This window comes from Carettochelys insculpta, chromosome 7 (genome assembly GCF_033958435.1).
Source record: "Carettochelys insculpta isolate YL-2023 chromosome 7, ASM3395843v1, whole genome shotgun sequence".
In the NCBI taxonomy this organism is placed as follows: domain Eukaryota; kingdom Metazoa; phylum Chordata; order Testudines; family Carettochelyidae; genus Carettochelys; species Carettochelys insculpta.
In genome coordinates, this window is record NC_134143.1 from 5,906,474 (window position 1) to 5,970,890 (window position 64,417).

Here is a 64,417-nt window from a genome sequence, read left to right on the forward strand (position 1 = left end):
GGGACTGGAGCAGAGAGGAGACGAGTAGGGACCAGGGGAAGAGTTGGCAGGTGCAACGGGAAGAGGAGGGTCACAGAGATGCTGGAGTGTGTAGTGAAAGGGCTTGGTGCTTGGGGCACAGAAGAACATGGCTCACGAAGCCCTGGGCCCAGGAAAGCAGGGAAGGTGGGGCCAGGACATATTGAAGAGACAGCTCCGGGCCCACACACTGCCCAGAGATACTGCAAAGGCCTTTAGTGCGTGGGCTGTTGCCCAGAGATACTGCAAAGGCCTTTAGTGCGTGGGCTGTTGCTCAGACTGTGTCTGCTTGGCCTGATCCCCAACCTCCATTCTCGCCAGTGGATTGGCATCGTGCTGTCTCTCTCGCCCCTCTGGTGCATTTTAGTCTGCCCATAACCTGGATATCTGGGCACCGTATATAACGTCTGCAGTGGCATGGCCATCCCGGCCGCTCGGTGCTCTCCGCCGGCTGCCCTGAGCCGGGGCTGAGGTCTGCAAAGAAGAGGAGCAGACTAGAGAGTGGTTCCCGCCGCTGTTGAGCAGAGGTCGATGCAAACTGCTGTGTCCTGCCTGGCGCTGGGACGGAGGCAAAGTTCACCCTAGTCCCCTGTGCCAGAGGGGCCCCTGGCTGGGTGAGCGTCCCTGTCGCTGGGGGTGGGGTTTCCACACAATGGCATCGTGCCCGCTGTTCCCAGTCTGCGTGGCACTTCATCTGACTGGGTCCTGCCCCGCGTATGCCTTGACGGTGAGGCGCAAGGCCTGGGAGTGGATCTGGTTCGAATGGCGAGCCAAGGCAGCGTGCCAGGGACGGGAGAGAACTGGACTCGTCCAAGTGTTCTGCCCAGAAGAGAGGCCCCTGCCTGGCGGAGTAACCGCACCTCCTGCAGGGTCCCTGCCCTCAGCGCCTGGCGGAAGGCCTTGCGGGAGCAAAGGGGTGGATCACGGTGCCCTAGGCTGGTTCCGGGAGGAACGGGCACCATTTTCACACCAAATAAAGATAGAAATAAGCGGGTGCCTGGGCATTGGGGTGCAGAGCTGGGGGGAGCCCCTAGATGTTGCCAGATGCTCTAGGTGCTCCCCAGGCCTTCTTCAGCACTTTCGTCCTGCTGGGGCTGAGGCTGAGCCAGGCTTTGCTCCTCCTGGGTCTCCTTTGCACCGATGCGGAGGAGCCCTAGAGAGCCGCGTGCTGCCAATGCAGGCCTGGCGCCTGGGGCCCCAGCATCTCAAAGTGCCGGCCAGAGGAGACAGGAAAGACATGAGCCCTTGTGAGACTCCACCGGGGAGAGCTCTGCAGGGTGGACCCACCTTAGACAGGTGACTAGCAGCACCCAAGAGCAGGGGTCCACTGACTGTTTTTAGGCTCCTTGGGGAATGCCTGTGTCTGAGGCTGAAGCCAGCTGCCAGGGTGCCACAGCCAGCTCTGCAGGCCTGCTGGCAGGAGTCCTGGTGTCTGGTGGCCCCTTGGCAGCCCTGCACTCGCCCACCGTTTCAGCTACCCCTTTCCTGTGGCTGCTTCTCAAAGGAACATCTCAGTTCCACAGCTTCTCCCAGCCTCAAGGCTCCCGGCTCCTCGGACCTCCCCTAATTTACCTTCCCCCATTTGCCGCCTGTCTCCCTTCCACCCCCTGACTCTGCCCTCCAATTCTGCCCCTTAACTAACTGCACACATGCCCGTCACTCCTTCCTCTTTAGTGTCCCTGGAAGCTGCCCCTTCCGCGGCCGGGTGTCCCTGCCAGGTCCTCTCCTTCTCCCTTGGGCGTCCCTACTCCCCACCCCAGCCTTCTCCAGTCTGTGCTGGACTCCCCCAGGAAAGTCACCTTCCTCCCTGGCCATGTGGCCTCTCCCCTCCACTGACTCGCTGCCTCTGCCAACATCCAACTCCTCATCCTCGGCTGCAGCATCGGACGCAGCCAGCGTTCCTTGGAAGCTAGGCGGGTGGGCGGCCGCCCAGGAGAGATTCAGATGCTGCCCAGCTGGTGAGCAGAGCATGTGTTTCTCCAGGTGGTGCACGTGACCACATATATTCCACTGATGGATGGTCAAAATTAGAGGGACCACTGGACACAGCCTAATCCAACGTCCTCCTAGCTCTGCTCTCAGGTCCCCACACCCACTCCCATCCAGCCACTCCTCCTTCATCTCCGTCTCCCACGCCAACTTCCTGCCTGGCCTCGTGCTGCTCCATACACCTGCAACAGCTGTCTCCTCTGCTCTCCCTCTCTCTCCATCAACTCACTTCTTCCACCCTTCGTTTCCTTGCCAATGACCCTCACATGCTCCCGTTCGCCTGGTGTCCCATTTCTGCATCAGAACCCCTCAGGGCAGCAGCCACGTCCTCTGACTCGATGTTCCTAGAGCGCCCAGCAAACATGCAGGGCCACAAGGGACTTGGCAACGCAGCAATGACCAGAAATGATCACCATAATGGTGCGCACAGGGACGGCCATTAAGAGTGTTTAAGTCTCGCCTCGACAAAGCCCTGGCTGGGCTGATCTGGTGGGGTTGGTCCTGCCTAGGGCAGGGGGCTGGACTCGATGGCTTGTTTAGGTCTTTTCCAGCTCTATTGTTCTATGATTCCATGATTCTCAGAGGGTTAGTGTTGGAGAGAGAGCAGGTCTGTAGCGGATGAAGAACACCCACAGCCTGCAGTAGGGTTGGGAGCTGGAGTCTGGGAGACAGAATGAGGCAACGCCATTGAGCGGTGTGGTTCAGAAACACACCAGGGGCTGGTGCGCACCAGCCAGCAAGTGGCCCCACACCAAGGGTCTGCGCTGGCTCTGGGCGTGCTTGCGGGAACAGTGGGCCACCCAGCGCTCAGCAGACAGGAGCCGTGCCTGGCCACAGGCTGTGCAAGTGCTGCTGGGTTCTGACAGCTGGGATTCTCTCCCCTGCTCTGGTGTGCATCTCGGATACACCGCTGCCAAGCAGGAGTAACTCCCTTGAGCATGGGGCCGACGGCACAGTCAGGCCCACTCTGTAAACCCCACGTAGCCCCATGGATTTTAACAGCGTTCCTTGGAATCCACAGCCGTGCGGCTGAATGCGGAAAATGGTCACCTTCCTTCCCCCGGCCGAGCCGCCTGCATGGGGCATGGCAGGCCAGGCTTTGGGCTTTCCTTCATGTTAGCCTGCTTCCAGCATTGGCACTGAAGTGCAGCCAGACAGGCTCAGGCTTGCGGAGAGGATCTCATTTGCTGCGAGGGTGTGCACAGAGTTCCCAGCCCTGCCTGTGCCCCAGCCCTGCCTCTCGCTTGGTTGATAGTTAACTTCAGGGTTTCACCCTTTGTCCATCTCCTTTCACTGTTCTCAATAGCCTGCGAAGCAGCTCCAAGCCCGTTTTTCCCCAGCCACCCATCCCCAGCCTCCCTGCCAAGCTCTGCACTGCTAGGGAGGAGCAGGGAAAGCGGAAGGGGGAGAGGAGGAGGCCAGGGGAATGGGCCGAAGGACGTGCTAGAGCGACTGGGTGGTTAAGAGAGAAGGAGAGGAAGAAGGAGAAGGAGGAAGTGAAGGAGAGAAAGAGGCGGAGGGAGACAGGGGATGGCAATGATAAGGTCATTTGTTACAGGAGCCACTGCTAGTCTGTGTGTATGTAACACAATTTAAGCTAATTGTGTAGCCCTCACTTTGGGGACGCGTCTGTCTGTCTCTGAAGCTTTTTCTAATTTCCCCCCTTAATGTACAATTTCAGAATCTTTCATTCTAATGATTTTCATGCAATCAGCAAAACTATGCATGTAATTGGCTTTGGCAAGGCGCTCGGGTGGAGTGGCACTTGGGGAGCGCTCCCTGAACCCAGGACTCCGGCAGGAGAACGCAAGCCAGGCCCGTTTTCAATCACCGCGGCAGAAGGCAGCCGGCAACGCCTGCGAAAGGCTGCCGAGAAACAACATTTGTCGGAAGACAATGACAAAAAAGGGGGTCTCAGCTCGGTGCTATTCAGAGACAATTTGTAAGCCCGGCTGTTGAAGTCAATCCAAAGGCTCTTGAACAGCTGGAGCTCTGCAGTGATTGATAAGTGTGCCCAGGAGAACTTCATTTCTGCCTGAATGAAGACAAAAGCCCCACGATGCTGGGCGGATGGGTAATGTCAGTATCATTAAGTAGTGAGAGTGGATATGCCAGACCTTCAGATGGGGACTACGCCAAGAGGTCAGAGCGCCCTCCCCCCCGCATCTCTGCACAAACACGCCCTTTGCTAATTGTAATCACGGTGCAATAAAGGGCTCCCCAGCCTTGGAGGCCCACACAACGGGCTTGTCTCCAGCAGGGCTGGCGAGGCACTTCGTCCCGACGCGGCTGATGGGAGCTGCCGGGAGCGCGGCCGAGGACTCCTGCATGAAGACTGGGGTCACCAAGCCTCCAACCACTCAATGCAAGGGCTGGCTGCCCGCAGCTCCATGCCGGGAGATGCACGAGCCACGTGCTTTCAGATGCCTGTCTGACTCCTGTCCCCAGCTCCCCGACACCTGCCGATCTGTAGCTGATCTAGCAGGGAAACTGAGTCAGAATGGGATGGGGGAAGGGCCCAAGCGATCAGAACCTGACCAAGGTAGAGCCATATATGTGTTTTGTGCAGATCTCTGGGGCCAGCCCTGCAGGAGTGATGACCCCTCGCTCGCAGGACCTATCAGAAGCCTCTTGCGTAAGACCTGGCCTTTTCCCAACAGCCGTCTCCTGGAGCCATGCGGTGAGGGAAGGGTCTCAGCCTGCATTGTCACTCACTCCCTGGCAGCCCTTCTTGCAGAGACAAGGTTAGAAACGTGACCCAAGTGCGTCTGACATGTTCAAACACCAGAATAGAAAATCAAAAGAACTCTACCAAAAAACCAAAATCAACAAAAACCAACCACTTGATTTTTAGGAGAATCTCATCTTTGGGGGGCAAAGCCACAAAGCGTGTGGTGTTTGAGCATTCAGGGTGGCAATTCAGATCAGGCTGTCCTGAACTTGGAGGTGCTCAGGGACTGGGGCCAAGGGAACCTAAAAGGGTGAGGATGAGAGTTGACCACTCTGCCTGTCAGGCATGACGAAAGTACCCACCACAAGCATCCACTCAGCTGAGCAGGAGACAGAGCTGTCGAGGAGTCAGCCCCAAAGCCTGGAACGAACTTCCCCCAGCTCTAAGGACAGCACCAAATGTTGCCAGCTGCCTTCTCCAGGTGCCAAGCCCATATCCGATGCCTGCCATCTCTCACCCGCACAAAAACAGCAGGTGGAATGCAGAGATGTTTATTAAAACCCTGCAATTTTCCCTTGCTGGACGTTCAAGGCCAGACCCCTAAAAATATTCAGATGATTAACTTTTGCAGATTTCAAGGAGCCAACAAATTCACCCTAATTGCGAATCCAGCTGTAAAAAAGTGACTGTGTTCGTAGAATGTCACCATAACCCCTAATCACAAGCGTTCAGGGGAACAGGAGTAAGGAAACCAGACGGAAAAGCTAAACTAGTCAACATACACTTGCCTTCCACTGTAACCCAAGGTCTGGGCTGAAGTCAGGCTTGGTAAACAAGACAAACTTCCAAAGCGGTACTGGTGTGTCAATTACAAGACGGACTTGGTGGGCAGAAAAATATCAGAGGGGGTAGCCCGTCCCTCACTGCCTCTGCAGGTCCTTAAAGCAGGAGACCTTGGGGTCACCGTCAGTCACCAAAGACTCAAACTTCGCCATCCTAGCAGTTCCCCATCCCTTCCCCTGGCCTCATCCATCTGGGCCCCGGGGCTGAGTGGTGATGTGGGCACAGAACCCCAGAGAGACCATACCTGAGGGTGTCTGCTGAGATCCCTTCTCCAATGGTTTCCTGACGCACTCCCCTGGAGACCCTGGACTTGGAGGGGCTGCACAAGCTAGGAGTGAGGGTGGAAGCTCTCCCCACCCCTGGGTTCATCGCCTTTTCCCCCCTTTGCCCCACATCAGGCTGCTGCTGGGCTGGCAAGGAGGGAACTGAGCAAGCCCTGACTCTGTGCCAGATGGCTCCCCCACCCCCTGCTGGGGCCTCGTGCCACCACCCAGCCCCTCCCGCTACACTAGGTCCCAGCCAGGGGCCCCATAACCCACAGCTACCATCTGCTCCATCTGATGCCTTGCTGGCAGCTTGCTGGACTGCTTCCTACCCCAGCCTCCCGCAGGCCTTCCCCCCACAGATCGTACCATGTTGCAAAGCTGGCCCTGGAACCCCCCAGCAGAGTCCCAAATTACCAGTACAAACTTAAACCAACCTGCATCCTCCTCCCCATTCTGCAGCAACCCTCCAGGCCTCCCTGTTACCAAGGGAGCCATGGCAGAGCTCCTCCATCTCACCCTCTGCTCCCCTCCAAACCAGCCTCCTCTATCTATAGCATCACCCAGCTCTTTCCCGTTAGGCCGGGCCTACCTGCTAGGTACAGCCAGGTGAATTAATTGGCTTTTCCAGCCCACCCAGCCCTTTCACTGCCTGTGCCACATAGACACCCCATCACAGGCTCCAATCCGGACTGAGGGCACTCAGCATTTCAGTGAGACCAGTTAACAAACCACAAGCACAGTGTAAGTGAGAGCGACCCCAGAGCTGCTCTAATGTGCCCCAGCAGGAACCACCATGCTAGGCACTCTTCCAACAGCCCCAATGACCGGAGCTCATTTTGTCCCTGCCACACCCAGCCCGGCAAGCAGCACAGAGCAGGGGTCAGGATCTGAGCGCAGTGACCAGGGGCTGTCATGTGTTGGTGGCCTTGTGTTTTTTCCGTTTAACTCAGTACCCATCACCAGTGCGCATCTGGATAGAAGGATCAGAGCGAAGAAGCCACAGGGAGTGAGGGCCCAGATCCATCACAGGATTTAGGCTCCTAACTGTTTAACTTCCATTGATTTAAATGGAAGTTAGAAGCCTAAATACCTTGCTAATCTGGGCCTCAGCCTTTCTCGAGGTGGTCTGTAAACACTTATAATCTCCTGGGCCCTAGGCACTAACAGGAGAAGCAGAACCTACCAGAGCAGGGTAGATAAGGAGCCTGGATTCTCCGCAAGGCTGATATATGACTTCCACAATGGGGGCCCAGCACTCTCAGAGGTTGTGATCTCTTTGGGGGAAAGGACATCCTTCTTGTTCCATGGCGGTACACACCTAGTGCAATGACTAGGGCCTGTGGGCATGACAGTAATTAATAAGGATAAGCTCTTCAGTCCAACCCCTCCAGGCAAAGTGCTGGCTTAGTTGAGTCTTTCTTGCTAGCGCAGTCAGATGCCCTGTGCAGCTTCTTACTGGGGATAAGAGTAAAGACCCCGACCTCTTCACCTCCCAGGAGCTGACCTAAAACCCAGGACCCTTCTGCTGCAGAGCCACTGTCATTTCGATTTGCCTGAATCCAGGCAACATCTGATTCTCTCCGTAGGGCATTAGTCCAACGATCAGCAGGAAATCAGGTTTCCATTGGCTTAGTGGGGAGCTTTAGCCCAGCTGTTATTTGTAAACGTCATTTGGAAACTCGGCATCAGCACTTGAGTGTCAGCCAAACCCATCACCAAAGCTTTGTTCCCTCATCCAGCCGGCCCCAGAGCGGGAGCTGGGTGATTGCACTGACTTCAGGCTCCGTTTGGGAAGCAGCCACAGAGAGGCTGCAGTGGTATTTGCTGTCAGGTGGTGGGCCTGCCATATGGAGCTGTCCTGGGGTGGTCCCCGTCTCCCGCTGATGCTTGGGGAGCTCACCGAGAGCTAGTCATCTGGTCATTTGCCATAGTCCCACAGCATCTGAGAGATATGGCTTATCAGACCCAGTCTAGGATGGGGAAACTGAGGCACAGAGCAATGCTGTGACTGCCCAAGGTCACGCATTGGTAGATCTGGGGACAGAACCCAAGGTCCTGACTACCAGGCCGCTCCTCTAACCTTCCAGTTTTGCAGCCATGCTTTGTAAAGACTCAGCTGAAGCGGGTCACCATCTCCCAAAGCAGCACCATGTCTTTCGCTCGGGAACTGGGAAGTGTGACGCGCTGCCTGGAAAGATGGGAGCAGCAACGCATCACAGCAAGGATCCCATGGCGAGTCACAGGTATCTGCCCTTAATGAATTTATCTGAGCCTGGGGGTCACATCAGGCCAGGTAGCACCCAAACACACCTTCCCCTAAACACACACCCAGGAGGCCTGAACAGTCTTTGAGGTTCTTAAACATTCCACTCACCTTTTGCCTGTTACTCATCGGCTCTGTGGCTGCCTCTGAATTCCTAGCTCTGGCTCCTGCAGGAAGTTCTCTGAATCCCCTTGAAAACCGGCTTCCAGGAGATTTCCTGCCCAGCGTGGCAGAATTGGGATGATTCTGCCAAGCTGGTCAGTTAGCAGGAATCGGGTGTGCAATCTCATGAGGAGCAAAGAAAACTTCAGCTCTTTTATACTCAAATTCGACACATTAACATGCGGTTTGAACCGGGATGGGAATTTTCTGGGGCTCTTTCGCATACTTGGCTTAATCTAATTCCTGATCCCCTCCCCCCACCCCCTACTCTCTGATTTGCTCACCTCAATAATTTTTTTTCTGATTTGTCAACCTTGATTACTGTTTTTGGTTCTCTGTGCCTTAAATATTGAGTCTGTTCTGGTCTGGCTATGGTCTGAAGAAGTGGGTCTGTCCCACGAAAGCTCCTCACCTAATAAATTATTTTGTTAGTCTTTAAAGTGCTACTTGACTGCTTTTTTGTTTTGCTATGTATGGAAGGTGCACCCTTGTATATTGGAATCATTATATGCCCTCATCCTATTACATGTGGCAGAAGCAGAGGCCCAAATTCCCAGGCTGGATTCTGAACTGCACCTAAATTGGTACCAGGGAGGTAGCTGGGGTCAATCTCTAGTTATAATAGCATTATCTGTTAATAGCCCATCACAAGTTCTTGGCTGTTTGTCCCAGATTTTAAGGGGGCAGTGGCCCTTCTCAGTGCTTCACCGAGCCCAGAGGGCAGCATTTGTACAGTCAAGGCTGGGTAGCGATCCCAACTCTCCCCCAGCCTCCTCTTCGCTGTACTGTAGTAACCAGTGATCACTCCCGATGGAGAGCAGTGAAGTGAATAGTGCGTTCAGCAGGGCAAGGGCGAGGGGCTCCCCAGGGGCCATGTTTTACAGGAGACGGTCCCGGAGCTGCCTTCCAGGTGACCCTCCAGGAGTAACATCCCTCCCACCTCAAAAGCAATAACACCTTGCGGGTCTGCAAGCCTGACTGGCTTGGAGAGTTAAAACCCAGCGAACCCGACCGGATCACTGGTAATGGCCGAGCTCCGCTGAATTGGTCATTCCCACTCTCGCCACCTGACCTTTCTCGGGCATGGTTCAGAGACTCAGGAAAACTCCCTGACACAGAAACGGGAAGACACTCGATCTGTCTGTAATGATTTCCTGCAGCTTTGTCAGGAGCAGCCACGGTCGTGGGAGAGCAAGAAACAGCCACGTTCTTCCAGCGTTTGAATCTCCTCGCCCGCCGTCACTCAATCGTTTCTCCTTTCGCTCCCGCTCTGGCCTGCTGCTCTGCTGGTGCCGTCTCTCCATTGCCCTCACCAGGCAGTGCAGGGCACGCAGAAGGACTCCAGGAGGCACCTCCACACGGCCCAAGAATCTGGCTTTTCAGTCACAAGAGAGGAGCCCGCCCCCCAGGTGGGGGCTGACTCAGAGCCAGGAGATGGTGGGACAATCAGTGAAGCAGATGGGATAATACTCTCGTACGCACACATGCTATTACCCTTATTTATTATCTGCAGTGCCCTGAGCAGGATCAAGCTGTTACTGCACGAGGTGCTGCACAAACACATGGTATTTGTCTACGGCGCGGGTGCAGGATGTCTGTGCTGTATTTGTAACCCTTGCTCTGCCCTGCTGGCTCAGTATTGGGCAGGGCTTGGTCCAGAGATGATTAAACTACTTAAACCATTGTTCTCTGCATGGAGCGCGGGTCATCCACAAGTCACACCACTTCACCCTGTCTTGGGACAAAACCTCCAGCTGACTCCAGGAGCACCCCGGTGGTTGGCCTTCAGTCTCAGTAGATCTTCTCCACATTGTCCGAGGTCTTCCTCTTTGGCATTTTCCTTATGGGTTCCATGGGAGAGCTTGACAGACTGTGCTGGATGATGGTTTTCTGGGAGAGCGGCCTGGCCATCCCCACCTTCTTCTCTTGATTTGAACATCAAGCGGTTCTTGTCCTGCTCTGGTCCAAAGCTCCTCATTTGTGACCAAGAAGCACCTCTGACATCTTGTGACTTGGAGACTTCTTAATACACCAGGGCTACGTCTACACGTGCACCCAACTTCGAAATAGCTTATTTCGATGTTGCGACATCGAAATAGGCTATTTCGATGAATAACGTCTACACGTCCTCCAGGGCTGGCAACGTCGATGTTCAACTTCGACGTTGCTCAGCCCAACATCGAAATAGGCACAGCGAGGGAACGTCTACACGGCAAAGTAGCACACATCGAAATAAGGGAGCCAGGCACAGCTGCAGACAGGGTCACGGGGCGGACTCAACAGCAAGCCGCTCCCTTAAAGGGCCCCTCCCAGACACACTTTCATTAAACAGTGCAAGATACACAGAGCCAACAACTAGTTGCAGACCCTGTATATGCAGCACGGACCCCCAGCTGCAGCAGCAGCAGCCAGAAGCCCTGGGCTAAGGGCTGCTGCCCACGGTGACCACAGAGCCCCGCAAGGGCTGGAGAGAGAGTATCTCTCAACCCCTCAGCTGATGGCCGCCATGGAGGACCCCGCTATTTCGATGTTGCGGGACGCGGATCGTCTACACGTCCCTACTTCGATGTTGAACGTCGAAGTAGGGCGCTATTCCCATCCGCTCATGGGGTTAGCGACTTCGACGTCTCGCCGCCTAACGTCGATTTCAACTTCGAAATAGCGCCCAACACGTGTAGACGTGACGGGCGCTATTTCGAAGTTACTGCCGCTACTTCGAAGTAGCGTGCACGTGTAGACGCAGCCCAGGTCTCTCATGCATACAAGAAAAAACGCTTTCCCATGCTCCATTCCCTGCTGTGGTGAGGTGGCTCGTGTGTCTCAAGGACCTGGAGAGCTAAGCCAGCGGTAGCTACGGCTTCTGGAAGGGTCACCCAAACTGGACAGGTCAAAGGGCAGAGACCAGGCACATTTGGATCCCCTCTCTCTGAGGCAAAAGTGGCTGGCTTAGGTTTAACAAGCCTATCCACAAAAAAACAAGAGCTTGCTTGTGAGCTGGAGGGTGGGCCTTTCTGAACAACTTCCCTTCCTCCGCCCATCCGCTCCCAGGAGCCATTCCTCATGGTGGGGAACATCAAAAGATTCATGGCCAGGTCCTCAGCGGGTGTGAGGCAGCGTCCCTGTGAGCTGAGCACCTGGGTGGCCGTCCAGCAGCGATTCATGTGCCACCCAGCTCATTTGCAGACCACCCACCGCTGCCCGCCGTGCATAGCAGGTGTTGCTCTCTTCCACACAAGCCCTGATGTGTACGGCAAAATTTATTCTGCCCATGGATGAAAAAAATTAGGGGGCACCCTGGTATGAAAGGCTGTAGCTCCACTGGCTCTGTGGTGTAGCATCGCTGGCCACCGTCATGGATACAGGCCAGGCAGCGTTCCCAAGGGGAGGTGTCTCCAAACCATTTGCACCTGGCCTGCAGATTCCCCAGGGAGCAGCTCTTCCTTTCAGTGCTACAGCCCTGGCGGAAGGATGAGAACTACAGGTGGAGGGTGGGGTTGTGGCAGGCTGAGGTCCCAGCCAGCCCCCGGAAGTGCAAAGAGGGCTGGGGTTTGTTATGCGTGCAAGTATCTCAGACCCCTAAAGACTGTTCTGTCCTAGCACCAGGGGAAAGCTCAGGGGCACGGTCTGGACCCGCTTCCCTGTTTGTTTCGGAGATGGGTGCCAGGCTTGGCTCCAAGCCCAAAGGTACAGGTGCAGGTGGGATTTTTGGGCCAGAATCCAGCCAGGCAGTGGGACTCCCACTCCAAACTGCCCCAAGGCCAGGTGGTGGTTGGCTCCGGGCTCTGCTGGGGCCCGTAGCCCCTCGGTCTGAGCTTCGCACTGTGTACTGTGAGCAGAGGCCCAACAGGTGAAGCAGTGAGAACTCCCTGCCTGAGACAGCTGATCAGAGCTGCTCCAAAGGCAGCTGCTGGCTTCCTCCTCAGGAGATAATTACGACAGCTAGAAAATGCCACTTGCCGTGTTGCTTTTAATTCATGTCAACAGACCTGACAGCTTCCGCTACTCTCCTTCTCGGGCGTCAGGTAAGAGGGAGGGCTGGAAGGGCTGTATCTGCTGCAGCACAGCATGGATGTACAGGCTGGGAGCCCCATCTGCTTCCGCCTGGCCCTGCTCTGCGGCCACCTGTGCAGGTGGTCCTGTTTGTCGGGCATGGGCCACACCTATCCAGCGTGTGTCTCTGGGTTCCCCAGACGCTACAGGGTGGGAGGCTGGGTCGGTCCTTAAAACACACTCCTGCCCCACACATAATTCTGGAGCAAACTCTTCCCTTTGTCCCCAGCTCAGAAGGAGCACCCCTCAAACCCAACCCACAGGCAGAGACCCTGCGCCGGCTCCCTTTGCTACCGACCTCTTGTTGCTCTGAATGCCCAGTGCCTTGCAGGGGTGTAAGTCAGGAGTTACTCCCCAGAAGAGCGCAGAGTCAGGTGGTGTAAACTCAAACGGGGCTCAGAAAGGCGAGAGTCAGTCCTAATATATTGATAATTTCATTGACATGTGACTTGGAGATGGCCTGAGCAAGGCCTGTTCCTGAGTCTTGCCAGTACACTAGGTCGAACAGCAGAAGGAAGGAGACAGCGCCGTAGGTTGGAAAGAAGGAAAGAGAAAAGAAATCAGAATAAGAACAGACCCGTGGCAGGAACCCTCCGAGCACCAACATTAAAATTCCCAACCCCCAGCGAGCTGGGAAAGGGGTCAGCCCATCCCAGAATCTGGACAGCTTGGGTTCCTATGCAGGGGCTATAAACCTTCCCATTAGCTGGACAATAACTTCTCTCCTTCAGTGGGCAGCCCCGACTCTAAAGCAGCCTGCTTCAGGAGTAGCCAGTGTGACTGCACCCTGGGCATAGGTTCACCCAGAGCTCAGCTGTCTCTGGGACGCAGTCTATCCGCGTTCGAGAGAGGCGTGCCTGAGTGTGATTCTATGGCAGCTGGGCAGTGCTGGGTGGATTAATTTGGTGTCATGCACGGATGTTCAGTGGGATACAGCACTTTCATACAGGGTTTCTTTTGAAAACTACTCTGTGTTGGGCAGTGCTGGGAGGGAAAAAGTTGTGGAAAAAAACACCAAAAAATGAGCTTTTGGGAGCTTTTCCTCTTTGAATTGCAACAAAAAATGAAATTTTTTCATCAAACAAAAAACCAAAAAAATTGTTTCTCATCACCCGAAATCTTCAATTATTTAAAAATGTCATTTGATTTCCACCATGTAAAACCTTTTTTTCAAATGATGCTTGCATTTCAAGTCATTTTGAACCAGAAAACAGACATTTTTTATTTCAAAAATACGCAAACAAGACATTTCAACACGGTTGTGGTTTTATTTTCTCACACTGCTTTACAGCAACGCGTTCGTTAGAATTTTGAACCTTTCCCGTGAAAAGTTTTGATTTGGTCAAACCTACATTTTTCTGAAAAAAGAGAAATAGTTGATAAGCTCCCACCCGATTCTCGTGCTGGCATACTGCCGGGGGATTGCAGAAAGGAGATTGGAACCAGAGGGTCTATTCAGATGCATTGTTGTTGTGTAACTAGTTTACTGCTCACCCTTCCTCCTTTGGTCGGGATCCTGAAATCGACCATCTTGTGGGCACTGCAGCCCAGGTTGCCACCTACTTCTACTTCTCCTACTATTTGTTGTGGCTCCATAAAGTTTGTTTCCAGCCACCAGTCCTGGCTCGCAGTGTTCTGTGCTGTTATTTACCCATAAGAGCCAAGTAGTAGTGGGAGGGTTGGTGATGTGTGTAACACCGACAGACCTGGGTTGCTGGCACCAGAGATAGAAAGAACCTGTGAGCATAGGGGCTAAAGCCCTTCAGTCTACCACGTGAGCTAAAGGCCAGCTGGCTCTCAGCTGAGGCTGTAGAGCAGAGACTTCACTCACCCCAGACGAGGTCTCAGTCTCTCTGGGTACTATATGTGCTAGACAAGATTGACCTCCTGTGGTCCGACAAATGCTCTTGTCCGGCACCGGGCAGGTCCCAAGGGTACCAGCCGAGAGAGGTTCAAGCTGTGGCTATTTTTGGAAGGGGAGGGGCCGTACTGAACGGGGGGCTACGCTGAACTGAGTCGAGATAGGCCCACTTACACCAGCTAGTCTTACTTCTGAGCATCCGCAGGCTGTAAACGGTTCTTGTTACAGATGCTTCCCTTTGTCCCCCAGTGCCCCGACATTACGGAAAGCAAAGGAGCAGGAGAGAGATGCAATGGGAAATTGCCTTGTTCTCTCTCAGTGCCCAGTACAGCTTCACCTGACAGCAAACTGGAAGTGAAACGCTTTGGGGCTGTTCTGGGGCTCTCTTTCCCCACTTCTCCTCTCCAAAGTTCTCACGTGAAATATATCACAGGCCCCAGCGTCTGGAAAAACGGGCCTCGCTTTATTTTACTTGTGAGGACGATTTCTGTGCCCCTTTGGGGAGAGGAGGAGGAACTGGGACAGGGTGGTCCCTCGCGCCTGGCAGACGGAATCCCAGCTGAAACGAGAGACTAAATGTCGATGAACTTGGCAGCGGAAGAGGCTCCGCGGGTGCGTTTTCAGCACTCCGGGGACGAAGCAGGTTGGCATCTCGGGGGGTATTCAGGGCAGTGACTACGGTGGAGTTATCAGGCTTACTCTGACAGCATGCAGGGCTTTGCCGGTCAGGCTGGGCTGGGAGAGGGTGCTCAGAAGCCATTGCAGGTTCTGCAAAACCCATTTAAACACGGCGCTTGGCTACCGCTCATTTCACCGCCAGCCCGACTTGGCAAGAAGGGAATGAGACATGCGCCCAGGCTGCAGAGCGGGCAGAGGTGGGGGGGAGTGTGGCATAGCCTGAGAGAGTCCCACAACTCCCCACCTACTGTTCAGGGCCGATCCTGGCTGGGGGAAACTGGTGGAGCTAGGGAAACTTATAGCAATGCCAGACTAGCCTTGGCATTCAACACAGCAAGCCAGACTCTCGTCTGTTATGTGCAGACTCTTAACCTGTACCCCCAGATCATCTCCTTTCCTGCTACCAATGGGCTTAGCCAAAACCCCTGGAGCTGCAGTATTTTACCGCGGCAGTTCCAGCCTGTTCTGCGTTGGCTTGCAGCTTTTATTGTCGTCGGTTAATGAATCCTCACGAAGCCCCTGGGAGGAAGGCCACTGCTGCCATTATTCCTATTTTACACATGGGGAAACTGAGGCATGGAACGGCAACCGGCCTGATTTTGCAATAGGCTGTAGCCCCGTCACTCTAATTGCAGTCAGCTCTCACCCTGCAGGCTCAGCTCTTCTGAAAATCAGCCTCACAGTGACCCAGCCACAGCTGCACAGCTAGGACACCATCTTTACCCCGAAGGAAAATAAAGACCCTGTTCCAGGAACGTAAAGTCATTGGGGCCAGCACCTGCAGCCACATCCTGGCTACCAATGATACTTGTAACACAATCAGAGCCCCAAGGGAGTTGGACAAAATCTCTGCTCTTGTCAAGTTCTCCCGCCCTTCCCCAGCCCAGGGTTAAAGGGAAGTGTTTCATGACAGAGGCCAAGTTACAGATTCTGTTTTGCCTCCTTTCTGCAGCCCAGGGTGTGATGGGGTTCAGGGTCCCCCAGGCTCTGCACCCCCCTCTGCAGGCAGGAGTGACTCTCACTCAGCAGGAGAACAGCGGGTTTATTAGCCGACAGGACACAGCATCGTACAGAGGAGTCAGTGCAGCCAGCAGAGACAGCCAGTCCAATCCATGCTGGGGAGAGGAGGCCCCGACTTTGTCTCTCTCTCTCGCAGCCCAGACTAACTGCTTCCTGACTCCCAGTTCCAATTCAAACCCCTCAGGTTCCACCTTCCCCTTTGTCTGCAGCCCAGAGGTGTCACCTGGTCGCCAGGTTACCCTCAGCAGGAGCCCCCCACCCTCTGTAAGCCCCACACGTACACACACGTATCCCCCACTCCATCACACATGGCCAACCCACAATTCCTGAGCTGGGCCATTTAGTCCTAACTGCACATCACGGACTGCACAAAAGTGAGCCCGGCATTTAGAGAAAAATCTCCACTAGTCCCACATGGCTGGTATGGCCAGACTGGAGGATGAGCATGGTCCTGATAGGTGATCTTTGAAGCCGCTGATGACCAAACACTGGAGAACCTGACACTCCACACCCCTGCAGCTCCTTCCAAACCACACTAGCTAAGGGAGAGGAGGCTCAGAACGCTGGGCTCAACCAGATGTCGGATACAGAGGTGTGTGTGGATTAGGCTGGTCAGAGACTACCAGAGCTCACAGTCACGGGACAAAGACCATGAGGACACCTGGAGTCGGAGCTGCTGAAGGAGGATTGACCGTGGTTGGTGTCAGCCTGAAAGATGCATGTGGCAAGAACAGGAGGCAAAACCAGCCGCAAAGAGCAGGAGCTCCTGATGCCACCTGAGGAATAAGAAAGAGAGAGAAGGAGCTGTAAGATGTTGTGGATTGCACAGCTGGGTGCTGAAGGTTGGGCTCACAAACCCCTCACACACTGGCACCGAAATACTACTGGGCTGATCTCCAGATCCTCTGAATCCAGCTCTCCCACTGAAGCCAATGGGACCTAGCAGGTCTCAGCACCTTTGGAAGGCAGGACGCCTGGATTTCAGCGCCTACTTTTGGATTTAAGAACCAGATCCTCGGCTGGTGCAAATCAGCATTCCCCCACTGCGTTCTAGGAAGCTGTGCTGTTTCATGCCAGCTGAGGGGCTGAGCCAAACCGATCCAACTTTTGGGCAGCCAGGTTGAAAATCTTGGCTCTAACCGCCAAGTTTTCCACCCAGCTAGCACATTGACATTTCGTGCCCTCGTTTATGGCAGGCTGATATCTACAAAAAACATCCCAGGGTCTCTAACTTGGCCTTGCAGAACTCACTGCAAAGTCATCCATGCTTTCCTCCAACATCAACCTGTCAGCTATCCTTGTGGCTGTCCTCGGGGGAACGATTTGCCAGTTATATTAGTTTGCCAGTGCGAGCCAGTCATTGCGGGGACAAGACTTCCATTTCAGGCCGAGCTCGCAAATTGGATTTATCCATTTTCAGCCCAGAGCAGTTTCATAACTACGTTTGTTGGATCAGCAATTACCAGAATTGCATTAATTCCAGCATTACGTGCTGCTGGCCGCAGACACATCCTCCACTGGGGTAAATCAGCACGAGCCCAATGAAGTCACTGCAGCTCTGCCGATTTACACCTGTGGAGGATCTGGCCCAGGGTATATACTCTTGGACCTGTTTGGCCCTGGGTTGATACTGGCATATCACCTTACACCAGTCTGACTCGGCCAAAGCTAGCGGAACTATCCTGATTTGCACTAGCAGCACACCTGGCCCGCTGACTCCACTGGGATGTCTCCTGAGTTACTCTGACAGAAAGAAATCAAGATCAGTCCCTACCTGTGCCCCGTGTACCTGCTTAGCCATAGCCTACAAGCTCACACTCAGGGGATTTGCCCACTCTACCTTAGCAGGTGAGCATCAGACTCTCTAGTGATGCTGGGAAGACAAAATGACATGGCAGCTGGGGAGGCAGGTTGCACAAGTGCGTGTATTGTTACGGTTCAGTTGTTACTTACTAGCCCAGTCAGGAGGGATCCTGCCCCCTGGGAATGCTGCAGCAGCACCCACGGAGGCAGGACCCCTCCCCTGTGAGCTGGGGTCGCTTTGGACACAGTGAGCTACCCACTTGCCTGCTTCTGGCCCCTTCCTGGTTAAAGGAGAAGCAGAAGGAAAGTCAAACAGCAGCCACAGCTGCTCTGGTATCTTCCCAGATGTTCAGCTCCTTCCAGCCCATTAATGGGCTGCAAAATCATTCTTCAGGGCAGATTTTTGCCCCTTGCCAGCATTTCTCAGAGCCAAGAACAGAAGCGAATGTCCCAGCCTTGTGCAGGTGCCAAGACCCTTCCCGGGATTCTCTGCCCCAAACTGCAGGTCCGGCAAAAAATACCATCCCATGCGGGGCAGGAGAACCACACGAGAGCCTCACTGTCCCCCAGCCAGCCTGGTGCAGGTGTGTTAAGGATAACGCCGCCTCCTGATTTGCAGATTTAATAAATATGAACGCTTAACTCTGTCCTGCTGGGTTTCATCCCCGAGCATGGCACGGCGTTCTTCTGGGGCTTGTAACTCACTTACTCGGAGCAGCTGGGGGCCATTGTCCGCAACAGGGAGAGTCACAACAGCAGCTAAAATCACGGCCGCCAGGAAGAGGGCCAATATTAAGACTGATAACTGGTCAGTAACAGGCCTGATTTACCATAGCTCACCCTGCACCTTTCTTGAGTGCCTGCAGTGGCCCTTCGAGTGGCTTTGGCGCTTCTGAGGGTGCCAGGGGAGAGACCTGGGGGACAAGGATTGGTCACTGTCCGCCATGGGGCTAGCAGCCCTGTTTGTAAATGTCAGGCGTGACGTGGTGTGGGAGGAGGGCTGTACGGTGTGGCACAAAAGAGTCACTTCACAGACACTGCCCTTGGGACATGGCCCAGGCTGCTCCAAGAAGCCAGCAGCAGGTGAAATCTAGCCAGGCACCTCCTTGCTGTGGGGGGGATGGCGCAGAGACCTGCAAGCCCTGGTTCCAATCCCTTTCCAGGGTCAATTGCTCTTCAGCACAGCCACGCCCGGAGAAGCGCTTGGGAAGGGCCGCGTCAGCTTGCTGAATAACCCGGGGGTTTCACTCCCCTTCCAGAGCTCACCTAGAACATCCACGAAGCTCGGCCCCACTCCCAGCTAACCCTCAAGCTAGACAGCCCTCAGTCCCTCCCCAGCCTGGTTGCTTCCTGCCAGCAAACGCCAGGAGAGCAGAAATGCTGCGCCCATGGGGAATGCGAATCTTGCCTCTGCCACGCCACCCGGCGAGCCCACTTGGGGCGCCCGTGGATGAGGAAGAGAGACAGGAGCCCCAGACCACACCACGTGTGACCCCACAGGTCAATGTCTCCGGGGGTGATCCTTGCTTTCTTACAGCCAACACCAAGCATTCCGCAAGTGGCAATGAGCCTGGGACCAGGACCTCAATTGTTAAGCAGGTCTGGGTCATCTTAGCAGACACTCCTTCCAGGAGCACCCTAAGTTGGAGCCTGGGAAGCGAAACTCTCTCGGCTGGTACCCTTGGGACCTGCCCAGTGCTGGATGAAAGAATTTGTCAGACCACAGGAGGTCAATATTGTCTCGCACATCACCAACCCTTCCACTGCTACTGAGCTCTTAGGGGTAAATTACAGCTAAATAACAGCACAGAACACTGCGAGCCAGGACTGGTGGCTGGAAACAAACTTTATGGAGCCACAAGAACTAGTAGGAGAAATAGAAGTGGGTGGAAACCTGGCCTGCAGTGCCCACGAGATGGTCGATTTCAGGATCCTGACCAAAGGAAGGAAGGTGAGCAGTAACATAGAGACCCTTGGTTTCAGGAGAGCAGACTTCGACTCCCTGAGAGAACTGGCGGGCAGGATCCCTTGGGAAGCTCATATGAAGGGAAAGAATTTCAGGAAAACTGACAGTATTTTAAAGAAGTCTTATTGAAGGCCCAGAAACATCACAATGCGCAGTAAGAAAAGCAAATAGGGTAGGCAACCAGCTTGGCTTTACAGGGAAATCCTTGGTGGGCTCGAAGTCCAAAAGGATGCGTATAAGAAGTGGAAACTTGGACAGATGAGTAAGGAGGAGTATAAATATATGGCTGGAGAATGCCGGGGGTAACCAGGAAAGTGAAAGCACAAATGGAACTGCAGCTGGGCAGGAATGTGAAGGGCAACGAGAAGGGTTTCTACAGGCATGTTAACGATAAGAGGGAGGGCGTGGGGCCGTTACTGGGTGAGGGAGGTAACCTGGTGACAGATCATGTGGGAAAGGCTGATGTACTCACGGCTTTTTTTGCCTCAGTCCTCACAGACAAGGTCAGTTCCCAGACTACAGCTCTAGGCAATGCAGAATGGGAAGGAGCTGGGCAGCTGTTGGTGGGGAAAGAACAGGTTAAGAGCTATTTAGAAAAGCTAGACACAAATCCATGGGTCTAGATTTAATGCATCCAAGGGAATTGGCAGATGTCATTGCAGAGCCTTTGGCTATTTATTATCTTTGAAAACTCGTGGAGATCAAGAGAGATCCCGGATGGTTAGAAAAAGGCAAATGTGGTGCCCATCTTTAAAAAAGGAAAGGACAATCCAGGGAACTATAGACCGGTCAGCCTCACCCCAGTCCCTGGAAAAATCATGGGGGGGATCCTCAAGGAATCCATTCTGGAGTATCTGGAAGAGTGGAAAGTGATCAGGAGTAGACAACATGGATTCACCAAGGGCAAGTCCTGCCTGACCAATCTGATTAGCTTCTATGATCAGGTAACAGGCTCTGTGGACATGGGGAAGTCAGTGGATGTGATATACCTTGACTTCAGCAAAGCTTTTGATATGGTCTCCCACAACATTCTTGCCCATCAGTTAAGGAAGTGTGGATCAGATACATGGACTGAAAGCTGGCTTGACAAACGGGCCCGGTGGGTAGTGGTCAATGGGTTGGCAGTCTGTTTAAAGTGGAGTGCCCCAGGGATTGGGTCTATGGCCAGTATTGTTCAACATCTTTATTAATGACCTGGATGAGGGGATGGATTGCACCCTCAGCAAATTTGCAGATGACACTAAGCTTGAGGGTCAACTAAATACATTGGAGGGTAGGGACAGGGTCCCTGCGCAAATTGGAGGATAGGACTAAAAGAAATGTGATGAGGTTCAACAAGGAGAAGTGCAGAGTCTTGCACTTGGGATGGAAGAATCCCAAGCACTGTTACAGCCTGGGGCCCGACTGGCTCAGTCGCAGTGCAGCAGAAAAGGACTCGGGAGTTATGGTGGATGAGAGGCTGGATATAAGTCAACAGTGTGACCTTGTAGCCAAAAAGACGAAAGGCATATGAGGGAGCATTAGGAGAAGTATTTCCAGCAGATCTAGAGAAGTTGTTATTCCCCTCTACTTGGCACTGGTGAGGCCACATCGGGAGCAATGCATCCAGTTCAGAAAGGGTGTGGACGCACTGGAGCGGGTTCAGCGAAGGGCAACGAAAATGATGAGGGGCCTGGAGCACATGACCTATGAGGAGAGGCTGAGGCATTTGGGCTTATTTAGTTTGCAGAAGAGAAGACTGAGGGGCGATTTCATGGCAGCCTTCAGCTTCCAGAAAGGGAGCTCTATAGAGATTTGGAGACAGGCTGTTCTCAGTGGGGACAAATGGCAGAACAAGGAGCAATGGTCTAAAGTTACAGAGGGAGAGGAGTAGGTTGGATATTGGGAAAAATTACTTCAGCAGGAGGGTGGTGAAGCACTGGAATGCGTTGCCTAGAGAGGTGGTGGATTCTCCATCCCTGGAGGTTTTTAAGTCCCGGCTTGACATGGTCCTGGCTGGGATGATTTAGTTGGGGTTGATCCTGCTTTGGGCAGGGGGCTGGACTAGATGACCTCCTGAGGTCCCTTCCAGCCCCAGGATTCTGTGATTCTCTGGTAAGTGGTTGTCCAGCTAACTAAAGTCATTCCTGATTACAGAGTCTGCCAGATGAGAGAGTCTCGGGTTAGAGAGGTTCAACCTGTATTACCCATGGGCATAGGCTGAGGCTCAGCAAGCAGAACCTCAGGCCGAAGGACAGTACTGTACCGTATTCACATCCTGTGCAGGGGTGAAGCCCATGGCAGCTTGCAACAGCACTAAGCAAAATGAACCATACATTGGAAGGGCAGAATTACCCAGGTGGCTGTGCAGTCGCAACACCAAGACAATGGCCGTGTGTCCTGTCCAGTGCCGGTAAGCCTGACCCGAGCACCTCAAAAGGCAGGACAGGACTCCTAGCAGTGTGTGGTGGGAGGGGACCAGCACATCCTGGTCCACCAGTTCCCCAGCACCGCCTGCTTTTCACTGAAGAGCTCTTTTCCCAGTTCCGACCCGTGACAGCACCATGGACTTAGCTCCTGAGCTACGACAGGCGCTCAGTGCTGGGACGCTCAGCACCGGTTTGCATGGCCACCGCTCCAAAAGCTGCCCTCTCCTTCCCTGGCTCTAAGCCGTTCCCTCGCATCCAGGCTGCAGCTCCATGACGAAGCAGCCAGTCGAAACTCCGCCGGTTTTCCAGCACACCTCAAAGACGCTGAGGCAAATCCAAAGAGACATGGGCTTACCTGCCACAGAGCTACCTCCAGGACTGCCAGCCCGGCACAGGGACCGGTGAAAAATGCTGTAAATTAATTAACATCAGACCTCTTGTAGCTGTTCATTTCTGTAAACAAACATTTTAATATGCAGTAATTAATTATATCTGCCATGCTGTCCCCTTCCTGCCATTGATCTTTCTTCAGTTTTCTTCAGCGCTGCCTCATCTTTTTTCGCTTGGTGAAACAGATCACACACGAGACAATGTGCTCCCATTAGCCTGCCAATTACGGCCTGGTTCTAAGGAGGTTGTCTGACAAGTCTGACTCAGACCTAGCTTAGCGCTTTGCAGGGCTGGCCGGGTTCCCCTCTGCAGGGCTGGCCCAGCCCCTGCCCCTTGTCCCTCCAGCTGCTGAATTCACCTCTGAGTACCTGTGCAGGTGGTGGGGTGAGACCCAAAGGTTCAGTGAGACGGCAGGTCCTCTCCGTATCAGCCTCTTGTGTGCCAGGCCTGTGCCGAAGGAGCGTAGCAGTGGGCATGGGCACAGGCCGCTGGTGCCTGCAAGGGGAGCCACCCAGAGGAATGGGGGGGAATGAAGGAGCACCCCATCTATCAGTCAGAATTTTGGCAGGGGCTCGGGGGGAGCAGCAAACCTGGACACTACCACAAGTCGCCCATGGGCAGGGGATGCAGAGGAAACCCAAATCCTACAGCTGCACGGCATAGAACCAGCCACCGTAAGCCGCACAGGGCCCCACGCTCCCTTCTGGGGCCAGGCAGCTGGCAGCTGTGAGCTTCGTTCCCACCCTGCCCCCACCCATGGCTCCACCCTGTCCGAGGGGTTTGTGTGGTCCGGGGAGATGGCAGCTGATGTGTGGCACTCGGGTAACCTGCACTGCAAACATCAGCTCAGGCCCCAAGACATCCAGTACTGTCTGTAGTGGCCTAGTCCCTGCCCCCAGTAATGGTCCCTCTCATTTTTTTCCACCCAGGGTGGAATAAATTTTGTTACGTGCACCAAGGCTTGTGCAGCTGTGCACCACCATAGAGACACGCTTCCCAGTGTGGGTGGTTGTAAGTGCTCTGCTGATCAGCTGGAAAGCTCCTGAATCTCTCCTGGGCAGCCGCCCACACGCTCAGCTTACAGGGAACACTGCCCCCCCCATGGCCCCTCCCCGTAGGGCGGGACGGCCCTGTACGTGGGATGCCAAAAAGGCGTCCTAACTTATTTTTTAAAAGAGACGACTTGTCCCGTATTTGGCCCTCCCCCACTGACCTTTTCCACCAGCAGCTGCGCAGGAGGAAGCTCTCCGGGAGTTCTCCGGGAGTTCTCAGCTGCAGCTTCCCGAGGGCTGGGGGTGAGGGGGTGGCTGCTGCTTTCCCGAGGTGGGGGGTGGGGGCAGCTGCTGCTTTCCCAGGGCTTGGGGAGCACCAGTGGCTGCAGCTTTCCAGGGGCTCCTGGTTCCCCGAGGCTGGGCAGGTGCCAGCTGCCACTTCCGCAGGGCTCCCAGGGAGTGCCGGCAGCTTCCACCTCCTTCACAGCTCCCTGGGCCTGATGGAGCTGCTCCTCCTCCCCCATATCTCCCTGTCCCGTACTTGGGACAGGCAGATATGGTCGCCCCACTTCCCCATGAGCAGGCAGGGCCTGGGGAGGTGGTTAGACACCACTCACCGACCTGTCTGGCCTGTGCTGATCCTGGACTGCAAGTGATTGTTGATTGCTATTGGTTTAGTCTGCATGTGCCTTAAATCTGCAGTCTGCCTTCCAGACAAGCACCTGCCTCCCGCACGCCGGCGCTGCCCAGCCTAAGAGCAGGGATATGCTCTGCTCTCGGTTTCCCTCACTCCGTCCGGACACCCAGCTGCACCTCGCGTCAGTCTCCTGCTCTCTTTTTCCTTGGCTTTGGTGTCGTTGGCCATCTCCTCAGCGGCCATCTAGCCACCTCCGTCTCAGCACCGGAGCAAGGGCAGGTCGGGACACAACAATACACCCCCAGCACGGCCTCCTGCTCTCTAAATTTCAGACCCTTTTCACAGACCATCCCTCTCCACTCTCTGCCCCACACGCACCTCACAATCCCTTCTCCTTCCCCCGCTTTGCTGGCCTTTGCTTGGCCAGCCTCTGCTGTGGAACAGTGAGCTGCTAAGGGGAACCCACTGGCTGTGCCGAGCTGTGCAGAGGGGAAGCCTCCTTCCTGCCCGTCACGGAAGGCCTGATTGGTTCTCTGGGCCCCACGGCTGTGCACCTCCAACATGTTTGTTTCCATGGGGCCGACCATCAGCTGGCGTCAGCCGGGGGGGTGGAGCCTTTCCAGGGAGAGTTTGGCTTGGCCGCAGAAGAGGCCAGCTTGTCACTGTACGTCACTGTGCCAGGCCCAACAGCTACCACCAAGGGGCCCAGCTTCCCTCCTTGGTAGTGCCGGGCCCGCTCGGCTCCAGCCAACTGGAGAACACAAACACCTGGGTTCTGCCAGCCGAAGCACGTCGTGGGAAACCTGTGCCCAAGAACTGGGCAGCCTTTTAACCGGAAGGTGCAAATTTGGGAGCAACGGCCCTGTCTCTGAGCCCCTCTCCCCTCCATTCACCTCAGGGGCCCCCCTTTCTCGTAAACAGGGTCCCATGCAATGCTCAAGCATAGAGTCATAGAACAATGGAGCTGGAAGAGACCTGAAAAAGCCATCGAGTCCAGCCCCCTGCCCTAGGCAGGACCAAACCCATCAGATCAGCCCAGCCAGGGCTTTGTCGAGGCGAGACTTAAACACCTCCAGGGATGGAGACTCCACTACTTCCCTGGGGAGACCATTCCAATGCTTCACCACCCTCCTAGCGAAAAAGGTTTTCCTAATGTTCAACCTGGACCTTCCCAACTGCAACTTGAGACCATTGTTCTGTGTTCTGCCATCCGGGACCACTGTGAACAGCCTCTCTCCGGCCTCTTTGCAACCTCCCTTCAGTAAGTTGAAGGCTGTTATCAGGTGCCCCCTCAGTCTTCTCTTCTGCAGACTAAACAGCCATTGGCAGCCCCTGGTAGAATCAGGGCTGTCCCAGCTGGTCTCCAGCACGACAAGCCATGGCTGCAAAAAGCCTTTGTGGGACTGGGTCTTCCTACCACCAGAGAGGAAAGGGCTCAGGATCAAAGGGTTGCCAAGGAGATCCCAGCCCACACACACATGCTCACACATAGACACTTACACTTGCACAAATGCACACGCTTGTGAATGATTGCCTGGGAATTCACACCCCTACACAAATACCTGCACTGCCACTTCCAGGTAGGGTTTGGCACATACGCAACACAGGCGCCTATCACGACACTAGCCCATGTGTAGATCTGCACCCACAGGCCCTGTTACCCCAAAACACCCATTTGCACAGACACCCAAAACCATCATCAACGTCTTTTCACAAACACTTACATATCACTTCTCCAACTCGTCAGCACCCACAGCAGACGGCCACCAATAACTAACAGCACATCATCTGCAGATACACCCGTTTGTCCAGACCTGCGTTCGCACACACACACACCGAGCACAGGATCCTCACAAATTTTCTCACTTTCAGACACACACACACACACACCCTTTGTGATAACCTCCCCTCCTCTCCCTGCTTGTCCAGCCCCATCAGTATCACCCACCGACTCCCCAGCCAGCCCAAGGGGCACGTAACAGCTTCCCCAGGGGTGAGCACCGCAAGGGCCCCACTCGGGAACCAGCTGCCCCGCTGGGCCACCGGCTCCATTCTGAGCGACGTGGCTGGTTTTCAGGATTTGTCCCGGGGGGGCTTTTCGCTGGGGGCTCATCACAGATGAGTGCCACTCCAGGCCATTGGGCAGCAGATGGAAAACAAATAGGCGGGCGGTCTCTGGAGACACGAGCGGCTCTGCAGAGGGGGTGGCCAATAAAGAACTGGGAAGCGGGCGGGGGGGGGTGACTTTAGCTCGCTGGAGCTTGGCTGTAGAGCTGGGATTGCTCCCCTACCCCGAAGCAGCAAACAAGGCCCCAGACTACTGCAGCCAGCTCTGAGCCTGGCCGGCACACACAGCAACACACCCTATGGACTTCAGGGGGCTTTCACCAGGCCCGTTTCCTCAGCAAGGAGCAGTGTGGCCAGCGGAGGTGTAGGACAGAGCTCTCCACCAAGCAGGCCAAGAGGTGTGGTAGCAGCCTGGGCCCAGTGTCCCTCCCTGAGCCCTGGGGCTCATCTCCAGCCAGGTGCCCCTGCCAAGCCAGCCTTCATTCACTGCATCTGCTTGTCACTCTGCGCCACAGAGCCAGTCACACGGCCGCCCCTTCCCGACAGCCTGAGCAGTCAGGCTGGGATTTCAGGAGTTAGGCACCACGGCAGTCGGGTGCCCCATGCCCCTCAGCTCCCTGGAAATCCAGCCTGGACTGCTTGCTAAGTGAACTCGAGCAGTGAAGGCAAATGGGCCAGCGGCTGCTCTGAGCGTGACGGGGGCAGATTTCACCTGCCGAGCCCAAAGGCAGCTTCCAGCTTTTCCAGGGTTGCAGCCTCTTGCCAGTGACCCAGTGCCGGGGTGCCTGTGTGCAGCCCTTGTTCCATCCACCGTGCAAACTGGTTGTTAGTCCCCTAAGCGGTGGGCGCACAACGGGGCGAGGGGATTCGCTTCTCCCCCGAGGGGTTCTAATGCCACTAAGACTTCGCACTTCTAGCCCAGGACACTGGACTAGGTTCAACGTGCCCTGTCACCCAGGAGCCCCGTCGGTTTGTGTGGCGCTGACCCAATGGCACTGAGAGCAGATTCTAGCCCCGTTCACACTGGGTTAAACTGAGGCACCCAGCGCTTCGCCCTCTTGGCCATGCTCACCTGACGAGCCGGAGGAGGCCATGCAGAGCCCTGGGACTTCTGACACCCGGTTCCCTTCCTGAACGTTTGGCAACAGTCCCATAGCTCAGCACGGCGGCCCACACCTGCCCAGGGCTGGCAGGTAATTTGGGGCTCTGGGGCACACTCCGATGGCTGACCACCCCCTCGGCCTGCGGCGTCCCACACACTTTCTGTTCCCCAGACGCTGGGGTGGTGAAGCGGCTGCCCAGTGCCTCCTATGTGCAGTGGCCTCCGCCCGCTCTGTGTACGCCCCACCGCTTGCTTCCCCTGCGACCCCCAGCGCAGCCCCAGGTACGGCCCCCGCCTCGGCACGGCTCCAGTGCTGGGGCAGCTCAGGTGCCAGCTGCAGCCATGGCCGTTCCAGGGAGTCACTGGCAGTTTGTGGGGGAGGTGGCACCTGCCTGGGTGGGGAGACGGCACCTAGCTTGGGGCTGGGGGTGGGGGGCCTGCGGCCATCGTTACGTTTCCTTTGGACACCGCAGCTTTAGGCCTTTTACCATAGGGGCCTGATCTGGAGAGGCGTCCCTACTGAGGGCAACAGGAGCTGTGGGCTCGGCCTGCCTCTCAGGAGCGGGCCCTGCATTTGCAGTGTTCTTCGTGACTGCCCTGCACATGGGAGAGGCTCTGTGAGAGTGGGGCACCAGGGAGGAAGAGGGAGAGGGAGAGGGGGCTCGTCGCGCCCATAAAGGGGACGGATTCTGATTAGCTGGAGTTATAAAAGTGATTTATACCTGCAAACATTATTTCCACTCGTGCCGTTTGCCTGCCAGCGTTCGCACCCCGGCACGGGCGCGGTAGTCAGCCTCGGCTGCCCCTGGGGACAGGACAGATGGCTAACGTCCCACTTGGATCCAGGAAACCCCCAGGGCGGAGGCGGGGTGAGCAGGAGAAAGCCTGTCAGCCGCTCGGAGCCTCCCAGCAAGGTACAGCCCAGCATGGCTGGAGCCGAGGCCTGGGCATGAGAGAAGGGATGCCCATGTCAATTTCCTTCCCTCTTGCGGTGCCAGGCTGTGCAGCTTCTCATCAGGCGACGTGCGCTGAGCCCGGCTTCTCTCGTCTGCTTTCCCCGCCTCCCTGCCAGCCCAGCTCTGGCTTTATTTCCTCATCCGTGATGATTATAAAGAGGAGCAGAATGAAATGCAGATGCAAAGCATGCTCGTAAGAAATTCCTCGCTCTCTCCCCCATCTGCCAGAGAGGAGATTTTAATCTTTAATCCATGAGCAATCAGCGAACACTAGCGAATTGCAAATTACAGATGTTTTACTGTCTTTGGCATTTTTAGCTTCCCCACTGCCACTCAATGTCTCTCTCGCATCCTCCCCTCTTCTGCATTCATCGGCTGCCACGCACCAGCACCAAAACCATATGACACTGTCATCATTTGGTAATTAAACCTTTACTCACTCCAAAGACGCAGAGCTGGCACGAGGAGCGTGACTTAACCCTTCCTGGGGCAGGGAGCAAGGCAGGAGCCGGGGGTCTGGTGTCACAGCCACGTGCAGACGTGTTCCCTTGAAAGCACTGAGGCTCCTAGTGGTGCAAAAAAATCAGGGGTGCGGTTCACCACACCCAGGTCAGGACCGGGCACACAGGCAGTCATGGCCTAGTGGTTGGAGGTGGCCGGACTCCAGTAACGTGTAGGACTGGGCACCAGGAGTGATGACAGCTGTGGTGAGCAGCCAGCAACCTTCTGGTGCAGCTTGGCTCCAGAGCAGGCCAGCTGGGTCCCTGCCACCAGGCTGGCAGGTGGGCCAATCCAGCAGCTCTGCTGTAGCCCAGCTGGGCTCATACGTCAGCTTGGAGAGTGAAGTAGCCAGTCACGGGCCCAGCCATCGGCCCTTAGCCGTGGCTGCCCCTGCGTGCTCACCTCTTCTGGCTTCTCAGTCTTCACCTCTGGCCAGCCCAGGCGCCTGGGACAACAGCCCACATGGCTGCGGGGCGGCGTGGGAAGCCCTTCTGAAGAAGCCCTCAGCAGGCTGCAGCACTGTGGTAGCCCACTGCTTGGGGTGTGTTATGCACCAGCTCAGGGCCTGATCCAGAGAGGCTGGGGGTCTGCCTTAGCACCCCGCAGCCCCGCCCCGCAACTCAAGCTGTCGTGACCTCAGCTGTGAGCTGCAGAGGGCTGTGGTTTGGTCCCCGCTATCAGCCTACAGGACAGGCCGTGTGCTCCATCTGTTCTCCTACCCAGAATGGCGTTCCTAATCCCCCTTGCTATTTATAATGCCAATGCTATTTATACCTTACAGTCATCAATAGAAAGAGCATTGGAAGTACAAAAGGACATATATTTATGCTTTATGGATTTTGAGAAAGCATTCGATAGGGTAGAGTACAATGAAATGATAAAAGTCTTAGCGGAACTGGACATAGATGGAAGGGATTTAAGAATAAGTGGGAATATATATGGGGATCAAATAGCAGCTGTGAGAATGGGTGGCGAACAAGCTGACTATATGAAAATAAAAAGTGGGGTTAGACAGGGTGGTGTTTTTTCGTCAGATCTTTTTAATTTGTATAGTGAAAGGATAATGCAAAAAATAGAGGGTCTTCCTGGGGTAAATATTGCTGGATACAACTTAAATAATCTTCGACATGCTGACGGTACAGTCTTAATTGCAGAAAATGAAAGGGAACTTCAAGAATTAGCCAAGGTAGTTAATAGGGAAAGTGAGCCGAAGGGTCTGAAGTTAAACCTTACAAAAACGGAGTCAAAGGTAATAACTAAAAGCAAAATTATGCCAAGAGGTGACATAAGTGCGAATGGGACAGTTATATGTCAGGTGACTACAGTTAAACACTTGGGGCGTTAGATCACATCAGATGGTGGGCGTACAACAGAAGTTAAATGTCAAATTGCACAACCAAAGTCTGCATTCCAGAGAAATGGGACGTAGCCTCGCTAACAAATCGTTATCATTAGAAGTTAGGAAAAGAGCTTTGCGATGTTATATTGAGCCAATACTACTATAAGGGCCTGAAGCGTGGGCAGTCAGCAAGCAAGTCCATTGAAGCCACAGAAATGTGGTTTTTAAGGAGGAGGTTGCGTAGTCCATGGACAGCTAAGAGGAGGAATGAGTCTGTTTCGATTGAAGTGGAGTGTAGGAGATCGTTGGTAGTGAGAACAAGACAAGCAAAATGTACAGGACATGTAATGAAGACCTTAGGATTTGAACACGGGGCAATGAGATGGTACAGGGGTAGGGTAGGCAGCGAGAGATTATGGGATACTATTACTTCCTGGTCACGGTGAGGAAGCACTGTAAAAATGCTGGCCAGCACTCAGAGTAGACGGGGTGGAGGCCCCTGATTGCATGGCACTTAAGGAAGGAAGGAATCCCCCTTGGCAGACAGGACAGCCTCCAGCCACTCTGGGGACAAGCTTCCCGGTGTTACAAGCTGCCCGGCCTGGCTGACTCCTTCGGCTGGGAGCTGGTCTGCTCCCCAGGGCTGTGCTGGACCAGTGCGATGGCAGCACAGCCGGGCAAGTGCTGAGAACAACCCCAGTGCTGCAGGGAGAGCGGCAGCCCTGCAGCCAGAGGATGCAGCTTTGCCCCTGGCGGCCCTAGGCTCAGGGCAGCTGAGAAGGTAACAGAACCACCTTCTCTCCCTGCCTCCGGCTGCCCCACCTGTGAGCTGTGCCCAGCTGAGCCCCCGGCCCATGTCTAGGCCTTGCCTCCCTTATTAATTGTCATTCCAAGCATGCAGCGTGAGCCCAGGCTATGGAGAAGCCCTGTGGTAGGAGCTGAGCAAAGCTTGCTGGGGCAGCAGCTCCAAGGAGCAGAATATGGCTGGCGCAGCGGCTCCGTGGCGCACGGGGAAGGCGCGTGATGGGCTCTGAGCACCTGGACACTCCCAGCAGGAGCAGCTGAAGGGAAGCGTGTAGCAGTGAGGCTGGTGGGGGGACCTCACAGCCACTCCAGTCCCGGCCTGTCCATGCTACCAGTCAGATCTGGGGGAGGGTCACTGCAGAGCGGGGCCAAGGGAGCGTCGCCACACACAGCGACACGCAGGGAGGGGGGCGGGTGCAGGGATCCCTGCGCAAAGGCTGCATTTGGCAGGACACAAGTAAGGGCGGACAAGAGGTGACGCCACAGCCGCTGCTAGTCCTGGGTCCAACCTCCCCACAGCTCCCTTCCACGGCAGGCTCCCAAGGAACAGGCTTTCGCCATTGCAGCCATGGGATGGGGCACAGCAGGCCGGAGCCAGAGCCTTAATCGTCTTCTCTCAGCACGTCAGTTCAGCAAGGGTTTGCCCAGCAGCACCTGCCTCCTTCCTGCACGGCCTGTGCCGCCCACCGGGGTTTGCTGGTTTGTAAGGGGCATTCCAGCCGCAGCCAGCGCCCTGCCGCTCCCGTCAGCCAGCTGGGAGAAGTAACTCCTGCTGCAGTGAGGGCATAACTGGGGCTGTGAGCACATGGCTGGCCACCGCTCTGCCTTTGGGTCTGAAAGGCTGGGAAGCGGTGCCCCCAGCACCTTGTCTGGCCTCTCCCTCCTTTCATCCGCTCTGGTTCAGAGCTGTGTAATGCCAACAGACCCGGGTCGCTGGCACCAGGGATGGAACCTGCAATCGTAGGGACTAAAGCCCTGTGCTCCACCGCATGAGCTAAAGGCCAGCTGGCTCTCAGCTGAGGCTGTAGAGCACAGACTTCACTCACCCCAGATGAGGTCTCAGTGCCCCTGGGTATTCCATGCTTCCCAGGGCTGAGGAAGCACATCCAGAGCTTCCGAGACCTTCCAGCAGTTCTTCCCAGTCCATGCACCAGCTGTAACACCCACAGACCCAGGTCATCAGCACTAGGGATAGAACCTACGATTATAGCAGCTAAAGCCCTGTTGTGATGGAGTCGGGGGAGTGCATGTGAGACTCAGGCTGGGTGTGTGTGTGACAGGTGGAGCAGCTCCCAGGGCTCAGGATGACCCTGGGGCTGTAACCTGAGCTGGCAGGTAACACCTCTGCCCTGAACAAAGAGCAGGGAGGAGCCGAGCTGGGTTTGAATCGGAGGCGGCAGTTAGAAGCTGGAGGGGAGAGGGAGCTGGAAGGCAGCCAGCCTGGCGAGGCGGGAGCTACACCCCAGAGGGGCACCCCTCAGGCTCCTCTCCCCAGCGTGGGTTGGAATGACTGTCTCTGACTGCTGCACTGACTCTTCTGTAAGATGCTGGGCCTCTGTTGCCTCATAAACTTCCTGTTCTACCTGCTGAGTGAGAGTCACTCCTGCCTGCAGATGGGGACCCCAGAACCCCATCACACCTGTGCTCTACCGCATGAGCTAAAGGCACAGGGCTTTAGCCCCTGTGATCACAGGTTCTATCCCTGGTGCCTGTGACCTGGGTCTGTTGGCATTACACATGCATCAGCTGCCGGAGCGCCGGCCTGCAGCCTTAGGGGAGTGTAAGCCAGTGACCTCATAGCGCCAATTCTCCTTCCCACTTGCTGTGCCCAAAGGGGACGGAGAAGGCAGCCCTGGCCCAGGCCCAGTAGGGAATCGGTGCCCCTCTCAGGCCCAGAGCGACAGCCCTGTGTCTGCAGAAAGCAGCAGGGACGCCGGAGTGGAGTCCAACACGGCCATTTTGCTGAAATTGAAATGTTGCACGTGGATGTGTCAGTTTCACAAGAAGGGCCTGTGATGGAGTGGGGGGAGTGCATGTGTGAGTCAGGCTGGATGTCTGAGGCAAGCAGCAGCTCCCAGTGGCTAAGGATGACCCTGGGGCTACAACTGGCAGGTAACACCTCTGCCTGAACAAAGAGCAGGGAGGAGCTGAGCTGGGTTTTGAATCGGGGGCGGCAGTTAGAGGCTAGGAAAAGGGAGAGCTGGAAGGCAGCCAGCCTGAGGAGGGGGAAAGCTACACCCCAGAGGGGCACCCCTCGGGGTCTTCTCCCCAGGACAGGTTGGAAGGACTGTCTCTGGCTGCTGTACTGTCGCTTCTGTGAGAAACTGGGCTTCTGTTGCCTAATAAACCTTCTGTTGTACCTGCTGAGTGAGAGTCACTCCTGCCAGCGGACGGGGTGCAGTGCAGGGGGACCCCTGAACCCCATCACAGGGCCATAGTGAGTCGGACTAAGGGGCCATCCAGCCCAGTTCCCTCTCTGCCAACAGGGGCCAGTACCAGCTGCCTTAGGAGGGGTGGACTAAACAGGTAACGATCAGGCGAGCTCTCTCCTCCCAGCCATCTCCCAAACAGAGGCTGGGAACTCCATCCCACACTGTTTTCATTCGAAAAGCCCCGCAACGAACCCTCCCCGCTCTCCCTTTGGGCTGATGTTGACAAGTTTTGTCCCACCAGGTAAAACATTTCATTTCAACCTCCTGGTCTCCTTTCAGCTTTGCCTCGTATGCTCCTATTCGTGCTGTCTGCCTTATGCGTCACAGTGAAGGGGCTGCGTTACCTCGTAGCATGAGCCAAACGAAACATCTTGGTGGTTTTAGGTCAACATCCTTCAGGAATTCCAGGCCACAAAATCATTCAAAGTGGCCCCTATCCGTTCCCTTCCAGTTTGGAAGGCAAACCCATTGCAGACTGTTCAGACTCCCATGCGGCTTGAAGGGCCATTTTCCAGCCAGCTCTGCTCCTCATTCTGCTGTGGTACTCTGCCACCCACTGAACAATAGGCTGGGATGCGGTTACCACCTCTGCAGCTCATGGACTGTTATGTACGCCCCAGTCCTGAGACGTGCTCAGCCCTGTATAAAAACACTGAGTGCCCTCAACTCCCCTGGACTTTACCGGGGCATGTGAGCACTCAGCACCCGGCAGGATTAGCCCCTCTTTGGACCTGATCCCCCATTGAGAACCATCAGCAGCTGATGCTGCAGCCAGTGGGGGCTGCCAGTGCCCATCAGCTCAGGGTGTTGGACCCAAACGTCTCCTGGAACAAACCCCGAATGCAATAGACTGTCTAGCTTCAGGGCTGTCTAGCTGGCATCCTCTCCCCCACAGTTATGCTGAGAATTCTTCATGAGGGGGAGCAGCCCACAAGTTTAACAACCGTCTGGACACCAGGGAAAGCTGGGGAGCTAAGGGATGCTGGTGAAGGCCCCCCACAACTTGCAGCATTGGATGAAATCAGAGGGATAGTGCACAGGCCCCAGCAGTGTTAGCCAGGAACGAGACACTGACATTGGATCTCAGAGTGCTCAGGGCAGCTCTGTAAATCCAGAGCCTGCAGTACTGCTTGCCCTGGGTGCATGGCCCTGCAGGGTTCTGCTCAGCTGAACCCTGGACAAAGCCAACCTGGAAAGGGCAGAAGAAACTTCCACTTTGGTCTTTGTTCCTTGCTCTTTGCAAACCTCCGTCCTGCCAGTGGGAAAGGGCCAGCAGGGAAGTTGGAACCTCTTTGGCCAAACGGACAGTCAAAACAACGGAAACATAATCGTGACCTTCCTTAAGATGTTTGTCCCCCTGGTCAAGGAGCACGAACCACCTGCTGCTCTGAGCAGCCTCCGTGTAGAGAAGGTGGGTCCCGTTTTACAGAGGGGAAGCAGCGGCAGAAGGTAGATTTAACGATTTGGCCAAGACATCTATAGCCAGGCCAGGCCATGAACCAGCGTCTCATTCGCATTAAGTGCTGTGCTGCTAGCTAAGTGCCCCGAGAGCTCACCTCCTGCCCAGGTGCGATCCCGTCAGCTCACCATCCAGTCCCATCTCAGCTCAGAGATCCCAGCCAGACACTCTCCTGAGGCTGTTACCTGGGAGGAGTTGGGCTCCCTGAGCTTTGGCTGTACAGCACAAGGAAACAGCACCGTGAGCATCTGCCCTGAGGAGCGGGCCCTGGGGCTGCACGGCTGAGAAAGTCACAGCCAGCCAGGGGCGTGAGTGAGGGCGGCGAGCTGAGCACAACGCGAAACACGGCTCCGTTTCTGGGCGCCTGTCTCCAGCCAGGCCAGTACCAGTGTCTGATCCTCATTCGCCCCCCCAGCCCTCCAGCTCTCCGCACCGCTCAGCCCCGCATGAGCTGCCCAGCACCGGAGGGGAGGGGACGGCGGCCAGTGCCCAGTGCCCCAGGCTTTGGCTGTCCGTCTGGGGTTCAGATCAGAAGGCGTCTGGTGGCCACCCTGGGAGCTCCCCGACTTCCCCCTCCCCAGGGCTCCAGGCCTTGCTCACAGCAGGGGAAATGGACTTTCCAGCTCTGCAGCTGCATCAGGGTGTGGGCCAGACGGCATCCAGCCCCGTCTCCCATCAGCCCTAATGCTGATCAATAGGGACATGCCCTTCCTGGGGCTTACCCCTGTGATGGGGTTCAGGGGTCCCCCTGCACTGCACCCTGTCCGCTGGCAGGAGTGACTCTCACTCATCAGGTACAACAGGAGGTTTATTAGGCAACAGATGCCCAGTTTCTCGCAGAAGCGTCAATACAGCAGTCAGAGACAGTCATTCCAACCCGTCCTGGGGAGAGGAGCCCTAGGGGTGCCCCTCTGGGGTGTAGCTTCCCCCCTCCTCAGGCTGGCTGCCTTCCAGCTCCCTCTCCCCCTAGCCTCTAACTGCCGCCTCCGATTCAAACCCAGCTCGGCTCCTCCCTCCTCTTTGTTCAGGGCAGAGGTGTTACCTGCCAGCCTAGGTTATAGCCCCAGGGTCATCCTTAGCCGCTGGGAGCTGCTCTGCTTGTCTCCCACCTCCAGCCTGAGTCTCACACACGCACCCCCCCCACTCCATCACAACCCCCATTTTTCCTGGCAGCAGGAAGGAAGCAGAGAAACTGCCACCATTCAGGAGCCCGAGGGCCCTGCGGCCACAGGTCCGGGACGTGCCGTGACGCCATCCCATAGGCAGATGGGCACAGGCTCCTCAGCCCGACACGTTCTCAGCCAGCCTCGGATCTCCTCACATGGGCGCCGGTGGGCCTGGGCCCGCGCAGCACTGGCGCTGGTCACGGGGATAGAAACACCGCCAAGCCATGGCCTTCTGCTTCCCTTGGGCCTTCAGTCCCCAGCGAAGCCGCGCGGCTGCGCACGGCGGGTGGGGCTGTTTCCCTCAGGGAAAGGAAGGCGGCTGTGGCACAGGGGGGGCTGGACAGGCCCAGAGCCACAAGCCAAGGGGCTGTGTCGGGGATGTGTGGCCCTGGAGCAGAGGAGATGCATGGGGAGGGGGCAACACACAGGGTCAGGGTCACCCCCCACCACACACAGAAATTCGCTGCTTGGTCTGTACAGAGCGTGACGGCCCGGCCTGGATGTGCTCAGTAACGTCCGGCCTCGGCACTTCCAGCCCGGCTGCAGAGCTCCCTGGGGGCTCTACCCAGGGGGATTCAAGTCCAGAAGGAACCCCCGTGATCAGCTACTTTGCCCTTCCCTACGCAACAGGCCGGAGCCCTGCCCCAGTACAGCTCCCAGGGCAGAGCTCTCTGAAACACCCCCATCCTGATCTCTCTGGCATGGACAGCCCACCCTGACCATGGGTGAATTGCACCAAGGGTCAGCTACTCTCGCTGTTAACATATGCCCCTTATTTCCAGCTCGGTGTGCCCCGAGCTTCATCCTCCAGGCACCAGCTTGTGCTCCACCTTTCCCTGCTGGGCTGGTATCGAACATTTGTTCCCCACGGACATGTTTTTGACTGTAACTAACTCACCACTTCCCCTCAGCTGAGACCGACTCCCGGCCCAGGCTGAGAAGGGAGGAAGCGCACAAGCCGGTGAGGGCAGAGGAATCCCCGCCTGGCTGCCAACAGGAGCTGCCATTGACTCCAGCCGGCCAGGACCCCCGAGCAGCCCACGGGTTAGAAGCCTGGAGCGGGGCAGTCAGCTCAGCTCACACGCCTGCTGGGGCAGCCGAAGGGGGCGGCTGGCAGCTCGGCCCGCTCGCATCCCCAGTGTTCGCTGCTGTCCCGGGGGCTTCGGACAACCTGCCACGGGGCTGGCGGCGCCCGAACCTCGGTGTCAAACACGGCGCCCGGATTCCCGTGGCGAGCAAACCCCGGCAGCTGGGCTGGGGAGCCGGGGGCAGACCTAGGCGCGCCCCGCAGGGAGGGGATGGGCCTTCCCTACCCGAGCGACCAAGGGCGGCGATAATGCAGGGGGGTCTTACAGGAGGGGTGAAGGGGGGGCAAGTTGCAGGAGCTACCGGGCCCGCCCCTGAGCTGCTGCCTTTGGGGCGCGCTGGCTGGCCGGGGGGTGCCAGGCTGGAGGGTGGCTCTGCGGCGCAACGAGCGACCAGGTGAGCCGCGGGGGAGAGCGGGGAAGTTGCAGCTGAATATCCGGCGGCTCCGAGGCTCACAGCCCCCCTGGGGAACCCGCTGCCGCACAGCCCAGCGTGGCCGCTGCGCACGGGGGGCGCAAATGTCCCGCCCGGCCGCCGAGGAGATAACAAGGGGCAGCGGGTCCGCGCAGGGGCGCACGGCGGGTGCAACTCAAGCCGAGCAAGCGGCGGGGGCGCCGGCCCTTCCCGTGCCCAGCAGCCTGCCGGGTAGCTCGGCAGGAGAGGAGCGCGGCGGATGTCGCCAGAAGGCTTCGCTGGCGGAACAGAAATAACGCGGCTCCCTCCTCTGCAAACCTGGCCCCGCTGCTGGGCTGTGCCAGGACCTCCCCGCCGCGCGGGAGCAGGCAGGGGACACGCGCGCCCACCCACTCACTCACCCAGCCAGCGCGGGACCCCCCGCCCCAAGAAACACGGCTGGACACGGTCCCGCGCAACGCCTGCACGCAAGCGCCGCCCTGCACTTGTGAGGGTCCACGGGCGTTGAAACCCCCGTGGATCCTGCACGTTCCGATCGAACCCCCCCGCGTTCCCACGCAGGCACTCCGGCACCCGCCTGCCTGCGCACCAGCACGGGGTACCCGCGCAGTCCCACTCGCGCACACGCTGGCGTGTAACCGTGTCCAGGGCCGCACACGCTGGAAGCACCCGCGCACCTCTGCCCCTGCAAAGATGCTGCTCGCGCCTGCAGGGTCACTCGCGACGCACAGACACGGCCACGCCCGCGCGGGCTTCCGGAGCACGTGTGAACCCCCAGAGCGACTCGCATTTTCCCTCCCACCGTCCAGCCCCTGGCGCCTGCTCTCTCCCCGCGCTGCCTCTGGCTTGCACCTTTCTTCCCCGGGCCTGGCCCTCCGCACCGGCGGGCCTGATGCGGCACCCGTGCAAAGGACTGGTGAGCCCTGCTTTGCACTGGTCTAGCTCTGAACGCACTGGGAGGTCAGGGGCCCTTTCCCCAGCCTAGGGCGGCCCGGCCTAAAAGCCCAAGAGGGCGAGTCCCAGTTACGCCGCTGACAAATGGAGCCGGGCTGGTGGGAACGTCTGAGCCGGGGATGGGCAGAGAGCGGCCCGTGGGCTGGCGGCGGTTCAGCAGGGTTTGCTCCCGGGGGGCCACCCGATGCTTGATGCACCCGGGTGTCCACAGGCGGCCGCTCGCAGCTCCTGGTGGCCGTGGATTGAGGGAGCTCCAGGAAGGGGCGTGGGCCAGGCCAGTGCTTCCCACCAAAGCCAAGGGGAGCTTGGAGCGGCCCTGCCGGCAGGCGCACAAGTCCAGCAGCCCACCAGGGGCGAATCCCGTGAACGGTGCCCGGCCCACGGGCCACCTGCAGCCGCTCCCAGGTGAGGGCGTGCGAAGCCCGGGCTTATGAAACCCGCTTGTGTTGGGGGTCAGGGCACCCCAACAACGCGAGAGGCTGAGCAAGGCCTGGCCCCCGGGCTGGACGGGGCCTCGGGAGGTCACCGGCTCAGCCCCCCGCCCCAAGCAAGAGCCGCTGGGAAAGTCACCCGCAGGCTGCACCCTCAGTGCACCCCCCCGGCGACTGCAGCCTGTCTGGCTCCGGCGCGGGAGCAGAGGCTGCGGGGAGCCGGCGCAGTGGATCCCAGCCCTGCGCCCCGCACACACCACACCGAGTTAGAGGCGCCAGGGTCCCCGGTCCTGGCCGCGGGGACTCCGGTGCGAGCGCTCTGCTCCACGGCCATTCGCAGTGCCGACAACGGGCTCTTGCTGAACAGATCAGCCCCCCGCCCCCGCCTCCTGCTGCACCTCCACCGCCCCCGCTGCCCCCCAGGGGACCCTGCCCTCCGGCCGAGACAACAGCACTCCGTGGCGAGCGCATTTCCAGGCGCAAACGTCCTCGCCTCCTCCTCCCCCTCCGTCGCCCTCATCTCTGCCAGGCTCCCCCTCTTGCCCTGCTTTGCTGGGTAGCCACCCCCCTGCCCCGGTATTTCCCCAGGCCTCACTGGGGCAGCAGCTGCCTTTCTTCTGCATTTGCCCCTCCTGCCCTGGCACAATGACCCGGCTCCTACGTCCCGCCGTAACGCAAGTCATAGCTGATACCCACCATACAGCAAGAGAGACCATCTCTGTAAGGCCGGGGCACCCACCGGGAACAGCCTGCGGGTCTGGGCCTTGCTAGGAACGTGCCACCAGCTGAATCTGTGGGGTCCTCTTTATAGCCACCGAGCCCTCTGGCCACGTCCCATCTGGTGGTGGATTCTCCATCCCGGGGGGTGTTTCAGTCCCGGCTGGACAAGGCCCTGGCTGGGATGACTCAGTGGGGGTTGGTCCTGCTTTGGGCGGGGGGCTGCACTCGGTCACCTCCTGGGGTCCCTCCCAGCCCATGGTTCCATGATTTGCAGCCCCCAGGTAACTACATCCCTCTGCTCACCCCTCAGCTCTGTCCTCTAACGACGGATGTGCAGGGGGCTTGAGGGCAGCAGCCGTCAGCTCCGGGCCAGGATTTCATCCAGCTTCGGTCGGACTTTCTTTATTTCAGGTGAGAACAGAGGATCCGCCTCGGCCGGTGCCTTCTCCCTGGCAGCGCTGGGACCGGAGCTTCAGGGGCAGAGTACCAAACAGGGGGATCACCGAGAGCCCGACTCCCAGCCTCCAGCACTCGCAGGGTTGGGATGCCCTGAGCGTGGGCGCGTCTCTGGCTGGCTCGACCCGCAGCCCCTGACCGGAGCTCTCCCTCCCGGGTGTGCTCAGCTCTTTTCTTAACTGCTGGGCACGAACACTCGAAGCCAGCCAGGCAGAAAGCAGCCCAGGAGCCCTTCTGGGCCGGAGAAGCGGGCCTGGCCCGCGGAAGCTCCCCACCGAATCAACTACTTCGCTAGTCTTTAAAGCGCTCCTGGGCTGCTTTTCGTTTGCTAGTACACGGCCTCGCGCGGCTCCCTCTGCTGCTGTTCTAAGAGCCACCAGGCCGTGTTGCTTTGCAGCGGGGGGTGGCGAATTAGCTGCTTAGGGGGCTGTCCCGCAGCCTCTGTCGTGGGCAACTTTTAAATCAAGGCTGGCTAAAGGTTCCACTCCAGTTCAAACAGGGGCACGAGCGGGGCAGCTTTTCCAGCCTGTCTCATGCGGGTGCTCAGACGTGATGCTCCCGGTGATCCCTAGGACGTGCCCATCTGTATGACAGTCACAACCGGACTTCAAGTCACCCAGCAATAAATCTGACTCCAACCCAGGCAATGGCCCACCTGGCTATGGCTTCGCCCCCGAGTCACAAAAGCTCTTAAGCACACACTTAACTTTAAGCATGTGCTAAGTCCTATTGACTGCAGGGGTCCTTAGAGGTAAGCAAAGCAAAGCAAATGGTCTTAAAGTTAATCACATGCTTAAGTGCTTTCCTGCACGGGAAAATAAGGGCCTTAGACTGCAAGCTCTGCAGAGCAGGGGCTGTCTCTCGTGAGGGGCTCGTATGGTGCCTGGCTCGAGAGAACCTCAAGCTCCGGTCAAGATGTCACTTTAGCGCCAATATAAATAAATAATGATAATTTCGTTCCACCAGAAATATTCTAAACCCTCTTATTTAAAAACAAACCGGCAGCTGCGCGACTCATTTGCTCTAAATTAAAAGCATGAAATAAAAAACAGCAACAATGTCATAGCTGGACACAGAAAGGTTCGATTTTTATCAGAAAATATTGATAAGTTGATTCCACCATACACACGCAAGCCACGAGAAATATTTCCTTTGATAATAATACAAATGTACAGGTAAAGGAAGAAAAATGCTGCTTTAGTTAAGTTTGCTTTACAGCCCTTTACTCGCCCTATGTCATGTTGCCAGTTTGTATTTTTACAGCTTTAAAGCTAAAACTTTGTGACATCAAGGTGACTGTCATTAAGTATTTATCATCTAATGTCCTCAAGAAGTTCTCCGACTGTGAACATTTAAACTCATGAAAAATGTTTAAAAATAGACTTAGGTATTATCTCTCAAAAATATAATAAAATAAAAATCGCTTTCTGCCAAGCAGTTATAATAACGTTAAATAAGAATAACAAAAATTAAAATGAGGATTCAGGACAATTGCATATGGCTGCTTTTGTTCATTTTGCTTTCATTTTCAGGGGATTATTTGGATTCTGAACTTAAAGCCAATTATACACACACACACACACACACACACACACACATGCCTCGTCTAATGGTATTCGAAATTAAATAAATGATCTTTGCCTTTGAAACCACCAAAATATGCTGTTTGGTGTTTGCAAAGTAGGTAGGAGCTGTTTTATTACCTAGCCACACTGCAGAATTGCGGCAGACTCCAAGCACTCAGAAATCATGCCAGGCCCACCCAAAAATCAAAAAAATTGAGTTGTGATGACAAAATGTTCGAAGATGAATAATCAGCTCTGGGATTCTTTTTTTTTTTTGAGATTTGAGGCTCCATTTCCAAGCTTTTCCCTTGACAAGAACCCCCCCTTGTTCATACACACGAGACCTGGGATTCTCGCATAATCACTTGGCACCAGGCGCTTTGAGTAAAACACCAAATATTGTGAGACCTGCTCGAGGCGGGCCGCTGCCTGAAACACAGCCCTGGTTCGTAGCCGACCCCTATTCGTGTCGCTGTTGGGGATACACAAGCCGTGCCTCGGTCCCCTTATCAGCCAGGCTTTGGGCTGAGTCTCAGAACAAAGTTCTCAACGGCGAAGAAGCCGCAACCCCCCTAATCTGGGTTAGAAATGCATTCGCGTTGTGCCTGGGGGTGGGGGCGTCCTGTCCACCCCAGCCGTAGGACTTTTCTCCCGTGGGATGGTCATTTGCCCTCGCGATTCCGACTCACTGGCCGCCAGGGTTGGGCCGTGCTCAGGCTGCCTGGTGGGAAGGGGGCGGCGAATGTGAAACGGTCCAGCGGGTTGTTCGCTGGCGATTGTGCCCTGCTGGGCTGGTTTGAGTTTGGAGCCTGCACCATCCAGGGCTTGAGGTCCCCCCTGCAGGGACCTGCCCACCCACGTCCTGGATTTCCGCCTGCCCCTGCAGGTGTCCAAACGCCCCTCGCCCACCAGAGCAAGTCGCGCTCCAGGCAAGAGGGACAGTCATCGGCCACCCCGCTCGTGGGCAAGGCTGGGGCGGCGAGGCCAGCTCGGAAGCCGCCGCCCCCATTGGCCTCCGCCCCTGCTCCAAGTCGCTCCCCACGCGGGGAGGGGAGCTGCTCCCTTACGTCGGGGAGCCGGCAGGTTAGAACCCTCGCCTGCCTGGCCGACGCCCCTAATTCAGCTCTCCCTACCAGGAGAAGGGATGCGCCGCTCGTCCTCTGAGTGCCTGGATGGGGGGTTACAGCCGCCTCCCCATGCCTGCTCCGGCCCTGACCGCTTCATTGCTTCATTCAAGCAGGTGAGTTTCCTCAGCAGGGCCAGGGAGAGGGTGGCCAGGGCAGCCCCCTCTCTGTGCAAAAACTGCCCCCCCCCCCCCGGAAACAATACATCCTGGGACAGGCTCTGGTGAGACCTGCCAAACTCATCACACCCCACAGGATTAGCTGCTCTGCTCAGGGCCAGCTGAGGCGGGATAGAGCTTGCCTGGGAAAGGAACTGGGACTCCTTATGACACCCCCCCCCGGCCTCTGGGGGGAAGCAGAGGCATCAGAAGAGAGTGGGGGGCTTCTGACCCCCGCTCCTGGGACGGGAAGCCGGGATGAACGGCAGAGGGATCCTGGTGTGTGTTTTTATTATTATTATTTCTGATTAAAGAGGAATTCATTTCATCTTTGCCTCCTGCCAGGGGCTGAGGTGCCTCCGTTGAGGTTAACGGTGCGGAAGAATACAAAAAAATTTCATTGAGGAGGATTATAAAAGTTACTAGCTGGAACATTAACAGAAGAGTAACTTGTAAAAAATGCAATATTACAATATTCACAAGGACGGTAGAGCGTGGTAAAGCCATAAAATTCAACATTAAAATCTTCTACAGCCTAGATAACCTAGTTAACAAACATTGTATTGGAACTACTTTTCTGCAGGGCTGAAGGATACGCTCGGCCCGGGCGGGAGTGCTGCGGCCAGCAGGCTGGGGAGGGAGCCGGTGCGCTGGGGCTGGGTGCTGGGGGGGGAGCTGGGATGGGGGTTTGCGGCCCAGCATGGGGGGCGGCCCGGTCTGCGGCTCCCACGGGGGCCGGGCCCCCTGCAGCGGGAGCGCCCGGGGGTGGGGGCGGGCACTGCTCAGGGGGGCCCCCCACCCCAGCGGGGATCCCCGCGCCCCCATCAGGGCCCCGTGCCCGGGGGCGAGCGGCGCTTCTCGGAGTCGCAAACTCGCCCAGTTTCACCGACAGCCCGAGGGTCCCCTGGGGGCCGGGACCCCCCCCTCCGCGGGCCCAGCGCTGCTTGCCGGGCGGGGTAAAGGGGACCGGCTGTCTCCCCTCCCTCTGCAATAGGGTCAGGCCCGTCCGGGGGCGCCCCTGGCCGGAGTTTGGCTGCAGCGGCTCAAGGGACTGGGAGCCCCACGCCACGCCCCCAGCCCAGCCTGTGCCGCGGGGTTCGCTGCTCGCCGGGCCGGGAGAGCTTCGGGGGGCACCTACCGGCGCCGGGCCGTGCCCAGGGGCGGGTGGGAACGGTGATGCCCCGGGGGCCCCTCCGCGCAGGGGGGACTGGACTCGGACCCCAGCGCTCCCGGCTGGGCCAGGCCACACGGCGGGTGGGGCCGGGCCGGGCCGGGCTGGGCTGGGCGCTGCGGGCGGACGGGCAGGCTCAGGGCGGTGCACGTCGGTGGGAGACAGCGGGGGCTGGGCTGGGCCGGGCTGGGCTGGGGGGGGATCCCACCGCCCGGCCGGGCTCTTTGCTTCTCCCGCCGCTGCCAGAAGCGACTCGGCACCGCCGGGGGGGCGGCGAGGCCTCCCTCCTTCCCGGGCCGGGCGCGGGGCTGCCGCCGCCGAGCGATCTGGCCATTGGTGCAGGGGACCGGCTCCCTGCTGCCGGGGCCCCGGGCGCACACGGGTTACAGCCGCGGCCGGGGCCCGGCGCGTTCTGGCGGTATTGGCCACGCTGGGAGCCCCCGGGGAGGCGGCACCGTTGCTGGTTCCCGCGCTGGCTGCGCCCGGCGGGGCTTAATCAGCGCGCTGGGGCGCTCCGAGGAGGGCAATTATGTGTCACTTGTGCCCCCCCCGTTATTTAACAGCCACAGGCCCGAATGCACCAGCCCGGGGAAATGCACCGGCTGCGGCCGGGGGACCGCTCTGCGCCCGGCTCCGGCTGCCCGCCAAGCCCGGCCGGGTGACATCCATGCCCCGGTGGTTACACTCCAGTTAGCGCCTCCTGCCAAGCCCGGCCCGGCCCGGCCCGGCCCGCCGGACAGTTGTCACAGGGCTCGCCCCGTCGCGGAGGCAAAGTTTGCGGCCAGAAAGGTGGGAGCCCCCCGCGGGGAGCCAGCGGCGCGGCGGGCCGGGGAGGAATTCGCTAACCCTACAATGCGGGGTCCAGTCCGCTTCCAGCCCGCCGGGCCCAGGGTGTCAGTGTCGTCTGCGTGGTGTGTGCAGACACCCACCCACCCACACACACACACACACAGACACACAGACACACCCACACCCCCCAGACACAGACACACCCACACACAGACATACACACAGACACACACACACAGACACCCACCCACACAGAGACACACCCACCCACATCCCACACACACAGACACCCACACCCACCCACCCACCCACACGCACAGACACACACACCCACACACACCCCCACACACAGACACACACACAGACACCCACCCACACACACATACTCACCCACACCCACACCCCCCACACACAGACACACCCACCCACCCACACAGACACACCCACACACAGACATACACACCCACAGACACCCACCCACACACACAGACACACCCACACACACCCACACACACACCCACACACACAGAGGCTGAAATCTTGCGCTCGTGGTTAAACTCGGAGCCGTTTGATTAGCTGCCGAAATTCTTAGGGTGTCTGGAGCCGCAAACGCCGGACTCCGGAGGGTTGTCTTAACAACACCAGAATGGCCCGGCCGCAGAGGAGGAGAACCGTGCCGAGCTTACCACCCCTTTAGAGTGACTCTTTCCCGGACAGCCGCATGGCCGGAGCCAGAGCGAGCCGGGCGAGCAGCCGGAGACCGGGATCCCTACGCACGCGGGCGCCCCGCCACGGACGCGCGTGGGAAATCCTAAGCCGGGCTCTTCAAACAGCGTTAGTCGCCCACACTCGCGCCCTTGGGTGTGCAGTGCGTGCCTGCGTGGGGGATGAGCTAGGGAACCCTTTCCCGGGCCGCGCCCGCCGAGCTAACCGCGTTAGGGTGGGACGGACCTGGCGAGCGGGGCTTTGCCCAGCAAAGCTCCTGCCCAGCAGAGCCCAGAGGCCGTCGGGTGCCAGGGGACTTCGGGGGGTTCTTGCGGATTCAGACTCACACGGCTCCTTGGGAACTGTGCTGGTCTCTCGGGTGATGCACGTCCCAAGGCGTTGGCCCTGGGAGCACGTAGGGCTCTGCAGACCGAGTGCAGGCGAGCCTCGTGGGAAGGGCCGGGCCTGTGCCACACGGGCTCTTCTCCAGCCCTGTAGCTGGCTACAGAGAACAACGCTGGGCGCAGAGCGAGCCGCAGAGCTGCGGTCCCCGTTCTGCAGGTGGCTGTATTCGCAAGGGGCCCTGCTGTCACCTCCACAGCCGGGGTGGCCGCGGCTCTGCAGCCGGGCGTGCTGAGGCGTTCTCCGGGCGCTGGGGCGCACGGGGGCGTCTCCGGCTGCGGCTCCCCGGGAACCAGAGCGGCCGTACGCTCCGGACTGCAGCCAGAAGGGGTCCTGGCCCGCGCGGCTCGGGAGCAGGGCAGGCGAGCGGGAGGTCCGGGGGTGCCGCACGGACGGGAGCCCCGCGGAGAGGGAGGGGGCAGAAGCCGCTCCCCTCCGGGCACGGCGGGAAGCAGCCGGGGCAGCCCTGACCCGGGACCGGCCTCCCGCGGTGAGGGGCTGCCGCGCCGCTGGAGAATGCGGAGTGGGTGGAAACCGACGCACCCCCCTTTGTCCTCCCGGCAGGCTGTACCCCGGCCTGGCCCGCCCTCCTCCGGGGCCGGGGGAAGGCGCGGGGAGCCCGGGGATTCTTTTCCCAACGCCGCTGGCTGCTTGCGGGGCCGGGCCTGGGCAGGGGGCTGGGGGCAGCGGGGTTTGGCCCTTCCCGCTGCGGGCGGGTGGGCGGAGCTCTGGCTTCCGAGGGCCGGTACCGAGGGCTCTGGGCCCGACCTAGCGCGCTCCGGGCGGTGCTCAGCCGAGGCCGGGGCCATGTCCCGCCGCGCTCACGTCTGCCCTTGGGATGGAGCGGCCCGACCCGCGCCCCGGCTCGGCCCGGCCGGACTCGGGGTTATCGCCACCCCGGAGCTCTCGAACCCTCCTGTTCCGAGCGCGCTGCCCAGGGCAGCTCCCCAGCCCCGGGCCCGTGCTGCGGGCTCAGACGCACCGCGGGCGCAGGCGGGGGAGCGCGGCGGGAGGGGGATTAGGCTGGTTTTAAGCCGCTACTGCTGCCGCACGACCCCGGGGGCGAGGGCAGGCCCAGTACTCCCGCCAGAGGCGGCGGGCGCTGGCCCGGCCTGGCCACGGAGCGCGGCGGGCGGCGGGGAAGGCCCGGTCCGCGGGGGGCTGCGGTCCGAGCAGAGCGAGCTGCGGGGCGGTGCTGCTCCCGCGGGCTGCGGGTGACTTGCTGCTGTCGGGGGCGGGAGCAGGGGCCCGGGGCAGAAGAGGGGCCTGGGCAGAACGGCAGCGCCGCCGGCCCCAGCCCCGGGCCGCTCGGAGTTCGCTCCCCAACACGTGGGTGGGTGTGACCCCAGGGGTGTGTGTGTATGTGTGTGACCCCAGCGGGGTGTGTGAGTGTGTGTGTGTGAGCCCCAGAGGGGTGCGTGGGTGAGCCGCAGAGGGGTTGGGGTGTGAGCCCCAGCGGGGTGTGTGTGGGTATGTGAGCCCCAGAAGGGTGGGTGGGTGAGCCCCAGCGGGGTGTGGATGGGTGGGTGAGCCCCAGCGGGGTGAGCCCCAGAAGGGTGGGTGTGAGCCCCAGAGGGGTGGGTGTGAGCCCCAGCGGGGTGAGCCCCAGAAGGGTGGGTGTGAGCCCCAGAGGGGTGTGGGTGGGTGGGTGAGCCCCAGAGGGGTGGGTGTGTGAGCCCCAGCGGGGTGAGCCCCAGAGGGGTGGGTGTGAGCGGGTGGGTGAGCCCCAGAGGGGTGTGTGTGTGAGCCCCAGCGGGGTGAGCCCCAGAAGGGTGGGTGTGAGCCCCAGAGGGGTGTGGGTGGGTGGGTGAGCCCCAGAGGGGTGGGTGTGAGCCCCAGCGGGGTGAGCCCCAGAAGGGTGGGTGTGAGCCCCAGAGGGGTGTGGGTGGGTGGGTGAGCCCCAGAGGGGTGGGTGTGTGAGCCCCAGCGGGGTGAGCCCCAGAGGGGTGGGTGTGAGCGGGTGGGTGAGCCCCAGAGGGGTGGGTGGGTGAGCCCCAGCGGGGGGTGGGTGGGTGTGTGAGCCCCAGAAGGGTGGGTGTGAGCCCCAGAGGGGTGTGGGTGGGTGTATGAGACCCGGGGGGGTGAGCCCCAGAGGGGTGTGTGTGTGTGAGCCCGGGAGGAGGTGCGCGCACACAGGCTTCAAGCGCCCTGCACGGGGAGCCAGGCGTCCGGCTGCAAGGCACCCCTGCTGGGCCAGCCCTGGAGCGGGGCGTGGGGCCCGGCAGCACTGGGCGGCTGCTCTCCCGCTTCCCCCGCAGTCCCCACCCACTCGCTCGGCTCCCCTCCGGCCTGGTGCCCGCTCTGCCCTGGCACCCGGCCCCCTCCGGCTTCGGCCAGCCACAGCTCGGCCCGTCCCCGGCGCTGTCAGTGCGGCGGCCGCAGCCCTGGCCGCTCCGCAGGGGCCAGCAGTCCCGCGCTGTCCTGCGCCCAGCCGCCGCCTGGGGGAGCCGGCGGGCTCGGAGCCATTTGCCCGGCGAGGTGAACTGCTGGGGGCCGGGAAGGCGGCCCGGCCTGAGCAGCGGCAGAGCCGCACCACGGGCAGCGCCCCAGCCGCCAAGTCACCGCCGGGCGCTAAGCCGGAGATAACGACCGGGCGCTGGCCTGGCTCCCAGTCCGCAGCCGCCGGGTGGTCCCGGGGGGAGACGAGCCTGGGGCTAGGGATAATGACACACGAGCAAGCCTGGTGTGTGTGTGTGTGTGTGTGTGTGTGTGTGTGTGTGTGTGTGTGTGTGTGTGTGTGTGTGTCACGGGGAGCTGGGATGTCGGAGGAGCTGGTGTGTGGGCGTGTGTAGGGAGCTGAGATGGCGCGGGAGTTGGTGTGTGTGTGTGTGTGTGTCACGGGGAGCTGGTGTGTGGGTGTGTCACGGGGACCTGGGATGTCGGGGGAGCTGGCGTGTGGGTGTGTGCAGGGAGCTGGGATGGCGCGGGACCTGGTGTGTGTGTGTTGGATCGGGGGTGAGCTGGTTTGTGTGGTTACGGGGGAGCAGGTGTGTGTGTGCGATCTGATGTATGTGGAGAAGCTGGAGGGTGTAGGAGCGGCGTGTGAGTGTGTTCGTATGCTGAGGCTTGGTTTGTGTGTTTGTTTGTGGGGGAGCAGGTGTGTGTGTAGGAGCTGGGTGTCTGGGTGGGTGTGACGCGGCACTAGGGCTATATGTGTGGAGGACTGGGTTGGGGGCTGGGGTGTGTAGGAGCTCTCTGTGTGTGTAGGAACTGTGTGTAGGAGTTCTTTGTGTGTGTGTAGCTCTGTGCGTGTGTGTGTAGGAGCTGTGTGTATGAGCGCTGTGTGTGTGTAGGAGCTTTGTGTGTGTAGCTCTGTGTGTGTATGTATGTGTAGTTCTGTGTATGTGTGTGTAGGAGCTGTGTGTGTGTGTGTAGGAGCTGTGTGTGTAGCTCTGTGTGTGTGTGTAGGAGCTTTGTGTGTGTGTGTGTAGCTTTGTGTGTATGTTTGTGTAGGAGCTGTGTATGTGTGTGTAGCTCTGTGTGTATGTGTGTGTGTAGCTCTGTGTGTGTATGTGTGTGTAGGAGCTCTGTGTGTGTGTGTAGCTCTGTGTGTGTGTAGGAGCTTTGTGTGTGTGTGTGGAGCTCTGTGTGTGTGTGTAGCTCTGTGTGTGTGGAGGAGCTTTGTGTGTGTGTGTAGCTCTGTGTGTGTGTGGAGGAGCTTTGTGTGTGTGTGCGTGTAGCTCTGTGTGTGTGGAGGAGCTTTGTGTGTGTGTGTAGCTCTGTGTGTATGTGGAGGAGCTGTGTGTGTGTGTGCGTGTAGCTCTGTGTGTGTGTGGAGGAGGTGTGTGTGTGCGTGTAGCTCTGTGTGCGTGTAGCTCTGTGTGTGTGGAAGAGCTGTGTGTGTGTGCGTGTAGCTCTGTGTGTGTGTGGAGGAGCTGTGTGTGTGCGTGTAGCTCTCTGTGTGTGTGGAGGAGCTGTGTGTGTGTGTGTGTAGCTCTGTGTGTGTGTGGAGGAGCTGTGTGTGTGTGCGTGTAGCTCTGTGTGTGTGGAGGAGCTGTGTGTGTGTGTGTGTGTATGTGGAGGAGCTGTGTGTGTGTGCGTGTAGCTCTGTGTGTGTGTGGAGGAGCTGTGTGTGTGTGTGTAGGAGCTGTGTGTGTGTGTGTGTAGTTCTGTGTGTGTGTATGTGGAGGAGCTGGCTACCTTTCCTTCCGCAGGACAGAGGTCTGAGCTGGGGCAGTTCCGGGCCGGCGGGTTAATCATCCCCCGCTGCTCCAAACTACACACTGAGCCCCGCCCCCCCGGCTGCCCCGTGGGCTGGAGCCGCTCCGCTCCGCTCCGCGGCGGCTTCCCGAGGTCCCTGCCCCGCTCGCCTCGAGCTGCGCCGGGCGCTCTGACCCCCACCCCCGGTGGCTGTTTGGCTCCGCCGAGCCCCGCTGGCCCCAGCGCTCCCGGGTCAGTCCGCGCGTGTCCCGGGCCAACCCCCGGTCACCTCCCACCGGGTCAAGCCCAGAGCCCGGCCGGCCCCAGCCACGGCCCCGCCACCCCAAGGCAGCGCTGCCCGAACCCGCCCGGCCCACGCTCCGCACGGGGCAGATCCGCCCCCGGGGCTCTCCCCCGGCCAGCCCGCGGCGACCTGAGCCGGGCCGGGCCGGGCGGAGCGCGGGGCCAAGCGAAAGCTCCAGGGGGGCGCCCCGCGAGTACCCCCGGCTCCCCCGCCCGGCCGTGTCCCCCGGCCCCAGACTGCGCCCTGGGCCAGAGCAGTCCCCACCCTTTCAGGGCCTTCCGAGCTGGGAGTCGGGGGGTTGAGAGTTCGCGCCCCGATCCCCCGCCCCGCGCTCCCCGCCTGCCTCAGTGCCCCCCGCCCCAGCCCTGCTAACTTCTCTGCAGCCATTTCTAAACGCGGCCCCTGGCGCCCCCCCCAGGCCACCCCGAGAGCCTCCCCAGCGCACCCCCCGCTCGCTGCCCCGGGGCCGGGGGAAAGCAGGTCCGCCGGCTCAGCAGGGGACGCCGGGAAAACGGCCCACTCCAGCCCACTGGCACAGGCGGCGGGGGAGCCCGCAAGCTCGGGCTGCCCTGAAATGTCCCCAGGAAGCCGGCGGCTGCGCTGCCCCGCGGTGCCTGTTGCATTGGGCGCTCCCGGGCTCCTCTGCCTCTTCCGAGGCCGGCTCCGGGATTTAGCCGAGCCCGGCCCTCGGAGCAGGTTTCTCCAACAAGAGGGGGTTGGTGATCACAGGTGTAGGGCCCGGCGCAGGTGCGCGCCCTTGCAGGGGACACGCGCGTCTCTCTCCCTCTTCCCTGGGAACTTTTCTTCCAGAGTTAACCATTAACTGCTGCGAAGCAGGCAATTTTCTCCGGAATGCAAACTATTTCCTTCACCCGGGCCAGAGCTGGGGGCATGGAGCAATCTGAACAGAGCCGCGGCTGGCAAAGCACGTGAAACACGGGCAGAATATTTCATTAGGTGCTGAGTTTTCCTGGGACAGACCCAGGTCCCCAGCCCTGACAATGAGCTGGCGGGGGGAGTAACAGAGACAGAAAACAAAGCAAAACCGAAATGAAACCCCGCAAAGCAGCCGGGGGGACTCGCTGGGAGGGAAAGACGGCGCCTGCTTGGAGCTGCGCGAGATTTTCCACCTACTAGACGCATTTCTATTCCATCCAGCGCCCGCCACCCACCCCAGCTCAGCTCCTTTCTTTCGGCTGCTGCAGGTGTTTTCTGTCTCTGGTATCTCTTTGTGGCCAGCTATTTTCAGCCCTATGTCCCGATCTGAAGAAGCTGGGCCGCCCCACAGCGGCTTATCCCCCAATACGTGATTCTGCTAGTTTCCAAAGCGCTCCAGGACTGCGGTTTTGTTCTGCCAAGGTGCAGGCCGAGAGGGCTCCCGCTGTGCCTAAGCCCCGCGTCCCCCTTAGCCGCACCTCGCCCGGGGAAACACGAACGTGGATCTACGCGGATCCCAAGAGGAGAAATTCAACGCCAGGCCCTCGTTCGCTTTGGCGCCCAGGGCCGCGTTTGAGCTGGTCAACACGTGCAATTACTTTTCAACTTCCCTTCGTACTTTTGGATCGTTTAAACCCGATGCCAGAGGTACAGCCAAGCCACTCCTTCAACCCGCGTGTGAGCTCCCGACACCACTCGCTTCCCAGCGCAAACAACCTGCCCCCGCAGAAAGAAACGCGCGCCCGCGCTGCGCTCTAAGGAAAAAGGCGACCAGCTTCCCCCGCACGCGCGTGTTTTCGGTGCTGCCTAACGAGGGATAAAAGCCAGAGACGGGATTTAGTGGTTGCGGGTCCATGCATAGCATCTAACCACATATTTGCCCGCGCATCGATTTGCACGTACAGAGGCTATATAATGACACACACGGTGCGCGGAAATACACCCGGGTGCGTACACAATCTAAGCAGACAGACGCCGATTTGAATGGGGCGTGTGTGTTTGCGAGTCTGTGTGTTTGTGCCCGGTTTGCACATCTCTAGGAAATAGCTTAGACTCCCGCGGGTTTGTCTGGAGTTCTAGCCTCTAATGAAGTGTAGCTCCGCGTTCTCCAGAGGCTCCCAGCCCCTTGCCCGCTCGGTGCAAACATGTGCACGGGGACACGCCATTACCTAGCCCTCTGCACCCGCGTCGCTTTGAACGTACCGCGCGTGTGCGCGCTCCCCGCGTGTGCGCATTTTGGAGGTAAAGGGAGGACTGGCGCCGGGGCGGCTGCCAGCCTGGCGGCTCCGCAGCTGCAGCGCCGGGCAGCAGAGACGTTTGCTCTTTCCCCGGCTGGGGGGTGCGCACGAGGGCCCCGCACTGGGGGATTTACCGCCGGGATTTCGAAGGAGCGCAGCGCCCGGGCCCCTGCCCTGCCCTGCCCCTGGAAGGGAGACGCCACAGCCCCCTCCAGGCTGATCCGGATCCTCCCCCGCCCCGCGGCCCAGCCGGCTGCAACCCAACCCAGCCCGTGTGCGGGGCGGGAGAAGCGTTTGTACCTCGGCGCTTTGCTAACGGCCCAGCCAGCCCCACGCAGTAGCTGGGATGCACGGGGGCTCGGCTCCCCCCGGGCCTTGCCCGGATGCGTGCGGGGACTGCCCCGGGACCCAGCAGAGCCCCCCTGCCCCCTCGGGGCTCGCGGAACGTCTCCCGGGACGCTCGCGCGCTCTCCCCGCAGCCCGCGCCGGCGCCCGGCTCCCCCCAGACCCCCGCTGCAGCTTGTATCTCCCAGCGCCCGGCTCCCCTGTCTCTCGGCCCCCGCCCCGGCGCCCCCCTCCCCGGGCCCGGACAATGCGGCGGCGGCGGGGTCCCGCCTGGCGGGGGGCGGCCAGTTCTCTGCCTCCGGCGCAGCCGCGCGTGGCGGATTAAACCGCAACCAGTTAAATCCAAATGAATCCCCGCGGCCGCCGCCCGGCTGGAGCCGGGGAACTGACGGGGAGCCGCGCCGTGGGGGGACTCCCCTGCCCCCGCGCTCGGGAGGGCGGCGGCCCCGGGGGCCGGACTGCGGCGATGCGGGCGCTGGAATGACCCAGCCCGGTTGCAAGCCGCGCTGCGCCGCGGGCCGGAGCAGGGCTGGGAGCTGCCTGGCTTGCCCAGACAATGGCTCGCCTGGTCCCACCGCGGCCTTTGCGGCGGTGCTCGGGGAGGGCTCAGCCCCGCGAGCTGCTTTTCCCAGTCCGGGCTTCGGCATCTAAAGGGGAACTTTTCCCTCCGAGCGCTGGGCTGAGCGGGAGGAAAGCGCCGCCGCTGCGTTTTCCACCCTCATCGACTCGGCCGCTTTGTTCCCCCTGGGCCCGGCGTTAACATTTTCCCAGCGCCCCGTTTTGGGGGGGGGGGCAGCAGCTCAGACTCATTTTCGGCCAAACCCCCCCAAAGCCCCCGAGCTTTTAAGCCCCGTTCGCCCGGCGCCATCGGCCCCGGCGAGACAACGGCGAGCGGGGAAGCGTCTTCCAACCAATTCAGCAAACGCAGAAATGCGATTTGAACGGGGAATCGATGGGAGAAGGGCTCGTTTGCCCCGGCGCTCCGTGTGGGAGCGGAGAGGGGCTTTGAGTCCGTGGGGAGACGGAAGAGGGGAGAAGGAGCGAAAGGGAGAAAGAAAAAACATTCGCTCAGGAGCGCCTCTGGCCGGGGCGGTTTCGTTTCGTTTCGTTTCGTTTCGTTTCTTTACAGTTCTCATGTTCCGAAACCGTAAGGGGCTGGAGCGGGGCTCTCGAGAGGGGAGGATGGTCGCTGCGATAGATTAGATTAGATTAGATTAGATTAGATTAGATTAGATGAGAGAGAAATGAAAGGGGGGGTATGGAGGTAGACGGACAGAGACAGAAAGTAGAAGGGATGTATGGGGCTAGATCGACAGACAGAGGATGTGTGGGGACAGACGGGTAAAAGGGGTGTGTGGAGACAGACAGGCAGGCAGAGGGCGTGTGGGGACAGACAGAGAGACAGGCAGAGGGTGTGTGGGGGCGGACAGACAGAGAGACAGGCAGAGGGTGGGTGGGGGCGGACAGACAGATAGGCAGAGGGTGTGTGACGGCGGACAGACAGACAGACAGGCAGAGGGCGTGTGGGGACAGACAGACAGACAGGCAGAGGGTGTGTGGGGACAGACAGGCAGGCAGGCAGAGGGCGTGTGGGGACGGACGGACAGACAGACAGACAGGCAGAGGGCGCGTGGGGACAGACAGACAGACAGGCAGAGGGCGTGTGGGGACGGACAGACAGACAGGCAGGCAGAGGGCGTGTGGGGACAGACAGACAGACAGGCAGAGGGCGTGTGGGGACGGACAGACAGACAGGCAGGCAGAGGGCGTGTGGGGACGGACAGACAGACAGACAGACAGGCAGAGGGCGCGTGGGGACAGACAGACAGGCAGGCAGAGGGCGTGTGGGGACAGACAGACAGACAGGCAGAGGGTGTGTGGGGACAGACAGGCAGGCAGGCAGAGGGCGTGTGGGACAGGGAGATTTGATCAGATGTAACATGTCTCACTGGCGCCTCAGCCAAGCTCCATCGTACCAGACCGACTTTGCAAAGCCGTCCCGTGTGCCGGAGCGGAGCCTCCCCGGACAGGCCGGGCCCCGCAGCTGGGTCGGTGGGCTGCGCCGAACCCCGTTTGTGCACTTCCCCCTCCCCCGCCCGGCTGGCCCCAGAGCTGCCCGGAGCTCCGCCCGGCCCGGGGCCCAGGTGAGCGAGAGCCGCGGCCCTCGGCGGAGCTGCGGCGCGGCGGCGGCTGGCGGGTTATTTATCCCCGCTCCGCGCCTGGCCCGGCTCAGTGGAGCGGCCGCTGGCTCCCCGGCTGGGCGGCCCCGCTGCCCGGGCTCCGCTAACCCGTTTAGTCCTGGGTGGCTGCGCCGGGAGCCGGCGGGGGAAGCGGGACACCCACGCGGGGCGGAGGAGCCGCGAAGCCGCAGCCGCCCCGGGAGACGCCCCATTAGGCAACCGGCGCCATGGCTCAGAGCGCAGGTACGGGCGGGGGCGGGGGCGGGAGCCCTGAATACTCGGCAGGGAGGCGAGGAGGCGGTCACACCGCCCGGGCCTCCTCTCCCACCGCGCCTGCCCCGCGCACCCCTGCGGCGCCCGGCCTCGGCTGCTCCCCTGCCTTCGAGCCAGCCAGCCCGCCGCGCGAGCTCCGAGGGGTGTGAGAGACCCGCTCGTGCACTCTGCGTGTGTGTGTGTGTGTCTAACGTCCGCCGTGTGTCACATGCATGCACTGTGTGTGTATCTGTGACAGGCACTGTGTGTGTGTGACACGCATTGTGTGTGTCTGTCACAGGCACTTTGTGTGTGAGTGACACGCATTGTGTGTGTGTGTGTGTCTGTGACAGGCAGTGTGTGTGCGTGAGTGACACGCATTGTGTGTGTGTGTGTCTGTGACAGGCAGTGTGTGTGCGTGAGTGACACGCAGTGTGTGTGTCTGTGACAGGCGCAGTGTGTGTGTCTGTGACAGGCACTGTGTGTGTGTCTGTGACAAGCACTGTGTGTGTGAGGGACACTCATTGTGTGTGTGTGTGTCTGTGACACGCATTGTGTGTGTGTCTGTGACAGGCACTGTGTGTGTGAGGGACACACATTGTGTGTGTGTGTGTGTGTGTGTGTCTGTGACAGGCACTATGTGTGTGTGAGGGACACTCGTGTGTGTGTCTGTGACAGGCACTGTGTGTGAGGGACACACATTGTGCGTGTGTGTGTGTGTGTGTGTGTGAGACAGGCAGTGTGTGTGTGACACGCATACATGCTCTGTGCGTGCGCTCAGTACCGGCCCGGCCTCCCCCTGCGCACGCCGGCTCTCTCTACCCTCCCCGGTGTAGTTTGCAGCGTTGCAACCCGAAGCCCCGGCCTACCCGGATAGAACCGCCGAGAACCCTCCTTCCCTAGCGCTAGCCCCGTCCCGCCCGGGGAAGGCAGCGGCCCCGCGCGCCTACGCGTTTCCCGGGGGCTGCCGGGGGCGCGTGCCGGGCTGGGCCCTGCTCGCGGGCGTGGGGGCGCGTGGAGTGGGGCCGGCAGCGGTGCACGGGTCGGGGTAGCGGTCCCGGCACTGCGGGCTCCACGCCACGGCCGAGGCTCTGGCCCCTCCGAGGTACACCGCGCCCAGGCCGGGGCAGGTCCAGGTCCCTCCCCACTTGCAAACAAGGGTCGGAGTGTCCCTGGCCGGCCGCTCCCCGGCCCGCCGCCCTGACCTGCCGCCGGCGCTTTCCAACCGCAGCTGAAAGCGGATTTGTGGTTTCGCCCGGCGGAGCTTTCTGCGGCAGAGCAGCCGCGTTTGCTGCCCGAGCCGGGGCGGGCGGGGCTGGGGCTCGGCGCTTAGGACGCTCCTCGCCGGCTTTGCGCTTTTGCCATTTCCCAGCTCGTGGCACAAGGGGGAAGCTCCAGGCCGGGCACACAGCTGCCCGCGGCTGGGCTGGGCTGGGGCCGGCTCTGGGAGCAGGTCCGATCGCTCCCGTAACTACCTCCCTTCCCTGCAAGCCCAGAGTGGCTCGGCGGGGGGAGGCCGCGCCCTGCCGCTGGGCGCGCAACGGGCCCCTGCGCCTCGGAGGTTTAAGCGGGGAGATCAATGGCAAACCGTTGTAATGAGCTAATTAATTACGGCGGAATTAAAAGCGAGTAGAAAATCAATCGCGGCTGGTGCTGGAGACGGGATTAAATTGCTAGTCCGGCTGGTGCCCCCCTCGGCCGGACACAGCTGCAAGCCGGGGACGGAGCGGATGGGACCGGGGGGCCAGGGAGGCTGGCTCGCTCGCTCTCCCCTGCCACTCCGCGCTGCCTTGCAAACCCGCACCCCGCGGCTCTCCCCGCCCCGCAGCCCGGCGGAAGCGGCCTGCGCCCCAGCCCCGCCTGAGCGCAAAGAAATCGCTGTGGTCCGGGCAGCCAGGCGCAGCGCCAGGGATGCGCTCCCGCCCGCCCGGCTCCGACGTTGCGCTCGGCGATCGCTGCGCGCCAGTCCCGGGCACCGCGCGCTTGGAAGGCTCCCTTGGGCCCGCTGCGGGGCGAGGAAACCACGCGTCCCCGGAGCAGGCCGGCTCGGCGGGCAGGGAACCAGCCCACCGGCGCTGGTTGATTTTGCTCTGGCCGGCCGGAGATGCTCCACACGCCGCGCCCGCCCGAGCTCCGCCGCCGCCGCCCCGGGGCCGCCCGCCAGGCTGGGGCTCTGCCGCGCTGTCCGGCGGCTCTGCAGACAGCCGCCGAGCGGGGCCGGGTTTGCACGGAGAGCCCTGAGGCCACGGCGGCATTACCGAGCCAGCCTCCACCGCCCTCACCTCCGGCTTCTAAGAGCCACAGTCCGCCGCTGCGCCCCCGCTGCGGGCCCTGGGGCTGCAGGGCGGGTTGAACTGGCCCAGGAGAACCGGGGCGCGCTGCTCCCGGAGGGCAGGCCGCGTGGCTGGGTCAGGCGGTTAAACAAGCGTAGGGGACCCGGCCGGGCTGCGCAGGCCCGGGCTAAGCGCAAGGGGGGACCAGGAGCCCTAACGCTGCGGCCCGGGGAGGGGGAGCTGCTGGGAAGGCAGGTTCGGATCTACCCAGCACTCGCCCGCCTGGCCCGTCTCCCTGGGGGGCAGCCTTCCCCGCCTCCAGCAGCGGCGTCTTCCCAGGGCAGCGCCTTAGCCCGGCTCCGGCTCTCAGCTCCGCGCAGCTGGGGCCGGGGCCCGTACCCCGGGAGCGGGGAGCTGCGGCCGGGCTCCTTCTAACTTTGCCAGCCCCCAGAGGTGCCGGGGCCGGCGAATTTCTCCACTGGAAGGGCTGACTGGCGCTCCCCGAGGGGCCCTGCGCCCCGCTCTGCCGAGGGAGCCCGGAGCCCGGGGGGCTTCAGTGTGCAGGGCCCCCCGTCCCCCCCGCGCAGGGCAGACACGGTGCAAACACGCGCGCGCACCCCCGCTCACACGCGCGCTCACACTGCACATTGCAACTCATGTAATTACGAACCAGCCCTGGGCCCCGCCGCTGCGCTGGCCCCCAAGACCGGACGCCCCATTCTCCCCGGCCGGGCGGGACGCACGCACACCGGCCGACCGCTGCCGCTGGGTGTTGTTACCAAAGCGCCCGGGGGTGCTGGCGCTGCCCGCTTCGGGCGGCCCGGCCAGCGGGGGGCGGCGCGGATCCCTCCCGCCCCGGCTCGCCTGCGGCGGAAAGTGGCCCCGAAGCGGACTTACAGGCGGCGGGTCACAGCGGCGCAGCGCGGCCGGGGCTGCTCGGGCAGAGGGGGCGGGCAGCTCGGTGCTGGGCAGCGGAGTCGCCCCCGGCCCCTCGTCTCTCTCCCCCCGCGCCCCCGCCCGGGGCTCGGGCCGCTCCCTTGGGCCCGGCCAGGGCGCACTGCGGCTCACACTCCGGCTCCCGCTCCGGCCGGCAGGGACCCGGCACCCGCACCCGCCTCTCCTGGCCGCAAAGCCCGGCCCGTTCCCGCGGCCCCCTGCAAACTCCGCCGCCCGCGGGCCCGGCCCGCCCCACCGCTCCTCACCTGCGGCTCCGGGCCGGGCCGGGCGCCCTTCGCGGGGGCGTTCTCAGGCTTTAGTCCGCGGCGCACCGGGCCTGCCCGCCCCGCCGAGCCTCCGCCGCTGCCCGAGCCCCTCCGGCTGCAGCCCGGCGGCGGGAGGAGGAGTGCGGCGCGGGGCGGGTACCGGCCGGGAATGCCCCGTTGAGCCTGTCCGTCTGCGGGCCTCGTGCGTCTCCAGGGAGGGAGGGACAGGCGGAAAGAGCGGGGACATTCCTGGGAGCAGGAACTCCGCAGCGCAGCGCCCGCCCGGGCAGCCTGGCCGTCCGCGGGTCCCTTTGCGCGCTCCCTTCCGGCAGGGCGATTGGCAGGCGGTCGCCCCCCGGCCTGGGGCGGCGAAGGGGCGGCGAGGGGCCTGGGCCGCTCAGGGGAGAGGGGGGCGTTTGCCGAGAGCGGAACGGCCGAATATTTGCAACCGGGCCCTGCGGCAAACCCGAGCAGCCGGGCGGGAGGCAGCGCGGAGGGGTGGGGGTCTCCCCTTGGCGCTAATTAAAAAGGGAGTTTAATAAGCGTTTCATTCACTCCCCGGGAGTTTTATGGAGACACGAGCGGAGGGGACACACACACACACACACACACACACACACACACACACACACACACACACACACACACACACACACACACACACACACACACAAAATCTCCACCCGGGGGGGGAATCCCAGACTCCCCCCCCGTAGCAGGGAAACCCAGCAGGCCTGAAACCCCGAGCTCCCCCCAGGCGCGGGGACCCAGCCGTGTGGAGGGCACCGCTCTCTGCCCCCCACCTGCGAGGAAGAAATGAACCCGGATTTCCCGTGTTTGGATATTAAGCCGAAGGGGAGGGGGGGTTGGGCATCTCCTCCCTTCCGGGCCTGGGAACCAGGCCTGGCTCTCCACGCGTGCTCGGGCTGTGCAGCCGGCCAGGGGCTGGCGAGTTCGCAGGCTCCGTGCACCCGCGTCTGCTCGCTGTAAATATGTCAGCCCGGTTTGTTCCCCACATCAGCCAGCGCACCCCTCTGGCGCTTGGGATGGCCCCCCGCCTGCTTCCCACTGGTCCCCACGGGCCTCTACGGGTGGCATGTCTGCGTGCATGCGGCCCACCTGCATGCGTGCCCAGAACAAGGTGGACGCACGCATGATTCTTTACAGTCTATGCACACGTGTGTTCGGCCTGTGCCCCTCTCACTGTTATCTGCAGACTGTATGTGCAGGCACTGGTGCAGCCTGGTTGCCCGCACGTTGGTGGTGTACCTGCACGCCTCGCTCGTGCAGGGGTACACACGCGTGCATGCACCTCGCCTCTCCGGCTGCATGCCTCGCGTGTGCAGGGGTACACACGCGTGCATGCACCTCGCCTCTCCGGCTGCATGCCTCGCGTGTGCAGGGGTACACATGCGTGCATGCACCTCGCCTCTCCGGCTGCATGCCTCGAGCGTGCAGGGGGTAAACACGCATGCATGCACTTCCGCTCTCTGGCTGCATGCCTCGCGCGTGCAGGGGGCAAACGTGCATGCACCTCGGCTCTCTGGCTGCATGACTCGCGCGTGCAGAGGGTAAACATGCACCTCTGCTCTCTGGAGTGCAGGGGGCACACATGCGTGCATGCACCTCGGCTCTCTGGCTGCATGCCTCGCGCGTGCAGGGGGCAAAGGTGCATGCATGCACCTCGGCTCTCTGGCTGCAGCGTGTGCTAGTGTGTGTGTGTGTGTGTATACACACACATGCATGTCTGCGCTGGGGCTCCTGGCAGGCCCAAGGCCTGGGAGGGGGATTGCTGTGCGTTCCCGCCGCCCTGGCCCCGCTCTACCTCCAGCCCGGTGCGCTAAGAGCCGGCTTTGTTACTCAAGTGCCTCTCCACACTGCTGGCTCCGTCCCACCCCCCACCCCCGCCGACCCTCTCGACGAGGCTGTAAAAGGTCCCCGGCGTGTCTGGGTTTTGCGGCGAACGCGCCCGTGTCAAGAGGAGAGGTTAAAGTGTCGCGAGCTGCATAAAGAGCCGCGCACGTGGGCTCTTCCCAGGCAGGGCAAACAAACGCAGATAGCGGGGGCCGGAGCAGCCGAGCGCAGGCCCCTTGCGTCCCTCTGTGCCCGAGCAGCCCGTGGCCGCGCCGCAAAGGAGGGGGCCGAGGGCCTGCGATGGGAGGGGGCGGGAGGAAGGCGAGTGGCTGCAGGGGGGGTTGTGCTGCGGAGTGTGAAATTGCAGCCTGGGGGGCTCCGCATTGTACCAGAAGCTCCTCCAAAAAGCTCATCCCCCAACGTGCGCAGGGGCGCCGGGCGCGCGGGGGAGGGGCTCGGGCAAAGCCCGGGCCTTGGCGAGCGCGGCTCGGAAGCGAACTCCGGGGCCGGAGGGAAGGGGGGGAAGCGCCGGCCTAGAGCCCCCCCCCCCGATGCAGCGAATTCGGGGGGTGAGTGAGCGCGCGCCCAGGGCTGCGACCGGCCTCTCGTTCCTGCCCCAGCGGGGCCCCCCTCCGGCCTCTCTGCACACCGCGGGACTCCTCACCCCCCGGGGGCAGCTCCCAACACGCCTGGGGCAGGCAGCACAGGGCGAGGGTGTACCCCCGTCCCGACCCCCCCCCCGCCCCGCTGCTTCGCCCGGGGGGTGCAAGCAGCGGGCCGGGGCTCGGCTCGGGGCAGGGCCCCTCCAGGCGAAGGGCCTTCGGAGCCACCCCTGGGCCGGCCCGCAGAGAGGGGAGGTCTGGGCTCTTCCGCGCCGGTGCAGCCCGCGGGGGCTCTGCGCCTCCGGATCCACGTCCAAAGCGGCCTCCGCACCAGGCCCGAGCCCGCCCGGCCGCCCGGCCCCTTAAGCCCGCAGTCCGCCGGCGCTTGCGAGGGGCGAAGCGGGGGCGCCGGTGGCAAAGGCCTCGGCTCGCCCCGGCCCGCAGCCACTGGAGCGAGGCCGGAGATCGGTATCGCCCGAGCTGCCCCGGGCGGAGTTTTCTCGACATTTCCGCCGAGGGGCGGCCGCCTGCTTTGAAGTGTAAATCGCTCGGGGGGAGGGGAGCCTGACCGCGCAGGAGCAGTTTGGGGGCTCAGCCGGGGGGCGCTGACCGCTCAGGAGTTTGGGGGCTCAGCCGAGGGTGGGGGGGAGCCTGACCGCGCAGGCGCAGTTTGGGGGCTCAGCCGGGGGGCGCTGACCCCGCAGGAGCAGTTTGGGGGCTCAGCCGGGGGGCGCTGACCCCGCAGGAGCAGTTTGGGGGCTCAGCCGGGGGGGTCTGACCCCGCAGGAGCAGTTTGGGGGCTCAGCCGGGGGGGCGCTGACCCCGCAGGAGTTTGGGGGCTCAGCCGAGGGTGGGGGGGGAGCCTGACCGCGCAGGAGCAGTTTGGGGGCTCAGCCGGGGGGGCCTGACCCCGCAGGAGCAGTTTGGGGGCTCAGCCGGGGGGCGCTGACCGCTCAGGAGTTTGGGGGCTCAGCCGGGGGGGCGCTGAGAAGACCCGAGAGCTCGGCGCTGTTCGGATCTGGCAGTATGAGGTGGGGGAGGGGCGATCCTACAGCTCCTGCCCCCCCCGCCCCCAGGAACTGCCCAGCGGGTCTGAGTGCCGACAAAGCAATTCCCCCGGGAGCCGGGCGGGGGGTCTCCCACCCGAGGAGAAGCGGAGGTTCCCTTCCCACGGGGGAACTGGTCCGCGTTCTGTCGCCTTTTCCTGCCGCGGGGGCGCCGGCTCCAGGCGTTACAGCGCCCACGGAAGCGCCGAGCACCCTGAGAACCCCGGGCCCCGGCTTTCCCCAGCTCCGATGCGAACAGAAGATATTGGAGAGGGGTGTGTGTGGTGTGTGTGTCTGTGTGTGAGAGCTTTCCCTCTGCCTCGCGCTTGTGTGTGAGCCTGACTTCCTTCTGCCCAGCACGTGTGTGACTGTAAGTGTGTAAGCCTGACTTCCTTCTGCCCAGCACACGTGTGAATGAGTGTGAGCCTGACTTCCTTCTGCCCAGCACACGTGTGTGTGAGTGAGTGTGAGCCTGACTTCCTTCTGCCCAGCACGCGTGTGAGACAGGGTGCGTGAGAGACGTGTGTGTGCCTGTGTGATAGTGAGGGAAAGGTGAGAGAGGTGTGTGCATGTGTGTGAGCCTGACTTCCTTCTGCCTAGCACGTGTGTGAGACAGGGTGTGTGAGAGACGTGTGTGTGCCGGTGTGATAGTGAGGGAAAGGTGAGAGAGGTGTGTGCATGTGTGTGAGCCTGACTTCCTTCTGCCTAGCACGTGTGTGTATGTGCGACTGAGTGTGAGCCTGACTTCCTTCTGCCTAGCACACGTGTGCATGAGTGTGAGCTCACCTTCCTTCTGCCCAGCACGTGTGTGAGCCCACCTTTCCGCCTAGCACGTGTGAGTGTGAGCTCACCTTCCTCTGCCCAGGGTGTGAGGCGTGAGCGTGCCTGAGGGGCGTGCGCGCGCGTGAGGTGTGAGTGAGTGTGCGATCCGGCCTTCCTGTGCCCGCCAGCCATTTGCTGGCCTTGCCGCGGCTCCTGGGTGGCGGATTAAGTTCAGATCCGGTTGATCTGAAACTTTCCCCCGGCTCCAGGCCGGGGCGGCTCAGCCGGGAGCCGCAGGCCCAAAGCAAACCGCGGAGCGCCATCTACAGGCCGCGGCCGGGAACGGAACGGAACGGAACGCCGCCCCCCACCCCCGAGGGTGGGTTCTGACCCGCCAGCCCGATTCACCTGCCCCCCGCCCTGAACTCTGCCCCTTTCCTCCGCCCTGGCCGCCTCCCCACCTGCTCCGCGCGGGGGGGAAGGGTCAGCCCACTCAGCCGGGCAGTGAGGAAGGGCAGCTGGGCGAGGAGGAGCCACTGGGGAGGGGAAGGCAATGGGGCTGGGGGGTAAATGGGGATGTCGGGGGGCAGTGGGGTCGGGGGGTAAATGGGGGTGTCGGGGATAAATGGGGTGTTGGGGGGCAGTGGGGTCGGGGGTAAATGGGGGGTCGGGGGCAGTGGGGATAAATGGGGGTGTCGGGGGCAATGAGGGTGCCGGGGGGGCAGTGGGGCCGGGGGGTAAATAGGGTGTCGAGGCAGTGAGGGGCCGAGAGGCTGGGGGTAAAAGGGGGTGCGGGAGCAATGGGGGGGCGGGGGTAGATGCGCTGCGGGGGCAGTGGGGGGGCCGGGGGTAAATAGGGGTGCAGGGGCATTGGGGGGCCGGGGGCATTGGGGGGCCGGGGGTAGATGGGGGTGCGGGGGCAGTGGGTGGCCGGGGGTAAATGGGGGTGCGGGAGCAGTCGGGGGGCCGGAAGTAAATGGAGGTGGGGGGGCCGGGGGTAGATGGGGGTGCGGGGGCAGTGGGGGGCCGGGGGTAGATGGGGGTGCGGGAGCAGTGGGGGGGCCGGGGGTAGATGGGGGTGCGGGGGCAGTGGGTGTCCGGGAGTAAATGGGGGTGCGGGGGCAGTGGGGGGCCGGGGGTAGATGGGGGTGGGGGGCCGGGGGTAGACGGGGTGGGGAGCAGTGGGTTTGCCCTTGGCAGGCCGGGCCTGCGCGAGCTGCAGCGGGGACCCGCGAGCCCTCCGGGGAGCGGCGTTAGAAAGGGGCCCAGATCCCCCCACCAAGGCTGCGCGGGGGGCACCGCGGCAGGCCCAGGCGAGGCCCGCTCCGAGGCCCGCTCGGAGCCGCCCGCAGAGCGCTCTTCCCTGGGGAGCTTCGCTCGCAGTCCCGCCGGGCTGCGGAACAAGGGCCCCGGCCCCGAGCGCCCGGACCCCATCCCGGCCGCAGCCGCGGGGACAGGCGGGGCG

At 60.5% G+C, this 64,417-nt stretch overlaps 1 long non-coding RNA gene across 1 annotated transcript; it reads right to left on the reverse strand.

Annotated features, from left to right (window-relative positions):
- Positions 1 to 13,473: 13,473 nt before the first annotated feature.
- Positions 13,474 to 59,466, reverse strand: LOC142016020 (uncharacterized). Its single transcript, XR_012646271.1, has 4 exons — positions 58,689 to 59,466; positions 39,752 to 39,918; positions 22,354 to 22,451; positions 13,474 to 16,597 (listed from the first exon to the last, which is right to left on the reverse strand). It is a non-coding gene; the product is annotated as an uncharacterized LOC142016020 (long non-coding RNA).
- Positions 59,467 to 64,417: the final 4,951 nt, after the last annotated feature.